This window comes from Aegilops tauschii, chromosome 4 (assembly GCF_002575655.3).
Source record: "Aegilops tauschii subsp. strangulata cultivar AL8/78 chromosome 4, Aet v6.0, whole genome shotgun sequence".
Taxonomy (NCBI): Eukaryota; Viridiplantae; Streptophyta; class Magnoliopsida; order Poales; family Poaceae; genus Aegilops; species Aegilops tauschii.
This window is the reverse complement of record NC_053038.3, coordinates 354818821-354889579: the sequence shown is the minus strand read 5'-3', so window position 1 is coordinate 354889579 and position 70759 is coordinate 354818821. Positions and strand designations below refer to the sequence as shown.

General features: G+C 44.2%; 5 protein-coding genes across 7 annotated transcripts; 2 read left to right on the top strand and 3 right to left on the bottom strand.

Annotated features, from left to right (window-relative positions):
* Positions 1-15242: 15242 nt before the first annotated feature.
* On the top strand, positions 15243-18311 carry LOC109762036 (uncharacterized). Its single transcript, XM_020320849.4, has 6 exons — positions 15243-15544; positions 16565-16721; positions 17317-17398; positions 17482-17529; positions 17730-17830; positions 17917-18311. The coding sequence occupies exons 1-6, from the start codon at positions 15382-15384 to the stop codon at positions 18047-18049; spliced, it is 684 nt and encodes a 227-aa protein (XP_020176438.1). The 5' UTR covers positions 15243-15381; the 3' UTR covers positions 18050-18311.
* A 2962-nt stretch (positions 18312-21273) lies between these two features.
* LOC123493779 (uncharacterized) lies at positions 21274-21798 on the top strand. The gene has a single exon (XM_045227881.2). The coding sequence runs from the start codon at positions 21361-21363 to the stop codon at positions 21706-21708; it is 348 nt and encodes a 115-aa protein (XP_045083816.1). The 5' UTR covers positions 21274-21360; the 3' UTR covers positions 21709-21798.
* Positions 21799-21978: 180 nt separating this feature from the next.
* LOC109762033 (protein IN2-1 homolog B) lies at positions 21979-24888 on the bottom strand. Of its 2 annotated transcripts, none has more exons than XM_020320845.4 (10): positions 24654-24888; positions 24460-24540; positions 24242-24302; positions 24035-24118; positions 23862-23960; positions 23654-23762; positions 23491-23567; positions 23303-23410; positions 22772-22852; positions 21979-22194 (listed from the first exon to the last, which is right to left on the bottom strand). In XM_020320845.4, exons 1-10 carry the CDS (start codon positions 24674-24676, stop codon positions 22189-22191), a joined length of 729 nt encoding a protein of 242 aa, XP_020176434.1. In that variant the 5' UTR covers positions 24677-24888; the 3' UTR covers positions 21979-22188. The 2 variants fall into 2 exon arrangements, with proteins under 2 accessions (XP_020176434.1, XP_020176435.1); XM_020320846.4 differs by having other exon boundaries at positions 24658-24854.
* A 509-nt stretch (positions 24889-25397) lies between these two features.
* LOC109762020 (protein IN2-1 homolog B) lies at positions 25398-28607 on the bottom strand. 2 transcript variants are annotated; one of them, XM_020320829.4, is made up of 10 exons: positions 27437-28607; positions 27233-27307; positions 27069-27129; positions 26825-26911; positions 26618-26716; positions 26308-26416; positions 26118-26194; positions 25924-26031; positions 25699-25779; positions 25398-25614 (listed from the first exon to the last, which is right to left on the bottom strand). In XM_020320829.4, exons 1-10 carry the CDS (start codon positions 27460-27462, stop codon positions 25606-25608), a joined length of 732 nt encoding a protein of 243 aa, XP_020176418.1. In that variant the 5' UTR covers positions 27463-28607; the 3' UTR covers positions 25398-25605. The 2 variants fall into 2 exon arrangements, with proteins under 2 accessions (XP_020176418.1, XP_020176417.1); XM_020320828.4 differs by having other exon boundaries at positions 26822-26911; positions 27437-27648.
* A 272-nt stretch (positions 28608-28879) lies between these two features.
* LOC109762019 (protein IN2-1 homolog B) lies at positions 28880-31235 on the bottom strand. The gene is made up of 10 exons (XM_020320827.4): positions 30937-31235; positions 30743-30817; positions 30552-30612; positions 30342-30428; positions 30163-30261; positions 29962-30070; positions 29675-29751; positions 29476-29583; positions 29237-29317; positions 28880-29160 (listed from the first exon to the last, which is right to left on the bottom strand). Exons 1-10 carry the CDS (start codon positions 31131-31133, stop codon positions 29152-29154), a joined length of 903 nt encoding a protein of 300 aa, XP_020176416.1. The 5' UTR covers positions 31134-31235; the 3' UTR covers positions 28880-29151.
* Positions 31236-70759: the final 39524 nt, after the last annotated feature.

Sequence of the window (70759 nt, the reverse complement as noted above, 5' to 3'; positions counted from 1 at the left end):
AACTAGGTCACAATAACCATGGGCTAATATTTACTGTAGTGACACTGGGCCTCCTACTGGCCGTAGAAACAGTGGGCCTTCTACGGGCCGCAGAAACAATGGGCCTTCTGCGGGCCGTATCATCAATGGGCCTTATACAGGCCGTATGATCGATTGGCCAAACAGACCGCATTATGGCCATAAACGGGCTAGAGTTGGAATCGTCCGTTCATGGGCCGACCATAATGGGCCATCGTTAATAGGCCGTATTTGATGACGCTATGAAAATGGCCCAACGTATTAACGGACCACAAACGGGCCGACTGTAACCACGGGCTGAATTTGGCCCACAAGCAAAAATGACAGTAACGGGCCGTAAGTAATCGAATGCTGGAAATGAGCCCAAGAATAAATGGGCTCTGAGAAGGCCGAAAGATAACATGGGCTGGAAACGGCCCAACGGAATAACGGGCCGTTAATGGGTATAAAGTGATACACTGTTCATTACGGGCCAGTTTCACCACGGGCCGTTAATGGGTGTAAAGTGATACACTGTTCATTACGGGCCAGTTTCACCACGGGCCGTTAATAGGCCAAGAGTTACATAGGGCCTCATATGGGCCAAAAGACGTCATGGGCCATACATGCGCCAGAAGTGAAAACGGGTTGGAATCATATTGGATGGCCCAGATGACGCTACTGGGCCTAATTCGGATAGGGCGTAACGGGCCTTGGGTTAGCGGGCTGTAAATGGGCTATATGCGAACAGGCCGTTAATAGGCTTTCCATGGGCCGGCCCGCCACCTTTTGACCAAGTCAAACAGGCCGGCCTTTTCACAGGAATGGGCCTCTGTTGGGCCGTGCCACGTGTCGACGTATCATAGGCGCCTTCCGTCCAATGAGTTGATGACATCTGTCCCAACGATGAGCCGACACGTGTTTCCTCCAGCCAATGATGATTTTACACGTGGAAAATCCCCATTGGTCGGGGCTGTTAACGGGTTATCGGATCCAAAACCTGACCCGATAGCTTAACGGCATTCCGTTATGGTGGATGCCACGTGTCGGTCACCCTTGACGAAAGCACTTCTGTGACGCGTGATTTATCGTCATGGAAGTGGACACTTCCGTGATGATAATTTTGGCAATGTCATGGAACACTTCTACGACAACACAGGTATGACTATCTTGATTCTGTCATAAATTTGTCAAGGATGTACATGCATGACAGAAAACGCGACCTACTGTGACAAACACGTATCATCATGGAAGTGTATTTTTTTTGTAGTGCCTAAAGTGATAGGCATCCAAGATTAGTAAAAAAAATCTTATGAGTGTGTTGAATACTATGAGAAGTTTGATGCTTGATAATTGTTTTGAGATATGAAGATGGTGATATTAGAGTCATGCTAGTTGAGTAGTTGTGGATTTGAGGAATACTTGTGCTAAAGTTTGTGATTCCCGTAGCATGCACGTATGGTGAACCGTTATGTGATGAAGTCGGAGCATGATTTATTTATTGATTGTCTTCCTTATGAGTGGCGGTCGGGGACGAGCGATGGTATTTTCCTACCAATCTATCCCCCTAGGAGCATGCGTGTAATACTTTGCTTTGATAACTTGTAGATTTTTGCAATAAGTATATGAGTTCTTTATGACTAATGTTGAGTCCATGGATTATACGCACTCTCATCTTTCCACCATTGCTAGCCTCTCTAATACCGCGCACTTCTCGCCGGTATCATACACCCACCATATACCTTCCTCAAAACAGCCACCATACCTACCTATCATGGCATTTCCATAGCCATTTCGAGATATATTGCCATGCAACTTACCACCGTTCCGTTTACTATGACACGCTCCATTATTGTCATATTGCTTCGCATGATCATGTAGTTGAAATCGTATTTGTGGCAAAGCCACCGTTCATAATTCTTTCATACATGTCACTCTTGATTCATTGCATATCCCGGTACACCGCCAGAGGCATTCACATAGAGTCATATTTTGTTCTAAGTATTGAGTTGTAATTCTTGAGTTGTAAGTAAACAAAAGTGTGATGATCATCATTATTAGAGCATTGTCCCAAGTGAGGAAAGGATGATGGAGACTATGATTCCCCCACAAGTCGGGATGAGACTCCGGACGAAAAAAAAAGAAAAAAGAAAAAAAGAGGCCATAAAAAAGAAGGAGAAAAGGCCCAAATAAAAAAATGAGAGAAAAAGAGAGAAGGGACAATGTTACTATCCTTTTACCACACTTCTGCTTCAAAGTAGCACCATGATCTTCATGATAGAGAGTCTCCTATGATATCACTTTCATATACTAGTGGGAATTTTTCATTATAGAACTTAGCTTGTATATTCCAATGATGGGCTTCCTCAAAATGCCCTAGGTCTTCGTGAGCAAGCGAGTTGGATGCACACCCACTTAGTTTCTTTTGTTGAGCTTTCATATACTTATAGCTCTAGTGCATCCGTTGCATGGCAATCCCTACTCACTCACATTGATATCTATTGATGGGCATCTCCATAGCCCGTTGATACGCCTAGTTGATGTGAGACTATCTTCTCCTTTTTTGTCTTCTCCACAACCACCATTCTATTCCACATATAGTGTTATATCCATGGCTCACGCTCATGTATTGCGTGAAGATTGAAAAAGTTTGAGAACACCAAAAGTATGAAACAATTGCTTGGCTTGTCATCGGGGTTGTGCATGATTTAAATACTTTGTGTGGTGAAGATAGAGCATAGCCAGACTATATGATTTTGTAGGGATAACTTGCTTTGGCCATGTTATTTTGAGAAGACATAATTGCTTAGTTACTATGCTTGAAGTATTATTATTATTTTATGTCAATATTAAACTTTTATCTTGAATCTTTCGGATCTGAATATTCATACCACACATAAGAGAATTACATTGAAAATTATGCCAAGTAGCATTCCACATCAAAAATTCTGTTTTTATCATTTACCTACTCGAGGACGAGCAGGAATTAAGCTTGGGGATGCTTGATACGTCTCCAACATATCTATAATTTTTTATTGTTCCATGCTATATTATATTCTCTTTTGGATGTTTAACGGGCTTTATTATACACTTTTATATTATTTTTGGGACTAACCTATTAACCGGAGGCCCAGCCCGAATTGCTGTTTTTTTGACTATTTCAGTGTTTCGCAGAAAAAGAATATCAAATGGAGTCCAAACGGAATGAAACCTTCGGGAACGTGATTTTCGGAACAAACGTGATCCAGAGAACTTGGAGTCTACGCAAAGCAACCAACGTGGAGAGCACGAGGCAGGGGGCGCGCCTACCCCCCCCCCCCCCAGGCGCGCCCTCCACCCTCATGGGGCCCACATTGCTCCACCGACGTACTTCTTCCTCCTATATATACCTACGTACCCCCAAACTATCAGATACGGAGCCAAAAACCTATTTCCACCGTCGCAAACTTCTGTACCCGTGAGATCCCATCTTGGGGCCTTTTCCGGCGCTCCGCCGGAGGGGGCATTGATCACGGAGGGCTTCTACATCAACTGATAGAGGCAAAGGTGTCCCGTCTTTCGATGAGATGATGAATATCGCTTTGATGGAAGTCGACTTTGACGATCCGACTACGAACGTGCGAGGACGTCGCGCCTTAGCAATCGCTAAACCAACTCCGAGAGGTTATCGACCACGCCGGAGCACGATCAACCTGACCACAAGGGTCTGTTTCCTGCGAGCAAACGAAGAACAGGCAAGAAACTGAGATTGCAATCTGGATATTGCGAATATAAGATGAAAGCTTTATTGATCACGGTGGGGTTCTGTGACGCCTTTGTCTGGTCACTGAACACAAACGAAGTACGCGAAGTTGCAGCTATGGCGAACTTTTAATCTAAACAAAACCCCAAAGTCTAAACGACGCCCTAAAGGCTGTATATATGGAGGAAGAGGGGGGGAATTTCGTGGCCCTTGAGGAAGGGGTCCGAAACCAACCCTATCTCTTGTTTCCCCACACATACGGACTCTAAAAACAGCCTATACTTATGTATTTCGAAATTACAAGGGCCTGGCCCAATAATAAGGTGACGCAGCACCTAGAATAGCCTCTGGACGAAAGTTACGAAGTAGCATCTTGTATATTTCGTCCAAGGCTTCATGCACGCATTATGGTGGCTTCAACGTCCTGAAATCATCACTTGTAACTCCGTTCTTGTTCCCCATGCGCATGCCATCATCTCCATGCTTGTTCTTGCTCCAATGTTCATCCTTCTCAAAGCTAGGCCCTTCATTTGTAAGCAAAACAAATGTATCCAATTTAGGCAGCATCATATTCTCATGAACATTAGAATCATTAGCAAGAAACGAAAGTACCTGGTAATTTAATTGGCGTGCGCGAGCTCTAGTAATTGGTCCAGTATGTATAGCAGCAGGGACTGTGGGTGTAATAATTGTATTGATGTCCTCATCATCCTCCCCTTCTTGAAATGAAGTCGTCCTCGACGGAAGCTCATCTTCCTCACCCAAATAAGGCTTCAAATCTGCAATATTAAAAGTGGGACTAACCCCAAAATCTGCAGGCAGCTCAAGTTTATATGCATTATCATTTATTTTCTCTAACACCTTAAAAGGACCATCAGCACGTGGCATTAGCTTTGATTTGCGCAAATCAGGAAATCTATCCTTACGCAAATGTAACCAAACAAGATCTCCAGGTGCAAACACAACATGTTTTCTACCCTTATCTCCAGCAAGTTTATATTTAGCATTCATACGCTCAATGTTTTCCTTAGTTAACTCATGCATTTTTAAGATCAATTCAGCACGTTGTTTAGCATCAAAATTAACCTTCTCCGAAGATGGAAGAGGCAACAAATCAATAGGTGCACGAGGTAGGAAACCATACACAATTTCAAAAGGGCACATCTTAGTAGTAGAATGCAATGAACGATTATAAGCAAACTCAATATGAGGCAAGCAGTCTTCCCACATTTTCTTATTATTCTTCAAAACAGCCCTAAGCATAGTAGACAATGTTCTATTGACTACTTCAGTTTGTCCATCAGTTTGGGGGTGACAAGTAGTACTAAAAAGCAGTTTAGTCCCCAACTTAGCCCATAAACATCTCCAAAAGTGGCTAAGAAATTTAGTATCACGATCTGAAACAATAGTATTTGGCACACCATGCAAGCGAATAATTTCACGAAAGAACAAATCAGCAACATTAACAGCATCATCGCTTTTATGACATGGTATAAAGTGCGCCATTTTCGAGAATCTATCCACGACAACAAATATGCTATCCCTCCCCTTCTTTGTTCGAGGTAAACCTAAAACAAAGTCCATAGATATATCCTCCCAAGGAACACTAGGTACAGGCAAAGGCATATATAAACCATGAGGATTGAGTCGTGACTTAGCTTTTTGACATGTAGTGCAGCGAGCAACAAAACGCTCAACATCCCGTCTCATCTTTGGCCAAAAGAAATGTGTAGCAAGTACGTCCTCCGTCTTCTTCACGCCAAAGTGTCCCATTAATCCTCCTCCATGCGCCTCCTGCAACAACAAAAGACGAAGAGAGCTAGCTGGAATGCATAGCTTGTTAGCACGGAACACAAATCCATCATTAACGACAAACTTGTTCCAGGTTCTTCCTTCTTTACAATTCTGCAATACATCTTTAAAATCAGCATCATGCACATATTGATCTTTGATGGTCTCCAAACCAAATATTTTGAAGTCAAGTTGTGAAAGCATAGTATAGCGACGAGACAATGCATCAGCAATAACATTTTCTTTACCCTTCTTGTGTTTAATGACATAAGGGAAAGTTTCAATGAATTCAACCCATTTAGCATGTCTACGATTCAGTTTAGCTTGACTTTTAATATGTTTCAAAGATTCATGATCAGAATGTATAACAAATTCTTTGGGCCATAAATAATGTTGCCATGTTTCTAAAGTCCGAACAAGAGCATATAGTTCTTTATCATAAGTAGAATAATTCAGACTAGGCCCACTCAATTTTTCAGAAAAGTATGCAACAGGTTTGCCATCTTGTAATAACACACCTCCTAATCCAATGCCACTAGCATCACATTCAAGCTCAAAAGTCTTATTAAAATCAGGAAGTTGGAGTAAAGGAGCATGTGTCAACTTATCTTTCAATACCGTGAAGGCTTCTTCCTGTGCGGTACCCCAAACAAAAGGCACATCCTTCTTTGTAAGCTCGTTGAGAGGTGCAGCAATGGTGCTAAAATCTCTCACAAAACGCCTATAGAAACCAGCGAGTCCAAGAAAACTCCGCACTTGTGTGACCGTTTTGGGCTGCGGCCAACTCTCAATAGCTTCAATCTTGGCTTTATCAACTTCAATTCCCTGTGGAGTAACAACATAGCCAAGAAAAGATACTCGGTCGGTGCAAAAGGTGCACTTCCCAAGGTTACCAAACAAACGTGCATCACGTAGAGCAATAAAAACAGCACGTAAATGTTCCAAATGTTCTTCCAAAGATTTGCTATAAATCAGTATATCATCAAAATAGACCACCACAAATCGTCCAATGAAAGCACGTAAAACTTCGTTCATTAGTCTCATGAAAGTACTAGGTGCATTAGTTAACCCAAAAGGCATGACTAACCACTCATATAAACCAAACTTAGTTTTAAATGCAGTTTTCCATTCATCTCCCAATTTCATACGAATTTGATGGTATCCACTACGCAAATCAACTTTGGAGAATATTGTAGAGCCACTCAATTCATCAAGCATATCATCGAGCCTAGGAATAGGATGACGATAACGAATAGTAATATTATTAATGCCTCTACAATCAACACACATACGCGACGTACCATCCTTTTTAGGCACGAGTATAATAGGAACAGCACAAGGACTAAGAGATTCGCGTATATAACCTTTGTCGAGCAGCTCCTGTACTTGACGCATAATCTCCTTCGTCTCCTCTGGATTGGTACGGTATGGTGCACGGTTGGGTAGCGATGCACCGGGAATTAAGTCAATTTGATGCTCAATCCCTCGAATAGGTGGTAATCCCGGTGGCACGTCTTGTGGGAAGACGTCAGCGAACTCCTGCAAAATGTGAGTGACAGCAGGGGGCAAAGAGGAAGGCACGTCCTCGAATGAAAATAATGCCTCTTTGCACACAAAAGCATAGCAAACAGATTTGCTGAAATCTAGTTCATCAATATCAGATTTTGTGGCAAGTAAACATGCACTTTTCAATTTAATTTCAGAAACAACACTAGATGGTTTATTATTAGGTTTCATTTGTTGCTCAAATTCCTTTGCCACAATCTGATTTTCACTCTTATTTTTCTCCTGTTTTGCTTTATTAGCTCTATTAATGTCATCTTTCAAAATGGAATCAGGAGTCATAGGAAGCAAAGTAATATTTTTATCCTTATGAACAAGAGTATACTGATTGTTTCTACCATGGTGTACAGAATTTTTATCAAATTGCCATGGTCTACCTAGTAATAAGGAACATGCTTGCATGGGTACCACATCACAATCAACATAATCAGCATATGTAGAGATACTAAAATGCACACGAACAGTACGTGTTACCTTAACCTTGCCGCTGTTGTTGAACCATTGGATGTAGTAAGGATGTGGATGTGGTCTTGTGGTGAGAGATAGCTTCTCCACCATCTCCATGCTAGCCAAGTTGTTACAGCTCCCTCCATCTATGATGACGCGAACAGAACGTTCCTTCACAACTCCCTTTGTATGGAACAAATTATGCCTCTGATTTTGCTCTGCTTGTGTGACCTGCACACTCAAAACACGTTGAGCAACTAAACATTCATACCTGTCAGCGTCTTCAGGAGCCATGTATTGCGTCTCATTTTCAGAATCATCTCCACCATGTTCTTCACGTGTAATAAGAGCCAAAGTCGCCTCATCATAGTCACTAGCGGACTCATACCCACCATCCTCAGTAGCAATCATGACACGCTGAGATTTGCATTCTCTCGCAAAATGTCCTCTTCCCTTACAACGACGACAAATAATATCACTTGTGTGCCCTGTCGATGCCATGGAAGAAGAAGAGCTCTGCACAGGCCCGGCAGGTGTGCTCTTGGCAGAGAGTGGTGGTTGTGCCTGCTTTCTTGTATCACGGCTGGAGGTGGCACCTGATGGAGGTGATGGTGAAGTGGAAGTAGAAGATGCACGCGGTGTCCATGATGAAGGTCGACCTGCAGAAAAGTTAGTTCGCGCCAATGGCTGTCGATCCTGCACTTCACGTTCAGCTTTACAAGCAAGATGGAATAAACGAGTGATATTATTATAATCCTTATACTCTAGAATGGTCTGAATCTCTTTATTTAATCCACCCATAAAACGTGCAAGCATAGCTTCATTCTCCTCAACAATACCACATCTAATCATGCCAGTTTGTAATTCCTGATAATATTCTTCTACAGAATTTTTTCCTTGTCTTAAACGCTGCAATTTTTGAAGTAATTCACGTTGATAATATGGTGGAACCCAACGAGTACGCATAGCAGTTTTCAAAGCAGCCCAAGTAGCTGGAACAGGATATAATCTACAATGTTCAGACCACCAAACACATGCAAAGCTAGTGAAAGCACAAACAGCAGCAGGAACACGTCTCTCCTCAGGATATTGTAAACATGTAAATCGTTGTTCAGTTTCTAACTCCCAAGTAAGATATATATCAGGAACATATCTACCCTCAAATGGTGGAATATTCAATTTCAGTTTAGGGAGATGGTCATGATCTCGTACCTGAGGTGGTGGTGCCGGCCTACCGTTGCGAATATATACCTGAGGTCGACCTGCTGGTGGTGGTGCTGGTGGCTGCACGTAGTTCTGATTTTGATCAACCTCATCCTCATAATCGCCCGCATAATCGTCATCCTCCTCAGCCGCCGCAGGAGCAGGAGCCAAAGAAGCATCAACAGTAGGGACAGCAGCACCCGAATTTTGACCAATCTCAATTGGAACGCGCTGTGCCCGTCCCACTTGATTTGGAAGGCGGCGTTGGAGATGTGGTTGTTGTTGTTGTAGAGGTGCGACATGTGCAGCCGGTGGTGGTCGGGGAAGACGCTTTAGTAATTCAGTAAACTTGTTATCCAGCGTTGTCTCAAACGACTTCTCCACGGCATCTATCTTCTCCATAGCCTCTTCAAATCTGTTTAGCACATCTCCCACCTGGCCACTCATCATTTGCTGAAATTTATCATGCAACTCCTTGTTCGTCATGTTCGCCCAATCAGTCTCATCGGCTTGTGAACCTGCCATGGTTAGCAGCAATAGAAACACAAAAGAATATGATCCTGCAGACTACTAGAAGTGGTGGGATGGTGGTGTGTCACAAAACCTTCAAGCGAATCTCAAATTCTTACCAGTTCTTACCCAGCAGCAGGTGGTGATCGGCAACCGTTGTAGTCAAAAACTCTCAAAGCTTGGATATAGCGATTACCAGGGAGAGTCAAACGCACGATGTAGACTTATGTGGAGCTGGGAAGGCTTATAATATGGTAGCAAAATGGTAAGCAATAATCAATTCAGAGATGCAAAGTTGAATAAACGCTCAACGACGGTACTGTGCTGGTCCTAGGCTAGACCGTGCTAGAGACGCGAGCCTAGAACACTAACAAAATCACGGCGCTGCACGTAAACAAGGGAAAAGCACACTCAGGAATTTTTTTTTTCGCTCTTTTTTTTTTTTTTTTTGCGCTCTTTTTTTTTTGCGCTCCTCCTTTTTTTTTTTTTTGCGAAAAAATCACTATAATGGCGAGTGTCTCAAAACTCTTCCCAGGTCAAACTGACAGGATGGGCACAAAATTTTTTGACTATTTTTTTTTTCGGAAATCAGGGCAGCGACGACGAAAAAGTGCGACAAAAAATCACTATGATGGCGAGTGTCTCAAAACACTACCCGGGGCCTAAAAATAGGATAGGGAAAAAATATTTTTGGTTGCCGAAATTTTGGCCTAAAAACTGCCCGGGGGTCTCCAGACTCTTTTTTTTTTTTTTTTTTTCGAGACCTACTCAGGCAAGGAAACACGAAACGGAAAATATATGGATCTCTAAAACAAACCGACTATGAAAAGAACTCGGATTGGTGGTGGATATATGGCGGTGGTATATGGCAGCGGTGGCGGATAAGCAATGGTGGTAGATGGCAAGGCGATGATGATGGTGCGGCGGCGGCGTGACAACTTATGACCAGAACTCGAAACTCTAAAAGACTAGACTCTAAGACCAGCAACTTGACACGACGATGCAACCGCAAATTCAACAAAGCAAAAACCCTAAAAAGATTATGCAAAGGCTCAGATTGGTTCGGATATGATGAACTAACCCTAAATTTTTTTTTGTGGCTTTTTCGTGGACTGTAGGTATGAAGAACAGACTCGATCTAAACTACGAAAAACTGTAAAATCTCACCGAGCAACCTGGAAATCTGATACCACTTGATAGAGGCAAAGGTGTCCCGTCTTTCGATGAGATGATGAATATCGCTTTGATGGAAGTCGACTTTGACGATCCGACTACGAACGTGCGAGGACGTCGCGCCTTAGCAATCGCTAAACCAACTCCGAGAGGTTATCGACCACGCCGGAGCACGATCAACCTGACCACGAGGGTCTGTTTCCTGCGAGCAAACGAAGAACAGGCAAGAAACTGAGATTGCAATCTGGATATTGCGAATATAAGATGAAAGCTTTATTGATCACGGTGGGGTTCTGTGACGCCTTTGTCTGGTCGCTGAACACAAACGAAGTACGCGAAGTTGCAGCTATGGCGAACTTTTAATCTAAACAAAACCCCAAAGTCTAAACGACGCCCTAAAGGCTGTATATATGGAGGAAGAGGGGGGGAATTTCGTGGCCCTTGAGGAAGGGGTCCGAAACCAACCCTATCTCTTGTTTCCCCACACATACGGACTCTAAAAACAGCCTATACTTATGTATTTCGAAATTACAAGGGCCTGGCCCAATAATAAGGTGACGCAGCACCTAGAATAGCCTCTGGACGAAAGTTACGAAGTAGCATCTTGTATATTTCGTCCAAGGCTTCATGCACGCATTATGGTGGCTTCAACGTCCTGAAATCATCACTTGTAACTCCGTTCTTGTTCCCCATGCGCATGCCATCATCTCCATGCTTGTTCTTGCTCCAATGTTCATCCTTCTCAAAGCTAGGCCCTTCATTTGTAAGCAAAACAAATGTATCCAATTTAGGCAGCATCATATTCTCATGAACATTAGAATCATTAGCAAGAAACGAAAGTACCTGGTAATTTAATTGGCGTGCGCGAGCTCTAGTAATTGGTCCAGTATGTATAGCAGCAGGGACTGTGGGTGTAATAATTGTATTGATGTCCTCATCATCAACACCATAGCCTCTCCGATGATGTGTGAGTAGTTTACCTCAGACCTTCGGGTCCATAGTTATTAGCTAGATGGCTTCTTCTCTCTCTTTGGATCTCAATACAAAGTTCTCCTTGATCTTCTTGGAGATCTATTCGATGTAATCTTCTTTTGAGGTGTGTTTGTCGGGATCCGATGAATTGTGGGTTTATGATCAAGATTTTCTATGAACAATATTTGAATCTCCTCTGAATTCTTTTATGTATGATTGGTTATCTATGCAAGTCTCTTCGAGTTATCAGTTTGGTTTGGCCTACTAGATTGATCTTTCTTGCAATGGGAGAAGTGCTTAGCTTTGGGTTCAATCTTGCGGTGCTCGATCCCAGTGACAGTAAGGGAAACGACACGTATTGTATTGTTGCCATCGAGGATAAAAAAATGGGGTTTATATCATATTGCATGAGTTTATCCCTCTACATCATGTCATCTTACTTAAAGCATTACTCTGTTCTCATGAACTTAATACTCTAGATGCATGCTGGATAGCGATCGATGTGTGGAGCAATAGTAGTATATGCAGAATCGTTTCGGTCTACTTGTCGCGGACGGGATGCCTATATACATGATCATACCTAGATATTCTCATAACTATGCTCAATTCTATCAATTGCTCGACAGTAATTCGTTTACCCACCGTAATACTTATGCTATCTTGAGAGAAGCCACTAGTGAAACCTATGGCCCCCGGGTCTATTTTCCATCATATTAATCTTCCAACACTTAGTTATTTCTATTGCCCTTTTATTTTACTTTGCATCTTTATTTCTCTTTATCATGAAAATACCAAAAATATTATCTTATCATATCTATCAGATCTCACTCTCGTAAGTGACCGTTGAGGGATTGACAACCCCTTTATCGCGTTTGTTGCGAGGTTCTTATTTGTTTGTGTAGGTGTGAGGGACTCGTGTGTGATCTCCTACTGGATTGATACCTTGGTTCTCAAAAACTGAGGGAAATACTTACGCTACTTTACTGCATCACCCTTTCCTCTTCAAGGGAAAACCAACGCAGTGCTCAAGAGGTAGCACTGGCTTTACATATTTACAACAGCAAGAGCAAACAGAGTTTGTAAAAGTTTGTCTTTATCACTTTCAGTTTGTCAACTGAATTGCTTGAGGACAAGCAAAGGTTTAAGCTTGGGGGAGTTGATACGTCTCCGTCGTATCTACTTTTCCAAACACTTTTGCCCTTGTTTTGGACCCTAACTTGCATGATTTAAATGGAACTAACCCAGACTGACGCTGTTTTCAGCAGAATTGCCATAGTGTTATCTTTGTGCAGAAACAAAAGTTCTCGGAATGACCTGAAACTTCACAGAGATTATTTTTGAAAATAATGAAAAATACTGGCGAAAGAATCAAGGCCAGGGGGCCCACACCCTTTCCACGAGGGTGGGGGGCGCGCCCCCTGCCTCGTGGGCCCCCTGGAGCTCCACCGACCTCAACTCCAACTCCATATATTCGTGTTCGGAGAGAAAAAAAGAAGAGAGAAAGATTCATCGCGTTTTATGATACGGAGCCGCCGCCAAGCCCTAAACTCTCTCGGGAGGGCTGATCTGGAGTCCGTTCGGGGCTCCGGAGAGGGGAATCCGTCGCCGCCGTCATCATCAACCATCCTCCATCACCAATTTCATGATGCTCACCGCCGTGCGTGAGTAATTCCATCGTAGGCTTGCTGGACGGTGATGGGTTGGATGAGATTTATCATGTAATCGAGTTAGTTTTGTTAGGGTTTGATCCCTAGTATCCACTATGTTCTGAGATTGATGTTGCTATGACTTTGCTATGCTTAATGCTTGTCACTAGGGCCCGAGTGCCATGATTTCAGATCTGAACCTATTATGTTTTCATGAATATATGTGAGTTCTTGATCCTATCTTGCAAGTCTATAGTCACCTACTATGTGTTATGATCCGGCAACCCCGAACTGACAATAATCGAGACCACTCCCCGGTGATGACCATAGTTTGAGGAGTTCATGTATTCACTATGTGTTAATGCTTTGGTCCGGTACTCTATTAAAAGGAGGCCTTAATATCCCTTAGTTTCCGCTAGGACCCCGCTGCCACGGGAGGGTAGGACAAAAGATGTCATGCAAGTTCTTCTCCATTAGCACGTATGACTATATTCGGAATACATGCCTACATTACATTGATGAATTGGAGCTAGTTCTGTGTCACCCTATGTTATGATTGTTACATGATGAACCACATCCGGCATAATTCTCCATCACCGGCCCAATGCCTACGAGCTTTTCACATATTGTTCTTCGCTTATTTACTTTTCCGTTGCTACTGTTACAATCACTACAAAACCCAAAAATATTACTTTTGCTACCGTTACCGCTACTATCATATTACTTTGCTACTAAATACTTTGCTGCAGATATTAAGTTATCCAGGTGTGGTTGAATTGACAACTCAACTGCTAATACTTGAGAATATTCTTTGGCTCCCCTTGTGTCGAATCAATAAATTTGGGTTGAATACTCTACCCTCGAAAACTGTTGCGATCCCCTATACTTGTGGGTTATCACCTGGCGAGCCGGTCGGGCGTCCAGCATCTGTCCCGGATGGCCGTCCACGTGAAGAAAAGCGGCATCTCAACGGTGCCTTGGCCTTCCAGGTGAATTCCGCTGTTGGCACAACTTGCCGCCCCCAAAACTTGGCGTTATAGGCGGAATTCGTAGTGAACTCTCCATTGCTGCTCCAAGACCACGTCACCAGATCCTGCCGGCCTTGCTCCAGCTCCACCTGCGCAACCCTTGTCCAAAGCTGCATATATTCGTTTAGCGCCTCGACGGACATCTCCGGCCCGACATCTCTCGCCCACCTGTGACCATTCAAAGTTTGGGCTACTGTGCAATTTAGCCTCGTCCGTTTTCTCACCATGGCATAAAGTTGTGGGGTGATATCCTGGATCCTCTCCCCATCTATCCACTTGTCCTCCCAGAAAAGCGTATCCGTCCGCTTCCTATTGTCGTCCTCATGGCCGCCCGACAGAGCTGTTTTGAAGCCTCTGGCACTTTGAGCGAGAACTCTGCCCACGGCCTCGTACTGTCAGTCTTCTGTAACCACGGCCACCGGGCTTGCGTCGCCACATTAAGCCATTTTAAGTTTGGGATCCCGAGTCCACCAGCCCACATCGGCGTGCAAACCTGCTCCCAAGCCACCGTGCATTGCCCTCCACTGGCCTGAGCCTCGGCACACCAGAGAAAGCTGCGGCAAATCTTATTCATAGCTTTGATCGTCTTCTGTGGCAGGTCGAGCGCAAGCATTGCATGTAATGGTATCACGCATAATACAGACTTGATCAGCAGCATCCTCCCACTCCGTGGCATCTTTGATGCCTTCCATCGTGGCAATGCATTTGCCAGCTGATCCACCAGGCCGGCCAGCTGTGCCGCCGATTGTTTCCGTAAGGTGAGCGGCAAGCCAAGGTATTTACATGGAAAAGTGCCCGCTCCGCACCCAGAAATCCTTTCCACCCTGTACATAATCTCTGTCGTACAGCGGATCGGATAAGCTGCACTCTTGGCCATGTTAACTCGCAACCCGATGCCTCTCCAAAAAGATTTAGGAGCAGAGACACAAGCTTGAAGATCTTCCTCCCATGGCCGAACGAAAAGCATGACATCATCCGCGTACATTGAAAGCCTGTGCTTCATACCCACAGCCGCCAGCGGTGCCAACAGTCCCCTCTCGGTCGCCAGCTCATTTAGATAGCTGGGGCCACTAACTATGTCGCCAGCGGTGCCAAAAGCATGAGATTGATGCTTGTGTGTGCTTAGTTACAAAGCCCACTAACTATGACCAAGCACAAAAGCCCATTTAGATAGCTGGGGCCGAATCGAGGGTAAGCCCGTGATACGTTCCTACAGCATGTCAGTGAAACCCATCCTGTCCTTTCGCATCGTTCTCCCGAAACCCAGCGCCCAACGCCGCCACTCCTCCGCCGCCGCGTAGCCGGAGAGATGTCGAGGCTCGCGGCCGCCGCCCTCCGCGGCGCCCTCACCGCCTCTGGGGCACGCTCGTGCTCGATCTCAGTGGCATTTTCCCCTGCATCCTCTCGTCTCTTCTCAACCGACGCATCCGGCGCCGTAGCGGGATCACAGGTCGACTCATCGTCCGGCGAAGGTAGCTCCCGCATCCTTGTGCTGTGATTCTCGTGAACTTGTGGGTATTCTCTCGTATGCTAGTCTGTTTATTTTTCTCCGGCGAGGTCTAGCCGTTTAGGGTTTAATATTCTGTTCCGCTTTAGAAGGAGTGGCGGAATCAAAGGGCAAATCATCCAACCCCTTGTAAAGTGGGGCAAATCATCCAATCCCCCGACGGACGAGAAATTGGATCTTTTGCCCCACTTTACATGTAGTTCATTGAGGTATGGTGGAACTCTGTTCTGACGGAGTTCATATTTTTGTAATCTGTTGCGAGCATCTGAACTTAGGGTGTCAAACGTTTGGAATGCGAATCATAAATCCTAAAATACGAGATAGTGCTGTAATCTTACTGAGAACATTAGTTGGTTATTCGTGCCGTGTGAAAATCAGTTGTTTTCGATTGAGAGGGATTAGGCCCAGTCCTCCCTTTGATTGTGATTGGAAAGGAGGTATTGGGTTGGATTACAATGCATACAGACAAGTCTGCAAGGATGACCATTTTATCTCCTTCCGTTATGATCATGATACCGAGTCAATTCAAGGTTCTTATTTGTAGCTTTATGCCTTTTACGATTCCTGTATGTGACTTTCGAGGCATTATTTTTTTGGATCTTCTTGTTTCTGCTGAAGAGAAGATTGTTTTCACATTCTTGAACTGATGTAAATATCAACTGAAAAGGTCATTTGCCTTTCTCATGTACATTATTCAAACTGAGTGGTCCTTCCCATGAGATCTTGAGGATGATTTACTGTTTATCTGCTGTTAGATTGGGTGTTCTTCGCTTGGGGGCTACTCCACTATCCTATTGATACCCAGAGCTAGTTGTACACTATGTGATTTGTACTGTTTTTTTGGCAGTAGTTATGCTGTTTTGCACTATGTGGAATCTTTAGAGTAAAATTTCTTCCATGGTGTAATAATTTTGCAAACTTTGTGATTCTTATATTTGAAAGCCATCATGTTGTACATTTCAGTAACACTTATCTACTGCAACAGGCCATACCTATGGAAGGTTCTACACTAATATTTCTGGTGTCGGCCGTCTTGGCAAGAACATGCTGAAGACTGACATTATCCATTACCTTGACCAATGTGAACTGTCACTGGATGATGTGAAGATTGATTACAACAAGGGGTTTTATCCCATGGGCGCGTACGGTTTATTTTCTGCTCCCTAACTCATCTATGTATCTTGTTCTTACTTGAGCTTTTGGCTGCATATGCATGAGCGGTTTGTTCTAATGTGTATTACTTAAGTCAGTAATGCTCAGGAGTCTACAATTGGGTTTAGTAGCTCCTTTCAAAGAAATAGCCTTTTAGGATAGCATTTGAAATGTGAACCTTGTTTTGTGGTTAAGGCATGAATAATATTATAAGTATTTAGAAGCCTTGTCTATACTTAATAGACTAACTTGTTTCTAAGTCCTTTCATGATCTTTTCATGCAGTATGCTAAAGCAATTGTTTATTTATGTTCTGTGTGCTAGCATGGCATTCACATTTCACTTTTCTGTGTTGCTCGAGATGCAGGAAACATAGGTTCTTCTTATTAATGTCCCTGCGTGACACTAACCAAGCCAGTCTTAACACACATAACTCATTTCCTCGTATATAAATATCCGTCTTTATTCAATGCATTGCATGTCATGTTTAATTGCTCTGTCATTTTAAAATTGTTATGGGTTTGCAGCTAAATATAGTGTTCTCTTACTGATTTATTAATGTGATTATCAATGTGATTTCGATCAGATTATTGAAGTTTCCTTCGGTGGAATCATTTGAGACAGCAGTCAGGCAAACAATTCAGGGTCGCATGTACAGGCTTGAGAGGGTAAGGCGGCACTCTTTATCGTTATCTCATTTGGTATTAGTAATTTCCAGTACACTGATATGTATTTTATTTGGATATAACAGGTGAGTCCTGATGAGTGGGAACACAAGATATCTTTGAATGGAAAAGCTGTAAGTGATAGATTTGCTTTTAAAGTTTGGTATGTGTTACAACTGTTGACTATGCAAATCCCAAGAAATGCAATAGGGAGAAGAAAGCCCACTTTTTTTTTCTTTCAGTTTAATTGATGCTAATGTTGTTGAGATCCATAATGCAGCTATTGAAATTTTCTAGTTGACTTACTTTGTTTTTGCTGTTTGGGTCTATCCAGGTACTGTTGCAAGGAGTCCCTCGAAACGCTCAAGTTGATGACATAGAACGCTTCTTGTGCGGCACTAACTATGAACCTCCTCCATTTGAAAACTTTATCAGGTAATACTTTTCGGCGGTGGTCCTTGTTAGCCAGGATGTGATTAAGTCCATCCATCCTTGTCTGATTCCACCAATGGCTTGTGCAGAGCTGGGGTCCCCGAGCCTGTAAGAATGGTGCTGGTAAAGTTCGGGTCGAGGACTGATGCAACCAATGCCTTCATTGCTAAAAACAAGGGTTTCTGTCTGAACAATCCTGTTACCGTGCGGGTTATTCAGTAATCTTTCAGGTCTTATCATGTGTGTGTCACCTCCTTCCAATCAACCTAGGATCTGAAGCCTATTGGCGCATGTGATAGAGATGTGTACACTCCATCCATTCAACCTGATTTATTATGGGTTTTCTCTGCCACTTTATTGTACCATTTTCGTTGTCAACCTGGACCTTGTGCTTGTGCTTAGGTTGCAGGTTTTCCTGCGACGACAGAAGTAGCTAAACGAGTTAATCTAATAAATGTTAATACACACCACTTTCTTGCTGGCACCATGGTTGTATCATTATGTTGCTGAAGTTGCTGTAGAAAACCAAAAGTTGCAGCCATTGCAGCTGGATTTCTGGTGCGTTTGAACTGCGTGTTGCTTAAAAATACATGCATTGTTGGGCTAGGGAAATTTTGAGGTTGTTTCATCTTCCATTTGGTTCTATATACTGATATCCTGGGCATTAACGTGCGTATGCTGTGCTGAGAAGATATGTGGAGAATGCATGCAAAGAAATACGTACTTATGTTTTTCATTGGCTCAGTATTCCAACGAACGTTATGAAACGGAAACAACGGGGAATAGTAGGAGCGTCTGCGAATTGCAAGAACAACTTGGCACCCAGGCAAGTCAATTTGTTGTTTATTCGACGTAATTTGTTGTACGAATAGTAGTACGCGTGATGGTGCGTATTACTCCCTCCGTTCCGAAATACATGACGCTGGGGTTTTTTCCGACCAGGTGAAAAAGCAGCGAAATGACCAGGTTATCCTCCAGTTTTGAATTCTCTCCTCGTCTCCACCCAGGTCGTCTTCCAGATCCGCCCGCCTCCGTCGCCCCCCACCTCTGGATCCTCCACCTCCATCGCCCCCGCCTCTGTCGCCCCCCACCTCCAGATCCTCCACCTCCACCTCCATCGCCTCCCATCTCGCCCAACAGATCCCCTTCCATCCTCCCCATCTTCCTGGGCCAGCAGATCCCCCTCATCGTCCTGGGCCAGCAGATCCCCCACCTCGTCATCCCAAGGCCAGCGCCCTGCTGCAGATTGCCGCCACCCTCCCAAGGCCTCGCCAGCTCCACCTCCAGGTACTGCAGATCGCCGCTGACTTCAGGTCCTGGTCGTTCAACAGGTCCAAAAAGGGGCAATTCAGTTGCAAATTTAGCATGACAAAATTCAGTACTGGAGCATGATGTTGGGAGGATTCAAAAAATCAGCACTGCATTGGAGTAAAAGTGCAGTACTCCAATGATGTTGGAGTATCATTAACAAAAAACAATACTACTGAAACAATTGCATGATGTTGGAGTATCATTAACAAAATAACATGATGTTGGAGTACAGCTGCATGATGAAGTACTACAAGGGCAGAATCACTTTTACAACGTCATGCAACATCATTTTCATGACAAGAGTACTATTGCATGATGTTGGAGTACTATAGTGCTTGATGTTGCATGAACTTATACCGTGGCAGTACCTGAACAGGCTCCAGGTCCAGCAGGTGGAGCTCCAAGCTCCATTGCACCAACTTCAGAACAGGCAGCAACTGAAAAAGGAAATAGACATAGTCAAGGCAGAGGCATGGATTTTGATCTCAACTGCACTCCAGCCGAAGAAGAAGACATACTCCAAGATGATATGAACATGGAAGAGGAAGAGGGCATCGATCCCGGTCAAGATGCAGTTGGTGAGCTCCAGTACTCCTGCCATGAACAATCAATAGTTCATTTGTACCCCTATAATGGAGTAGCTAGCAAGTGTTGAGCAATTAAAAAATCCATTTGGTATTAACAATGTTTAACAACAAAGTTTGGTATTAAACGTGTGTGAAAATTGATTTTCTAAACCCACACATTCCCTGGGACTTGATGCCATATTCAAGTTCTAAGATCAGGTCATAAATTGTTTCCTAGACCATGGATAATGTTGATAAAAAAGGCCAATGAATGAATTTCATGTCTTAGAATAAGAGTATTAGCTAACGGAGCACTTTATCACGTCAGGTCTTCCTCTGGGATTTGCCGGTCATAAGACTGAACTTCAAATATAACTCTAGTTTCTGAAAATGAACAGTAAGAGTAGCTTACTACTCCTGCTGCAGTGCTATACTACTCCTAATTTAGTACTCCTGCTGCAGTGCTATACTACTGCTATCCTCCCTAATTAACAGAAAAGCTTTCAGTTTTTAATTAACTGAAAACTTGCTAAAACCTGAAGAAATTGTAAGCAATCAAGAATTTGAACAAGTACAACATGAAATACTCCTGTCTACTCCTAGCATTTCCTAGCAAGAAATTTCAGCAAGCAGTGCAAACAAGAAATTTCAGCAAGTACAATTTCAGACCGCCGCATGGACCGCCAGCTATGGGGCATTACTATGGGATACTTATGGCAGCAAGCATTTCCTGTAGTACTCCAAATAAATTTGATATGTGAACAAACAGGTGCCTCTCCAAATAAATGGAAGCACAAATATAACTAGTGTCGTGTGTTCTTTGTACTAGCTTCAGTTAATTTTAAAATTTAAATTAAAGTTTCAGTTAAAATGGAGAGAAACATCAGTAAGTACTGTTGGAGTACTCACCAAGTACTGTAAGATGAGTACAGTACAGTACTGCTGCAAGAGGAGTACAATACTCCATTAGCTCATTGCAAATTTAACCAAAACTACAGTAGCACAGATGTTGGTGAGGAAACAACAGTACTATTGCAAGATGAGTAGTAAAATCAGTCCTACTGTGAACCCTACTAAGCTCACAGATGTTGGAGTACAGTAGAAACAGCCTCACTTAACTCCAAACAAGACTCCAAAACATGCAATTCCACATCAGCATATGATACTCCTCTGAATGAATGACTGAAGCAGCAGGCGTCGGGCACCACGAGCATGGCATCAGCGTCGGGCACCACAAGCACCACCGTCAGCGTTGCCCTATAAGCACAACAGAGGATTGGAACTCTGAATTGAACGACAACTGAAGCAAAACAATCGACCATCGACAGTAAACCTCTGAAGAAATGTTGGAGTGCTGCTGCTACTTGGTTGATTACAGAGAGCTTGGTAGGCCATTAAGGCCTCACATCTGACATTAGCATCCGTAACATTTCCTAGCACTACTCCTAGCAGTAGACAAGATCACAAGAATCTCCATTTGCTAGCCCTACTCCTAGCACTACTCCTAGCATCTGACATTAAGTTTTCACGGAGAAGAGACAGTAAGAGGAAGATAGAGCAATACCTCAAGGAGTCATCATCCATGGACGCACAGCCGGGCCACCATGTCCATCCTCTCGCCACCTGACGCAGCAGCTGCTCCTCAAGGAGTCGCTCATGGAGGCCGCGCGCAAGGAGGAGGACGGCGGCAACCGCGGCGACGACAAGCTGCCGCAGGTGGTGTTCGACCGCATCCTTCGGCGTCAGATGGTGTACGACGCGCTCAAGCGCGGGGGCGGGGCGGAGGTGCCGTCGTGGGTCCAGCTGCTCACCATCCTCCTTTCCTTCGGCACGTCGGCGCTCGGCATCGCCTACTGCTCCTCGTCACAGCCGCACAGATGCAGCAACTCCCCACAGCCGCACAGATCCGGCAGCTCCCCACAGCCGCACAGATCCGGCAGCTCCTCACCGCCACAGTTCCTCTTCCCGCAGCTCCTCCTACTCGAGCAGCTCCTCCGGCGGTAAAAATCGAATCTTGGGACGACGAAGCAGGGACGACGCGAGAGAAAGAGGGCAGCGGCGACGCGGTTAAGGGAGATGCAGCGACGCAGGCGAGGGAGATACGCGGCGACGCGGGCGAGGGAGATGCGGCGGCGCCATGGGCGAGGGAGATGCGGTGGGAGAGAAGCAGAGAGCGATACGGGCGAGGGAGACTGAGAGAGACTGAGAGTGATGCGGTCGAGGGTAAAAATGGAAAACGCGAATATTTCGTAGCGTTACGAGATTTCAACGTGCAGACGTAAAACGTCATGTATTTCGGAACGGAGGGAGTAGTTTTATTTACTGCGTTACAGTACATAGCAATTGATTGCGCTCGCAGCATACATTGGCAATGCTTCATCAGTCATCGGCCGATTCAAATCCAAGGAAAAACCCTTATATCTGCACGCATACATTGGCAATGCTTCATCGGTCATCGGCCGATCCAAATCCAAGGGAAAACCCTTATATCTGCACGTAAAAACAGCAGATGTCACCACGACTTGTTTAGTCCTGTATAAGTAATATTACCTCCGTCCTGGATTACTTGGACGGAAGGAGTACTACTACAATGACTTCCTTAATGAGATCGGGGGAAAATCCTTTATGATCGTAAAAAGAACATGTTATAAAAATTAGTCCTATGATATGGCTAAAACACTCGTGGATGAGCAGGTTAAACCTCCTCTCACACCACTAGCATAGTGTACTTTAATTGGTTAAGACAAGACTTTGATAAACGTTTTATGTGATATAAAATCATAATTAGTACTACCTCTGTTCTTAAATGTAAGACGTTTTGGCGGTCTAATTTAAACTGCCAAAACATTTTATATTAATGAACGGTGTAGTAAGTATTTTAAAATAAGAGTCCAATGATCTCCATTTGGTGTGCCACGCTAAAACTACATACTAGTAAAAGTATTTCTATCATTCTTAACCAATCAAAATCCTTAGCTTGTATGTCTGGACGGAGCTCGTATTTCGGGCGCGAGATCATCGTCTTTATAGCATTGATACATAGTTAATCGTTGCTAGAACGCCTTACCCCGAGCTTCTTCTTTGTGAGAGCAAGCAGTTCTTGAGGGTCGTGCTTGGTCTGCGCATACACCGCAATGCCATTCATTTCCTACACATGTTTCCCGTTCTCATGAGTAAGTTACTATACATAGACACTGAAAGATGCGGAAATTGCATTTGGGCTCCATGGAGCTCTTAATTCAAAAAACATTCTTTGAAGTTTAAAAAGTTTCAAGAAAAAATACACATGTACACGGAAATGTACTCTACATGTTTGTACATATTCATGATAAAATGTGTTCAAGATTTGAGCTACACAAAAAAATCATGGATTTTTAGCACATGCATTATTCACTATAAAAATCCATGATTTTTTTGAAGCTCACATCTTAACGTATTTCATCATGAAAATTTTAAAACATGTAGAATACATCCCTATGTAAACGTGTACTTTTTCAGTTTTAAAAAAAATAATAAAAGTTGAATTTTGAAATATCAGGCTTCATGGAGCCCAAGCTCCAAAACGCTACACTCCTGAAAGATATCGTGTTCTTGCTACCTTGATGAATTTCTGCATGTTAGGCCTTCCTGCGGTGGGATCGTAGTTCTTTATGTTGGTGAAGAATACTTGGAATCCATCAACAAATGGTGCATATGCGATGTCCACCTGTTTCCAGTTCCAAGCGACGTTAGTTCTTTAAATTGCCAAATTCTAGCTGATATAAGGGACACTGAGTGCAAAATTACCAGACTGAACTGGCCAAGAAAGAAAGGTCCATCATCAAATTTTGAAAGGGAGACTTCTATTTTGTCCAGAGCAGCTTCTGATGACCAGCAATGCATCACAGGTCAGTAATCAGCATGAATATATATTTATAGTTGAATTCCAACAAGTGTTCTTAGCTCTTGCCAGCATCAGCAGTCACTGCCCCCTTGGCGGTCAATGCCGACATCATCGCTTGATTGAAGGTGTCTGAATAAGCCAGCAGTTCTTCTGCAAGCCCTTGCTTTTCAGGATCCTAAGGTCATCGATATTTTTTAAGAGAAGAATCATGAGGTCACCAATGACCAATGGGGAGTGCATGCTATTGCAGCCTTTAAAGACAAAATAAACTCACATCAGGACTCAATTTGGGGCCTTCGAAATTGCTGTCTATGTACTTGATCAAATCCAAGCTCTCTCCTATCATTTTGTTGTTGTGCTCTAGGCAGGGTACCTTGTTGGGAAAAAAAAGGAGCATCTTAACACTCATCTAAATAGGAGACACTATGTATTTTAGTCTAGCCACACCTGATTCTTGGGGTAAATCTTGCGGAGCCACGCTGGCCTATCCGCCAAATCGATGGGGACAAGCAAGATCTTGCGCTGCAAACCCTGGTACCGGAAACAAATCGAATTACAAAAATCACAACATGGAGTGAACCTAACCAAAGAAGACACCAACTCATGTGGAGGGAAAAAGAGCATCGATCATCGGAAGATGAGCTCGGTTGGTACCTTGCAGTTCCTCGCGATCCATGCTCGCTGCGCATACGGGCAAGCATACGCCATGTACAACCTGTAATCCCAACTTGTCACACGTGAGCAAAGGTAAATACGCAGAGATCGATGTATCAGAAATGAACATGAACATGAAGATCTCGCGTGCGCTTGCACATATTTGAGTAAAGAAAGTTTCAGAGAAGAAAGCAAAGTACTAGTAGTAATAACACAACCTGGTTGCGCCATCGTAGAGAGGTGGCTGCTGGGAAGTGGGTGTCAAGGTAGGCGGGAGAGCTTCCTCTTCCTGTGCAAACCTACAGAGTTTTCATAGAGCGATGAGCGAGCGATCATAGAGTAGAAGATCCATCTAGTGATCGCGCGCGGCAGCAGAGTAATTTTAAGCAAAGAAGGAACTGTGCAGTAGTACTTGCTTGCTGGAGACGCTGCCATTGCGACCAGCAGCTAGTGATCAGGAACTCGGGACGTGTGCAATGTACATTTTGTAAGCGTATATAAAGCACTGCCGCTATACAAACTGGTAAACGGGAGTACGGCTGAAGGTGGGGCTGATGGAGAAGTACGAAGAAGAAACGAAGAAACGAAGAAAACTTTGAGCGAGCACAGACGTCAGCTGTGACGGCCGAGCTAGCATGGAAGAAGAAGAAGCGAGCGGTAGTGGCTGAAGCCATGTCACGGCGGTTCGTGCCATGATATAGGCCGCACATACGCCGGAGACGATTAGTCGGCATCGTGCTGTTGTAGTCGATGGTTGAAAACATGCCGAGGACACTGACTTTAATTAACTCGTTTGGACAGTGACTTTGGTCGGTAGCTCTTTGCTATCTCCCTGGAGCTCGTTGAAGGTATACACCAAGCAAGCCAATTAGGAACCTCGTACGGGGAATTGCAAAAAAAAAAAAAAAACTCGTATGGGGAAGAAACTACGAGGCACCGACATACAGCGAGTAGGACAGGTTTGTGGCATCGCCATTATGAGATATGAACTGATTAAGTACGCATTCCCACCACGCCTGAGCGAACGCATGAATCTGTATGTAGTCGATGCTGCTAGCAACCCCTTAATATGTATGATCAGCACACGTGTGGACAGCTAAAATTGATAAGAGCAAGAAAGGAGCACCGGTTCATTAAGAAAGAGAGTTCACGAGCATTCAGCACAACTCAGAATGATCCTCCTTCACGTGACAATATAAGTTTACAATAAGACCCAGTTTGTCTGTCTGTCTGTTTATTCTCTAAAAGCATGGCCTATATGCATGGCATGCATCTTTTATTCAAAATATATTGCAACACCCCCGAAGTTTTCCACGTATTCTGCAGCCATTCCCTGGCATGTTTGGTTATCATTGGTCACATCTTCAAGCAATCTGAAAAGTTAAAATAGCGTGTAAGCTTTTGTCGGGATTGGAAAATAACACAAACCGACACCGAGATACAAGGAAATATCGTACGCCAAACTTCTCCTTCATTTGATCAAGCAGAAACTGTGGGTCCAGTTTGGTCTGTGTATATGCGTCCACCTTGTTCACTTCCTGTAACATACCGAATTGGAGAACCGACATGAGATTGAGTTGCATCAGAGTGTACTAGGGGTATGTTACACTATACAGCCATGTCAGAACAACGCTTCCAAACAATGTGAATAATCTCATCTAGCATCATCCTGAACTACTTACCTCAATGAATTTGTGCAGGTTGGGCCTGCCCTTGGCGAGATCATCCTTCTTGATACCAGAATAGAATATTTGAAACCTTTCGATGAATGGCACATATGCCATGTCCACCTAAAATAACACAATTCTTTTCATAATTCCACCAAATTTGGGCACGGCTAAGGGAACAGGAAAGGATTCCAGGTGGAGTGACATACCAAACTGAACTGGCCAAGGAAGAATGGGCCGTCGCTGAACTTTCCCAAGGCAGCTTCTATTTTATCCACAGCAGCAGCTAATGGAAGACATGACATGAGAATATTACATTATGAGTATACAAACTGGTCATATCTTTTTCATATAGGATTTCTCAAACAAATGTTACAAAGTTTGGTATGTTCTTTTTACCGGCTTCATCTGACACATCTCCCTTGGAGCGTAAGCATGAGAAAAATGCACTATTAAACCCATCGCTGAACGCAAGCAGTTCCTCAGCAAACTGCTTCTTTGCAGAATCCTATCAATTTATATGAACACAAACTTTAATACCACTGAGAATTACTCCATCCGTAAAGAAATATAAGAGTGTTTAGATCACTAAGAGCGTTTAGATCACAAGTAGTGATCTAAACACTCTTATATTTCTTTACAGAGGGAGTATTTGCAAATTTTTACAAACATTGCACATATAAAGACTGATTGAATATATCCGCCTTACATCAGGCAGCAATGCTGGGCCATCAAAATTGCTGTCAATGTACTTGACCAAATCCAAGCTCTCTCCTTTCACCTGGTTGTTATGCTCCAGGGCAGGCACCTGTCAGATTATAAAGGAAGCGTGCATGCATGAACAGAAATGATAAACTGCAGTAAAAAATTCTCCTTGTACATACAGGTGAGAAGTAAAAGAGATCAATCATACTACCTTGTTCTCCGGGTAAACCTTCTCCTTGTACCAAGCTGGCCTGTCTGCCAGATCTATGGCGACTACCTTGATCTTGTCCTGTAAACCCTGGACAAAATAATATACAAAGAAGATTCAACTTAGCATACGACCACTGAAGGCATAAAAAAAGAACTAGCACGAGCTAAAAAAAATTACAAGACCGCTGAGCTGGAAGTATGATCTGCGTGTGTAAATCAAAGAACACTCCTCCCAGTAGCACTACCTTGCAGTTCCTGGCAATCCAAGCGCGCTGCGCGTACGGGCAGTGATATGCAAGATACAGCCTACACGAAGCAAATAAAACACGAATTTAGCCCCTGATCCGTGCAAAATTGAAAAGTTATCTGCAGTGCAATTTGGCTTCTTCTAGTGTGGTTAGATTTTTACCTGGTGGTGCCGTCGAAGAGCGGAGGGGGCTCGGAGGCGGAGGTCAGTGGAGGGGGGAGATCTTCCTTCGGGGAGCTGCGCATATGTTCATATTAAATTACAAGAAAGGCACAATCGAGTAATTTAGTCGAGATGCGGAACGGCCAGAGCGTCAGGCTACATCACTGCACCAAGATACTGTTCCCTGCTGCTTCGCTCACTCACATGATCGGTGGAACGGCGGTTGCCATGGCGACGGTTCGGGAGGAATGCCCCGGCGGTGCTGGGGGACGGGTAGGTGAGAATGGGAGACAGGAGGAGGCAGGCGTCGGCAGTGCTGACGGGCAGCAAGGCAAGGGGAGGCGATCGAGTGCAATTATTCACGGCAGGGCAGGCATCAGCAGAAATGTGGACCCGACCGCTGGCTGGATGGGCCTCGCCTATAGACGCGATCATGGCTTGTAGGAGCTCATCTCAACCTTCCGTGCGGCACTTCTTCAACGTGTTTCACGCGGATGGCATCTGCACGCCATACCGTACACTGAGGTGAGGTCCCAGGGAACCGATGCAAGCCGGTAACCGATGAAGCTGTAAAGGGAATGGTACTCACTCCCATCACCGTGTGGTAGTGTCTACAGACTACATGGATTACTCAACCTTTTTTTTTACCCGGAAAAAGCAAATGTACATATTTGGGAACTCCATGACAAGTTACAAGTGTTGTTCTATCCACTTCTTGATCTTGACTAGTGGTTGAGGCGTCACCCTGTGACGCCGCTTGAGAGAAAGTTGTGCGCATGTTTTTATTTAAAAAGTAGATGGAGTTCTCGCCTCCATCTAGAAAAATATTAAAAAAAATCCGCACCTCCATCTAGAAAAAGAAGTAAAAAAAAAAAATCATCAACGCAACCTACCAGCGAGCGCTACTTTGCGTAGTCCTTCATTTAAAAAAAAAGTGTGGGGTCATCACCTTCATCTAAAAAGAAAAAATATTTTAAAATATTCATCACTTCCATCTAAAAATAATATCCCAAAAGTTTTTTACCACGGCCAACCAGCTTGCGCCATGTGGCATAGCTGATTGGCCTGCATGCGTAGCTTAATGGGTTTAATGGCCCTTGCTGGTTTAGCTCTTAGTTCATTCAGCCATGGCCAGCCCTTCTCTTAGATAGTAGGTCTAGTTTTGCATGTGTGCAGCGGCTTAGAGAAAGATTTTGTCATTTCTCAATGACCAAATGCTGCAGCACCCAGTAAGAACAATATCGAGGCCAATGTCTTGGGGTAAGGAACGTAGAGCAAAGCATATTTCAACATAGCTTGATTAGCTCTCCCTCAAAAAAAAAACATAGCTTGATTAGCTCTGTTTTTGGTTGGGATAATGAGATATTGAGATTCCTGTGACTAGTCTAGTGTTGGACTTGGTTGTTCTAGTAGCGTGGTGTGGATGTGAGTCAAACTTTGTTTCTCTGCTTTGCTTCATTCTATAAAAATGGAGCAGGAGGAAACCCTTTTCTTTCAAAAAAAAAAAGATATTGAGATTCCAACAATTGAGAGCAAAGGAGCAGTCCCAAAATAGATGAAGGGATGTCTCTTCCACAATAGTAAATATGTCAGTGCAATGCACGTTGATATTAAACAGAATATTAATTGCATGCATATACTAGGTACTAGGATAATTGATATTAGGCAGTATATTAATTGCACGTACATACTCACAATATTGTACACTGTCAAACCACAATCACAGAACGCCTAAAAAGACTATAATCACAAAACAACCACTTAATTTATTCTCAAAAGGCAGGGCCTTAGTAGCATGCATCTTTTTATTCAAAGTATAGTATATAGTACTAGCAAGCAAGCACACTCCTGAGTGTCTTCATCTTCATCTTCCATGCTGCAGTAGTTCCCTGGCCTCTTGGTCATCCTTGGTCACATCTTCACTCAATCTGGAAGTTGAATTTTGTAAGTGCAAAATGGTTTGAAAATGAATCAAGGCTGGAAAATCAGGGAATATGTTGTTACCCCAAGCCGCTTCTTTGTGTGTTCAAGCAGAAATTGTGGGTCCAGTTTCGTTTGCGTGTACGCATCGATCTTGTTCACTTCCTGTAACATATCGATTAAGTTGCCTTCTCGACAGCAAAGAATTGCGAAGGAAATTGATTTGCATGAGACTATCTACAACATTTGCAGAAAAATGTGAATTTACTTTAAACACAACAGAACAATGTGGTATAGTCACATCCCGCGACATTCAGACTTACCTCGATGAATTTCTGAATGTTAGGTCTGTCCTTGGTGATATCATAGTTTTTGATACCAGAAAAGAATATCTGAAACCTTTCGATAAATGGCACATATGCAATGTCCACCTGTGCAGAAATGAACATCGCAACAAGTCAACATGTGAACACAATTCTTCTGAAATGGAAGTATAAGGATTCCCGGATTGACGTGACATACCAAACTGAACTGGCCAAGGAAGAAAGGTCCATCACTGAACTTTCCCAGGGCCGCTTCTATTTTATCCAGCGCAGCAACTAATGGAAGATAATGCATAAGAAGTTATAATGGCCAATGGAACTTATTACTTGTCTAATATATGAACATTAGTGTAGAACTTATTACTCCCTCTGTCCCATAATATAAGAACGTTTTCGACATTAGTGTAGTGTCGAAAACGTTCTTATATTATGGGACGAAGGGAGTAGATGATTAGACAAGTTACAGGTATGGCTCTGCTCTTTTACCAGTTTCCTCTGCCACATCTCCCTTGGAGGTTATGGATGAGTATAGTGCTTTATTGGACTCGTCGGTGTACACAAGCAGCTCCTCGGCAAACTGCTTCTTTGCAGAATCCTGCCAATTTATGAATGCAAGCGTTAAAACCACTGAGAAATTGCTCTCCCTGGTTACCATGAATCATGATCATGATGGTTAAAAATATTTACATCAGGGAGCAATGCTGGGCCATCGAAATTGCTGTCAATGTACTTGACCAAATCCAAGCTTTCTCCTTTCACCTCGTTGTTATGCTCCAGTGAAGGCACCTGCCAATTTAGTGTGGAGATGATGAACTGAAACAGTGTTAAGATATCGTACCGTGGGGCAGAGTTGAGATTCACCATACCTTGTTCTGTGGGTAAACCTTCTCCTTGTACCAAGCCGGCCTGTCTGCGAGATCGATCCCGATTATCTTGATCTTGTCTTGCAAACCCTGGACAAGAAAAACCATTAGCTTTCATTTGGGTGTAAAAATAATTCAGTGTTGCTTGCACAGCAGCAACAAAAGTACGATTTCTGTTCGAAGAACATCAACAAATCAAAGAACAGAAGTTACCTTGTAGTTCCTGGCAATCCAAGCGCGCTGCGCATACGGGCAGTGATATGCAACATACAACCTTCACGAGACATGAAAAAAGAAAAGAAATACGTAGCAGGTTAACCCTTGATTTATGCAGAAGTGACAACCCACAAGATGATAGTATCTGCAATGCAATTTGATCTCTCATATGTCTTGTCCAAATTCACCTGGTGGTGCCGTCGAAGAGTGGAGGGGGCTCGGAGGTGGAGGTCAGCGAAGGGGGCAGATTTTCTTTCGGGGAGCTGCGCACGTTGGAGCAGAGAAACAAACGCCAAGTTAAAAACACAGCAGAGAAACGATTCGAATAATTTAATCGAGAATGAAGCGCAGTAGATTCTGCGCCGCGACTCGGCCTGCTCACATGACCGGTGCGGCAGCGGCAGCGGCGGCGGCCATGGCGACGGTTCGGGGGGAGCTCGAACTCCTGGCGGCGATGAGGCGGCGATGGGGAGCAGCTCGTCGCGAGCGGCGGATCTTTATACACGGCGACGGGACGGGAGGGGAAATGGAGGCGGGCGTCAGTGGTGACGCGCGGCAGGGGAAAGCGAGCGAAGTCATTGGTGCGAGCTTGTGCGGCGGTAAATGTGGATTCGACACGTCGATTCGGGTGATGCTCCATGGATGGATGGGGTCTGCCGGCCGGCCTCACCTGGACGCGAACGCGGTGTAGGTGCCGTGGGGTTGCTCTTCCGGTACGTTCTGGAACGATGCTGTCGTGCCGGTCGTTGGTTTGTACATAGACACATTTTGCAACAATACCTACTTTTTGCGTGGCGTGCAACTGCACACGTAGGTCCCAACTGAGCGAGTCATTCATCCGACTAGCAACAGTCTACGCTCGCCAACCAATCTATATGATTGAATGGTCAGAGACGGCTATTTTGTCTTTTTTTTGTCTATTTGATATGCCGTCCGCTCGGCGTCTTTATCATTTGGATCGGCCTACTGGCCACCGTTTTTCAACAAATATGCACACATTTTACATAGTTTCACAAACAAACAAAAATATCATAGTTTTACAAGTTGAATAAAAATTAAATTGTCTCAAATACATGTGAAAAAAGATACATCTATTGATTGTCAACATGAGCCTACATATGCTCAACCAAATCATTTTGCAGCTGCATGTGAGTTTTCCAATCACGCATTTCATGATGAAATTAGATGAACTGTGCAAAAGGTTGCCGTTCCTCCATGCTCAGGCACAACATTCTCACCCTGAAATGAAACTCTTGATCATAGATACGTTCCGGACGCTCATCCTCTACGATCATATTGTGCATGATCACACAAGCAGCCATCACCTCCCATAACTTCTTGGTGCTCCAAGTCCTAGCAGGATACCGAACAATGCCCCATCGAGATTGCAGAACAATAAAGGCACGCTCGATGTCCTTCCTAGCACTCTCTTGCTCTTGGGCAAATCTTTTCCTCTTCTCTCCAACAGGGTTGAGGATTGTCTTCACAATAGTGATCCACTGAGGATAGATACCGTCATCTAGGTAGTATCATTTGTCGTAGTTGTGACCGTTGATGGTAACATTCACTGGCGGGTTGTTGCCTTCGGCAAGCCTTGCAAACACTGGCAAGCGTTGAAGCACGTTGATATCATTGTGCGATCCGGCCATGCCAAAGAAAGAGTGCCAGATCCAAAGATCTTGTGAGGCCACGGCCTCAAGTATGACAATGCAAGCCCTGGCATGACCCTTATACCGCCCTTGCCAAGCAGAAGGGCAGTTCTTCCACTCCTAGTGCATGCAGTCTATGCTGCCAAGCATCCATGGGAAACCCCTGCTGGCATTCGTCGTCAACAAGCGGGTTGTATCTTGAGCAGTCGGCTCTCTCAAGTACTCAGTGCCAAACACATCAATCACAATCTTGCAGAACTTGTACATGGAGTCTAGGCATGTAGACTCGCTCATACGGACGTACTCATCAATGAGATCACTGGGCACTCCGTATGCAAGCATCCGGATGGCCGCAGTGCATTTCTGATAAGATGAGAAGCCAATCTTTCCAAGGGCATCCTCTTTGCACTCGAAATAATTATCGTATCCGACCACCCCCTCTCTAATACAGTTGAAAAGATGCCTACCCATACGGAAACGCCGCCGGAATTTCTGATGTTTGAACAGCAGGTTAGTTCTGTCAAAGTAGTCCTTCCAGAGAAGGAAATGGCTGCTCTCTCGGTTGTGATTCAATGCCGGAAGGTGCCCTAGGATCGAGCCACGGAACAACGGCCGCTGCCTATTAAGGTGGTCATGGACCAACACGGTAGCCAAGATCTCCTCCTCATCATCGGACGAGGAATCGTCGGAGTCGCAAAGGAAAATGTGGAAAAAGAACTCGTCGGCGGAGTCCATTTTGTACCTGGCAAACTGCCAAACAGCTTGCGGGGGTCGATGAAGAAGCTGGCCGACGAAGAGATGCATGCCTCCCTTGGACCAGGTGGCTAGCCTGGCGGCGTCCGACGAGCGTGCCGGTGTCAGGACAGCGGGCGTTGTCGGACGAAGGAGCTGGCCGGGGCGGGGAGGCGACTTCCTGCTTGCGGCGGCGTCGGGGGGTAGGGTGGGAAGCTTCGGTGCCCCGGCGGCGAGGCGGTGGCGGCGGCGACGTGGGAGGTGGCGGTGTTAGGGGCAGGTGTGTCGACACTGGTTGCTGGCAGAGGCACCGGAAAAATGGGTGGCTGCGGCGATGGGGCGGGGGCGGGCGAGGGTTTGCTGTCGATGTGGGGTGGGAGAGGATTGCCAATGTGCCACCGACTAACGGGCCAGGGGAGGAGTAGGCGCGCGCCACACGCGTCCCCTTCATGTCTCCACCGACGCAAATGAGGCTGAAAATTGGGCCGGGAATGAGTCAGCAGGCGGACGAAAAGCGGACGCGCGTCCATTTGGGTCGGCGCGTTGGGCTGGCTTTTCTGTCCGAGCCGACCTAAACGGACGCGCACGGACGAAATGGGTCGGCGCGTTGGAGTTGCTGCTACTTCATGAGCTTGCATTGGTTTTTCCCTTGAAAAGGAAAGGTTGATGCAGAAAGTAGAGATAATTATTTCCCTTAGTTAAGAACCAAGGTATCAATCCAGTAGGAGATACAAGCAAGTCCCCAATCTATGCACCTGCACAAACAATCAAACACTTGCACCCAACGCGATAAAGGGGTTTTCAATCCCTTCACCCCTCACTTGCAAAGGTGAGATCTGATAGAGATAGATGTAAAAGATTACTAAAACATAAAATAAAATAAAAGTAATTAAATTGCAGCGAGATATTTTGGTATTTTTGTTTTATAGATCTGAAAATATATAATGGAAAATAGACCTCGGGCCATAGGTTTCACTAGAGGCTTCTCTCTTGAAGGCAAATAATACGGTGGGTGAACAAATTACTGTCGAGCAATTGATAGAAAAATGCAAAGTTATGACGATACCAAGGCAATGATTATGCATATAGGCATCACGTCCGTGTCAAGTAGACCGACTCCTGCCTGCATTTACTACTATTACTCCACACATCGACCGCTATCCAGCATACATCTAGAGTATTAAGTTCATAAAGAACGGAGTAACATCTTAAGTAAGATGACACGATGTAGAGGGATAAACTCAAGCAATATGATGAAAACCCCATCCTTTTACCCTTGATGGCAACAATACAATACGTGCCTCGCTACCCCTACTTTGTCACTGGGTGAGGACACCGCAAGATTGAACTCAAAACTAAGCACCTCTCCCATTGCAAGAAAAACCAATCTAGTTGGCCAAACCAAACCAATAATTCGAAAAGAAATTAAATACAAAGATATCAAATCATGCATATAAGAATTCAGAGAAGATTCAAATAATATTCATAGATAATCTAATCATAAATCCACAATTCATCGGATCTCGACAAACACACCACAAAAGAATATTACATCGGACAGATCTCCAAGAACATCGAGGAGAACATGGTATTGAGAATCAAAGATAGAGAAGAAGCCATCTAACTACTAGCTATGGACCCGTAGGTCTGTGGTAAACTACTCATGCTTCATCGGAGGGGCAATAGAGTTGATGTAGAAGCCCTCCATGATGGAATCCCCCTCCGGCAGGGTGCCGGAAAAGGCCCCAAGATGGGATCTCACGGGTACAGAAGGTTACGGCGGCGAAAAAGTATTTTGGTGGACGCTTCTGTTGGTTTGGGAATATTTCTGAATCTATAGGCCAAAGATTAGGGTTGGAGGACTCCCGTGGGACACACAAGGCAGGGGACGCCCCCTGGGGCACGCCCTGGTCCCTTGTAGTCGCCTCGGGACTCTTCTGCCTTGATCTCCAAGTCCCACGTGTGTCTTCTGGTCCAAGAAAAATCATCGTAAAATTTTATTCCGTTTGGACTCCGTTTGATATTCCTTTTCTGTAAAACTCAAAAACAAGGGGAAAAACAGAAACTGGCACTGGGCTTTAGGTTAATAAGTTAGTCCCAAAAATAATATAAAATAGCATATTAATGCATGTAAAACATCCAAAACAGATAATATAATAGCATGGAACAATAAAAAAATATAGATACATTGGAGACGTATCAGTTGCTCTCATGCCTATAAATGCACGCACGCATCTCTTACCCATATGAGTACATTCGAGATTCTAAGCCGGCACAACAAACAATTTAAGATTAATGAAATCAAGAGATGTTTCATAGTCTACGAGAATCTCTCTTCCCACTGAATGAACGTCACAGAAAAGTCTGAAATAAATCCAATGTCACCACATGTGCCCCATGGTCGACGAGAACATCTCCTTCACTGAACGAACATTGCCGAAAAAACTGAAATAAATATAGAAAAATGCAAGCATGGGTGCCAAGTGTAGGACTTGAACTCCGATGGTCTGGTTCCACTGCAAGAACCTAACCATCAGAAGTTATTCCCACATGAAAGAACATATGACCAAAAGGATGAAAAGTTACCTAGTACTTCAAGGGTAGTCTTGCTCTTTTGTCAAGGACCCCTTGGCTATGTAAGACCCCTAGAATAAACTCAAGAGGAGGGTCACTCTCCCCTACTAGCTGTCTTCAAATAGTTATGAAGGATGAAATTCGGAGTCTGAGGGACCTTCTAAGACCCGAACTACCCGGGGGTCGTGGGACTCTGGACGCGGTGACACTCTAAATATTCCATACATTAGGCTGACACAAGATGACCCTCTCATAGGATGTAATCCGCACTCCAACAAAGAGACTGAACATATTTAGAAAACATCATCGTGTAACTTTGTCGAATGTATGACGACCTTCACTATAAGGTCATGATGTGTACTACCCAATTTTATTCTTGTACCGTTGGCCTCCAAGCACGGAGTTTTGTAGGACAACAACAAATTTCCCTCGAGTGGATGACCTAAGGTTTATTGATGTCTACTACAGAACCTTCGTCTTGTAGACGTTGTTGGGCCTCCAAGTGCAGAGGTTTGTAGGATAGTAGCAAATTTCCCTCAAGTGGATGACCTAAGGTTTATCAGTCCGTGGGAGGCGTAAGATGAAGATGGTCTCTCTCAAACAACCCTGCAACCAAATAACAAAGAGTCTCTTGTGTCCCCAACACACCCAATACAATGGTAAATTGTATAGGTGCACTAGTTCGGCGAAGAGATGGTGATACAAGTGAAATATGGATGGTAGATATAGGTTTTTGTAATCTGAAAATATAAAAACAGCAAGGTAACTAATGATAAAAGTGAGCACAAATGGTATTGCAATGCTTCGAAACAAGGCCTAGGGTTCATACTTTCACTAGTGCAAGTTCTCTCAACAATAATAACATAACTGGATCATATAACTATCCCTCAACATGCAACAAAGAGTCACTCCAAAGTCACTAATAGAGGAGAACAAACGAAGAGATTATTGTAGGGTACGAAACCACCTCAAAGTTATCCTTTCTGATCGATCTATTCAAGAGTCCGTAGTAAAATAACACGAAGCTATTCTTTCCATTCGATCTATCCTAGAGTTCGTACTAGAATAACACCTTAAGATACAAATCAACCAAAACCCTAATGTCACCTAGATACTCCAATGTCACCTCAAGTATCTGTGGGTATGATTATACGATATGCATCACACAATCTCAGATTCATCTATTCAACCAACACAAAGAACTTCAAAGAGTGCCCCAAAGTTTCTACCGGAGAGTCAAGACGAAAACGTGTGCCAACCCCTATGCATAAGTTCACAAGGTCACAGAACCAACAAGTTGATCACCAAAAAATACATCAAGTAGATCATGTGAATATTCTATTGTCACCATAGGTAAGCACATGCAAGACATACATCAAGTGTTCTCAAATCCTTAAAGACTCAATCCGATAAGATAACTTCAAAGGGAAAACTCAATCCATTACAAGAGAGTAGAGGGGGAGAAACATCATAAGATCGTGCCAAATCAAGAACACGAGAGAGAGAGAGAGATCAAACACATAACTACTGGTACATACCCTCAGCCCCGAGGGTGAACTACTCCCTCCTCGTCATGGAGAGCGCCGGGATGATGAAGATGGCCAGCCGTGATGGATCCCCCCTCCGGCAGGGTGCCGGAACAGGGTCCCGATTGGTTTTTGGTGGCTAAAGAGGCTTGCGGTGGCGGAACTCCCAATCTAGGTTTCCTTCTGGGGGTTTCTGTATTTATAGGAATTTTTGGCGTTGGTCTCACGTCAGGGGGGGGGGGGGTCTCCGAGTCATCCACGAGATAGGGGGGCGCACCCAGGGGGTAGGGCGCGCCCTCCACCCTCGTGGATGGCTCGGGACTCTTCTGGCCCAACTCTTTTACTCCGGGGGCTTCTTTTGGTCCGTAAAAAATCATCAAAAATTGGCACATCAATTGGACTCCGTTTGGTATTCCTTTTCTGTAAAACTCAAAAACAAGGAAAAAAACAGAAACTGGCACTGGGCTCTAGGTTAATAGGTTAGTCCCAAAAATCATATAAACAGCATATAAATGCATATAAAACATCCAAGATGGATAATATAATAGCATGGAACAATCAAAAATTATAGATACGTTGGAGACGTATCAAGCATCCCCAAGCTTAATTCCTGCTCGTCCTCGAGTAGGTAAATGATAAAAACAGAATTTTTGATGTGGAATGCTACCTAACATAATTACAATTGTGATTTCCTTTATTGTGGCATGAATGTTCAGATCCGAAAGATTCAAGACAAAAGTTTAATATTGACATAAAAATAATAATACTTCAAGCATACTAACAAAGTAATCATGTCTTCTCAAAATAACATGGCCAAAGAAAGTTCATCCCTACAAAATCATATAGTTTGGCTATGCTCCATCTTCGTCACACAAAATGTTCAAATCATGCACAACCCCGATGACAAGCCAAGCAATTGTTTCATACTTTAGTATTCTCAAACTTTTTCAACTTTCACGCAATACAGGAGTGTGAGCCATGGACATAGCACTATAGGTGGAATAGAATGGTGGTTGTGGAGAAGACCAAAAAGAAGAAGATGGTCTCACATCAAGTAGGCGTATTAATGGGCTATGGAGATGCCCATCAATAGATATCAATGTGAATGAGTAGGGATTGCCATGCAAAGGATGCACTAGAGCTATAAATGTATGAAAGCTCAACAAAAGAAACTAAGTGGGTGTGCATCCAACTTTGCTCACGAAGACCTAGGGCATTTTGAGGAAGCCCATTGTTGGAATATACAAGCCAAGTTCAATAACGAAATTTCCACTAGTATATGAAAGTGACAAAATAAGAGACTCTCTATCATGAACATCATGGTTCTACTTTGAAGCACAAGTGTGGAAAAAGGATAGTAGCATTGTCCCTTCTTTCTTTTTCTCTCATTTTTTTGTTTGGCTTCTTTGGCCTCTTTTTTTCATTGGCTTCTTTGGCCTCTTTTTTTATTTCCACACACAGGACAATGCTCTAATAATGATAAAAGTTTAATATTGACATAAAAACAATAATACTTCAAGCATACTCTAAGCAATTATGTCTTATCAAAATAACATAGCCAAAGAAAGCTTATCCCTACAAAATCATATAGTTTCTTCAGATTCGTCACACAAAATGTTCATCATGCATAACCCCGATGACAAGCCGAGCAATTGGTTCATACTTTTTAACGCGCTTCAGCCTTTTCAACCCTCACTCAATACATGAGCGTAAGCCATGGATATAGCATTATGGGTGGAATAAAGTATAATGATGGGGGTTATGTGAGAAGAAAAAAAGGTAGAAAGTCTCACATTGACGCGGCTAATCAATAGGCTATGGAGATGCCCATCAATTGATGTCAATGCGAGGAGTAGGGATTGCCATGCAACGGATGCACTAGAGCTATAAATATATGAAAGCTCAACAAAAGAAACTAAGTGGGTGTGCATCCAACTTGCTTGCTCACGAAGACCTAGGGCATTTTGAGGAAGCCCATCATTGGAATATGCAAGCCAAGTTCTATAATGAAAAATTTCCACTAGTATATGAAAGTGATAACATAGGAGACTCTCTATTATGAAGATCACGGTGCTACTTTGAAGCACAAGTGTGGAAAAAGGATAGTAGCATTGTCTCTTCTCTCTTTTTCTCTCATTTTTTTGTTTGGCTTCTTTGGCCTCTCTTTTTTCATTGGCTTCTTTGGCCTCTCTTTTTTTTCATTGGCTTCTTTGGCCTCTTTTTTTTTATTTCCACACACGGGAAAATGCTCTAATAATGATGATCATCACACTTATATTTATTTGCAACTCAAGGATTACACAACTCGATACTTAGAACAAAATATGACTCTATAATAGAGCCTCCGGCAGTGTACAGGGATGTGCAATGAATCAAGAGTGACATGTATGAAAAGTTATGAATGGTGGCTTTGCCACAAATACGATGTCAACTACATGATCATGCAAGGCAATATGACAATGATGAAGCGTGTCATAATAAACGCAACGATGGAAAGTTGCATGGCAATGTATCTCGGAATGGCTATGGAAATGCCATAATAGGTAGGTATGCTGGCTGTTTTGAGGAAGGTAAATGGTGGGTTTATGGTACCGGCGAAAGTTGCGCGGTACTAGAGAGGCTAGCAATGGTGGAAGGGTGAGAGTGCGTATAATCCATGGACTCAACATTAGTCATAAAGAACTCACATACTTATTGCAAAAATCTACAAGTCATCAAAACCAAGCACTACACGCATGCTCCTAGGGGGATAGATTGGTAGGAAAATACCATCGCTCTTCCCCGACCGCCACTCATAAGGAAGACAATCAAAGAAACACCTCATTCTTCAAATTTGTTACACAACGGTTACAATACGTGCATGCTACGGGACTTGCAAACCTCAACAGAAGTATTTCTCAAATTCACAATTACTCAACTAGCATGACTCTAATATCACCACCTTCATATCTCAAAACAATCATCAAGCATCAAACTTCTCATAGTATTCAATGCACTTATATGAAAGTTTTTATTATACCCATCTTGGATGCCCATCATATTAGGACTAATTTTATAGCCAGAGCAAATTACCATGCTGTTCTAAAAGACTCTCAAAATAATATAAGTGAAGCATGAGAGTTCATCTATTTCTTCAAAATAAAACCATCACCGTTCTCTAAAAAGATATAAGTGAAGCACTAGAGCAAACGACAAACTACTCCAAAAGATATAAGTGAAGATCAATGAGTAGTCGAATAATTATGTAAATATGTGAAGACTCTCTAAGATTTAAGAATTCCAGATCTTGGTATTTTATTCAAAAAGCAAGCAAAACAAAAGAAAATAAAATGACGCTCCAAGGAAAACACATATCATGTGGTGAATAAAAATATAGCTCCAAGTAAAGTTACCGATGAACGAAGACGAAAGAGGGGATGCCATCCGGGGCATCCCCAAGCTTAGGCTCTTGTTGTGCTTGAATATTATCTTGGGGTGCCTTGGGAATCCCCAAGCTTAGGCTCTTGCCACTCCTTATTCCATAGTCCATCGAATCTTTACCCAAAACTTGAAAACTTCACAACACAAAACATAACAGAAAACTCGTAAGCTCCGTTAGTATAAGAAAATAAATCACCACTTAGGTACTATTGTGAACTCATTATAAATTCATATTGGTGTAATATCTACTGTATTCCAACTTCTCTATGGTTCATACCCTCCGATACTACTCATAGATTCATCAAAATAAGCAAACAACACACAGAAAACAGAATCTGTCAGAAACAGAACAGTCTGTAGTGATTTGTATCATTCGAATACTTCTGTAACTCCAAAAATTCTGAAATAAATTTGTGGACGTGAGGAATTTTTCTATTAATCTTCTGAAAAAATAATCAACTTAAAATCACTCTTCTTTAAAAAAATGACAGCTAATATCGTGAGCGCAAAGTTTCTGTTTTTTACAGCAAGATCGCAAAGACTTCACCCATGTCTTCCCAAAGGTTCTACTTGGCACAAACACTAATTAAAACATAAAACCACATCTAACCAGAGGCTAGATAGATTATTTATTACTAAACAGGAGCAAAAGGCAAAGAACAAAAATAAAATTGGGTTGCCTCCCAACAAGCGCTTACGTTTAACGCCCCTAGCTAGGCATGATGATTTCAATGATGCTCACATAAAAGATAAAAATTGAAACATAAAGAGAGCATCATGAAGAATATGACTAGCACATTTAAGTCTAAGCCACTTCCTATGCATAGGGATTTTGTGAGCAAACAATTTATGGGAACAAGAATCAACTAGCATAGGAAAGCAAAACAAGCATAACTTCAAGATTTTAAGCACATAGAGAGGAAACTTGATATTATTGCAATTCCTACAAGCATATATTCCTCCCTCATAATAATTTTCAGTAGCATCATGAATGAATTCAACAATATAACTATCAGATAAAGCATTCTTTTCATGATCTACAAGCATAGAAATTTTATTACTCTCCACATAAGCAAATTTCTTCTCATTCAGAATAGTGGGAATATCATAAAAAACTCGAATACTATAAATTGTTTTCACATTAAAAGAATAATGTTCAGAAAAAGGGTAATCATAATCATGACAAGTTTTGTAAGTATAATCATCACTACTTTTTATAACATAAGTATCATCACAATAATCATCATAAGTAGCAACTTTGTTCTCATCATAATTAATTGAAACCTCTTCCAAGATAGTGGACTCATTACTAAATAAAGTCATGACCTCTCCAAATCCACTTTTATAATTATCACAATAATATTCAACATCCTCCAAAATAGTGGGATCATTAGTTCCTAAAGTTGACACTCTTCCAAACCCACTTTCATCAATATAATCATCATAAATAGGAGGCATGCTATCATCATAATAAATTTGCTCAACAAAACTTGGGGGACAAAAAATATCATCTTCATTAAACATAGCATCCCCAAGCTTGGGACAAACATTAATTGCATCAAAAAAATTCTCAAACATCCCATTCTCATCAAACATAGCATCCCCAAGCTTGGGCCTTTTCATATCATATGCATAATCACTCTCATCATTAATAGTATGGATAGCACCAATAGTATAGCAATTATCATCATCACAATGAGTAATAGGAGCAACATCATTTGGGAGGGATAGCTTTTTACCTTTGCTTCTCCGTCTTTTCTTTTTCTTCTTCACATTATGTGTGGGTTTAATCCTCTTTTTGGAGCTCCTTATTAATGAGATTGGTTGAATAGAAAGCTCCTCCTCGTTACCTGATTCATCATAAGAAAGAATAGGAGGATATAGGGAAATCTCTTCCCTTTCATTAGTATTCTCTTCATCTTCTATTTGTTTTCTTGTCTTTATGTAATTGGCAATATAAGGATTCGCAATGCAATTCACCGCACAATACATATAAATTTCCTCTAGATCAAAATCAAGAACTGTCTCAAGGGCAAATTCTGGAATATCCTTAGTTATACGTTTCATTTCTTCATAACCCAGAAGCAAACTAAGTTCATTATGATGCGCAAGGGAAATCAAGTCATCACAATTTTTGGACACGATTCGATCATGAAACAATTTGCATTGGATATTTAAATGACCACGTTCATTGCAAAGTTCACAAGGATGGCTAAGAAAATTTAAATTTTCAGCACAAACATCTAGCCTTTCTTGCAACCATTTAGTTTCTAAATACTTATGCCTCTTGCAAAATCTATCTTCCCTTTTTGGTGTGTACTTGCAAACTCTATGTACTCCACAAAAGTTGACATGCTTATAAGAGACATTTTCATCATGTCTAGTGCAATCATCATTAGTACTATGGATATTCAAAGAGTCCATACTAACAACATTGCAATCATGATCATCATTCAAAGATTTAGTGCCAAACATTTTAATGCATTCTTCTTCTAGCACTTGGGCACAATTTTCCTTTCCATCATTTTCACGAAAGATATTAAAAAGATGAAGCATATGAGGCAACCTCAATTCCATTTTTTGTAGTTTTCCTTTATAGACTAAACTAGTGATAAAACAAGAAACAAAAAGATCTGATTGCAAGATATAAAGATATACCTTCAAGCACTAACCTCCGCGGAAATGACGCCAGAAAAGAGCTTGATGTCTACTCCACAACCTTCTTCTTGTAGATGTTGTTGGGCCTCCAAGTGCAGAGGTTTGTAGGACAGTAGCAAATTTCCCTCAAGTGGATGACCTAAGGTTTATCAATCCGTGGGAGGCGTAGGATGAAGATGGTCTCTCTCAAATAACCCTACAACCAAATAACAAAGAGTCTCTTGTGTCCCCAACACACCCAATACAATGGTAAATTGTATAGGTGCACTAGTTCGGCGAAGAGATGGTGATACAAGTGCAATATGGATGGTAGATATAGGTTTTTCGTAATCTGAAATATAAAAACAGCAAGGTAACTAATGATAAATGTGAGCACAAATGGTATTGCAATGCTTTGAAACAAGGCGTAGGGTTCTCACTAGCGCAAGTTCTCTCAACAATAATAACATAACTGGATCATATAACTATCCCTCAACATGCAACAAAGAGTCACTCCAAAGTCACATATAGAGGAGAACAAACGAAGAGATTATTGTAGGGTACGAAACCACCTCAAAGTTATCCTTTCTGATCGATCTATTCAAGAGTCCGTAGTAAAATAACACGAAGCTACTCTTTCCGTTCGATCTATCCTAGAGTTCGTACTAGAATAACACCTTAAGATACAAATCAACCAAAACCCTAATGTCACCTAGATACTCCAATGTCACCTCAAGTATCTGTGGGTATGATTATACGATATGCATCACACAATCTCAGATTCATCTATTCAACCAACACAAAGAACTTCAAGGAGTGCCCCAAAGTTTCTACCGGAGAGTCAAGACGAAAACGTGTGTCAACCCCTATGCATAAGTTCACAAGGTCACTGAACCCGCAAGTTGATCACCAAAACATACATCAAGTAGATCACGTGAATATCCCATTGTCACCACAGATAAGCACATTCAAGACATACATCAAGTGTTCTCAAATCCTTAAAGACTCAATCCGATAAGATAACTTCAAAGGGTAAACTCAATCCATTACAAGAGAGTAGAGGGGGAGAAACATCAGAAGATCCAACTATAATAGCAAAGCTCGCGGTACATCAAGATCGTGCCAAATAAAGAACACGAGAGAGAGAGAGAGATCAAACACATAGCTACTGGTACATACCCTCAGCCCCGAGGGTGAACTACTCCCTCCTCGTCATGGAGAGCGCCGGGATGATGAAGATGGCCACCGGTGATGGATCCCCCCTCCGGCAGGGTGCCGGAACAGGGTCCCGATTGGTTTTTGGTGGCTATAGAGGCTTGCGGCGGTGAAACTCCCGATCTAGGTTTCTTTCTGGGGGTTTCTGTATTTATAGGAATTTTTGGCGTCGGTCTCACATCAGAGGTGTCTCCGAGTCATCCACGAGATAGGGGGGCGCGCCCAGGGGGTAGGGCGCGCCCAGGGGGTAGGGCGCGCCCTCCACCCTCGTGGATGGCTCGGGACTCTTCTGGCCCAACTCTTTTACTCCGGGGGCTTATTTTGGTCCATAAAAAATCATCAAAAATTGGCACGCCAATTGGACTCTGTTTGGTATTCCTTTTCTGTAAAACTCAAAAACAAGGAAAAAACTGATACTGGCACTGGGCTCTAGGTTAATAGGTTAGTCCCAAAAATCATATAAAACAACATATAAATGCATATAAAACATCCAAGATGGATAATATAATAGCATGGAACAATAAAAAATTATAGATACGTTGGAGACGTATCATTTATCAATCCGTAGAAGGTGTAGGATGAAGTTGGTCTGTCTCAAACGACCCTGCAATCAAATACAAGAAATCTCTTGTGACCCCAACACACTCAATACAGCTGTCAATTGTATAGGTGCACTAGTTCGGCGAAGAGATGGTGATACAAGTGTAATATGGATGGTAGAAATAGTTTTTATAATCTGAACAAATAAAAACAGCAAGGTAGCAAGTAACAAAAGTGTGTACAAATAGTGTCTCAATGCTTAAAAACAAGTCCTATGTTTCATACTTTCACTAGTACAATCTCTCGACATCATTAACATAAAATAATCACATAATAATCCCTCATAGTGCGGCAAAGAATCACTTCAAAATATCTATTCCTATTGAACAAAGTAGAATGAAATAGTGTAGGTAGTAAACCACCTGAAAGTTGTGTTCAATCAATCTTATGAACCACCCCAAAGTGTCACGAATAGTTCTAGAGATCGTACTATGACAACACCATGTGATACGCATCAATCAACTCTAATGTCACCTAGATACCCCAATGTCACCATGAGTATTCGTGAGTGAGACATGCATCAAGAACTAGTGCAGAAAACGCTAGTGCCGGCGTTCTAAAAACCACGTTGTTGGCGTAAGAGGTCAACGCCACTAATATGGCGCCATTGTTAAAAAATACCGATGGCGTGCAGATCTACGCCATAGATATTTTACATACTGGTGGCGTGGTACTATTCACTCACGCCATCACTATGTCAAATAGCAATGGCGTGGCATGTTTTCACATGCTACCACGATACCTAGGCTATTAGTGAGGTGCACACTCACTCACACGTCAACACTAAAAATTTCTTAGAACAAAAAAATATGTTTGACATGATTACAAATTTCACTAAATACATACATACGTTTCGTCCATACATCCAGTTCATACATTTAGTATATGTACATTTGTAAGATCCACGGGTCCAGAAGCAATGTCGCGCGTAGAGGTTGTGGTCGTCGCTGCTGGAGCCTCGTGTTGATGTCGTCGTCATCGTCATCGCTACTGTTGCAACCCCGTGTCGATGCTCTATCATCATCTTCGCCGCAGCCACGTGTTGATGTCGTCGTCGCTGCCGCAACCCCGTGTCATTAATGAACTACATGACAAATAAAGAAATGCACATGAAGAAGTTAGCTCAAGCAGTACAAGAATAAACTAACTACATGAAGAAAACATAATTTGGAAACAAAACATCCAGAGGATGTCACATAATAGCAAAACTAGCCATCATGGAAAGTAAAGCAAGATAAGCAAATGGCACTCTATTCATGTTCAAGCTACTAGCAACAAACTGAGCAGTAAATGCAGCATTTTTTCTCATTGTTTATCTTCTTTGCTTCTAGATTCTACTCCTTCCGTTCCTAAATATAAGTATTTTTAGATAGGGATTTTTATTTCTATGCCCCTGGTTCCTTAGTTCTACTCATTCATCCCCACGCTCTTAACTTTTGCTCACTTTTCCCCACTTCCTTGCACGAAACCCTCAGAACTGGTCACAGTGGACGTTGCCGTCGGGTCAATGGCTTGACCGTTAACTCTGACGAGTGGGGCCGCATAGAGTGGAGTCCACATTTTGACCGTTACATGCTAACCAGTGGGGCCGCGAAACTGACACTCACTGTAACCTGAATCAGATCCAGTCGCTTCCGCGCAGCCCCCTCCGTTGCCATCGTGCCGCCTTTGCAGCAGTCGTGCCGCCTCCGCCGCATCTACCCTCTCTCCCCATCTAGGATTAGGAAGCGATGTCGGGGGGCACCCCGTCCGGCCCATCGACCGTGGAGATGATTGGGTCGAATCAGAGGCTGATAATTCATGGATTCCACCTGGGTAAGCATCGTTTTCCTCTCAAATTGATTAGAAGATCCGTAAATTAGGCTGTATTTGATCACCGTTGGCGTGAATCAGTGCAATTTATCTGAAAATTTTCAGTCTAACCGTGCCCTTTATCTTATTTCAATCGAATAGGGTTGATCCTGCACTTGCTTTTCGGCTGGCGGTTAGAATGGAAACTAGCAAGCTGCGTGGAACTAAACCGTGTATGATTTCTGGATTTTTCTATCCTAAAGTGGTAGAAACCAGCGTTTCGTTCACAGATTTCCGCGAGGCACTCTGTTGTGAGTATCCGTGGAGCCCTGCCGATATTGTTGAACTGAGATATTTCGACAGTACCAAGCAGAGATTTGTCACATTAACTTGTGATGAGCATCTGGGATTGCTATTTAGTTTGAATGCTGACAGCCGTTTTGGTAAAATCCATATCGGTGTGCTTCAGGCACGCAAACAAAGTATCCCGAAGGGTGTTTAGACATCATCTGTCTCTGCTAATAGCGAGCGTCCTCGCACTCCTTGTAGGTCGAGACCAAGTAAACCTAGTGGTTCTGAAAGCCACAACATGTCGGCTGCCGCTAATTCTGCCACTTCTCCTCTTCCTTCTGCACCTGATGTAGAAGTAGATGCGGAGCCTGAAGAGGAAGTGCCTCGACATGATGACGAGGATGAGATTCTATTCCCTGAACTGGTAGATAGAGTCAGTCAACATGCAGTGGAAGATGAATATCCAGAGGAGCCTAGCAGCTGTGCTAGATTTGATGACACTGACGATGAAGAGAGGGAGGAGAACATCGACTCCTTAGTTTTACAAGAATATGATGGTGAGGACATGCCAACAATTGAGTGGAACAGGGAGAATCCTGACCTTAATCCAGGAACCGTATTCGAATCGATGGTGGACTGTCGTAATGCAATGACTACATATTGCATTCTCACTGAAAACTCTTATGAGGTTGATAGGAGTGAGTAAGGAAGATTCACTGTTCATTGCCCTTATGATAGGTGTAGGTGGAGGTTGCATCCATCCATTATGCTAAAGAGCAAATTGATTCAGATATTACAACTGAATCTTTTTATCAGATTATTTATCCATTCTATATTCAGATCATGTGTACTGTTTCTTAATTGTATTTGACATCATTTTTCATTTTGTTTCAGATAAAAAGCAACCCACACGGGCACACTTGCCCACCTGGAGGGGGAGGGGGAAAGGACAAATCTAAGCTTGCAAAGACTAGGTGGGTGGCAGATGCAATCTTGGATTGGGTGAGGGAAACACCAACAATTGGTCCAACAACACTCCATGGGAAGCTATTTGAGAAGTACAAGATTAATATGCAGTACATGAGGATTTTCTATGCTAAGGAAAGGGCTCTTGATAGTATTAATGGTCCATGGAATGAGAGTTTTCAGTTGCTTTACACCTTCAAAGCTGAAGTGGAGACGGCTAGTCCAAGGAGTGTTGTAGAGATTGACAAGCATACAGTTAAGTACAAATTAAAAGGGAAGGCACTGGAGAAGGAGTGCTTCAGGAGGGCTTTTTTTGTTTCAAGGCTTGCTGGCTGGGGTTTCTGAATGGCTGTAGGCCCTATTTGGCTGTCGATGCAACTGCTTTGAATGGAAGATGGAGAGGCCAGCTAGCAGCAACTTCTGCAGTTGATGGACACAACTGGCTATTCCCAATTGCATTTGGTGTGTTGGAGGTAGAGTGTGAGGAGAGTTGGGTCTAGTTTCTGCAGCAGTTGCGCAACATTATAGGTACACCCTCAGGTTTAGTTATACACACAGATGCTTGCAAGGGTTTAGAAACTACAGTAGAAATTGTATTCCCTGGAGTGGAACATAGGGAATGTATGCGACACCTAGCATAAAATTTTAAAAAGAAATTCAAAGGCAAAGTTTATGATGAGAATCTATGGCCAGCATCATAAACATGCAGCTTGAGGAAGCATGAGCACCATTTGAGAGTGTTGTATGCTCATAATCCTTTGGTGAAGGAGTACATGGATGAACATCATGGAAAGCTGTGGTCAAGAAGCAAATTCAATGAAATCTGCAAAGTAGACTATGTGACCAATAACCTCGCTGAGTGTTTCAATGCAAAGTTCAAGTTAGTGAAAGGGCTTTTGTTGTGGCAAGCATTTGGTAAGATCAGGCAGATGATCATGGTAAAGATGGCTCTTTGTAAAAGAATTGCAGAAACACAATATGTTGGCCATCTTATGCTCCCATCTCTGATTAAGGCATTGCATGCCAAGGCAAGAGGACTAAGGATGAAATGCATTCGACCGTCGACATACGAGGCTGAGGTGACATACACCGACAGTAAAAATAGGGAATGGAGATATCCAGTGAACCTTGCAACCAATGAATGCAGTTGTAGGCAATGGCAGATCCGCGGGAAGTTGTGCATACATGCCCTACATCTCATGACTGTTATTGGAGGTGAAGATGGTGAAGTTGATCAGTATTGCTCTGAATATTTCTCTGTTGTCAAATTTAGGGCTGCTTATGCTGAAAATGTGCCTGCACTCTTGGGAAAAGACCAATGGAACATAGTAGACCCAGGGTTCAAACTCCATTCTCCTGTGCTGACTAGACCACCAGGAAGACCAAGGAAAAACAGGATAAGAGCTGGTGAAGAGGGTCGCGTAAAAAAACAGCATAAGTGCAAAAGATGTGGTATCCTAGGGCATATTGCTAGGCGTTGTACCAATCCAGTTGATGCATCATTTGGAGAAGAGGAACAATGGGCAGTAGCAAATGCAGAGGAGAATGCAGTAGCAGAGGAGAATGCAACAAGTTTAGAGGAGAATGCAGCAGCAGAGGAGAATGTACCAAGTTTAGAGAATGAAGCAACTGAAGTAGCAGCTTGGTATGTGTGCAATCTTTCCATTTTTTTGCATTTGTTCCCTTTTTTATCGATGGCTAAGCTGATTTCTGTTTGACCCAGCTCTAGGATAATTAGAGGCACAAGACAGAAAAGACCTAGAGAGGAAGAAACTTCAGTTGAACCATCATCTGATGCGGAATTTGAAACCATTGGTTATGAAGGTTTTGAAGCTATAAGAGAGGAGCAAGTTATTTTGTCTGAAGTTCCTTTAAAGATTAGTGAACCCATAGATGACCGTCAACAGGTCATCACTTGCTCGACCAGCCAAAGCTCAACAAAACCGCCACCACCAGAAGTGAAGATCAGAAGCAGCAAGACAAAGCTTTCAAAAGCACAAAATATCCCAGCCAGGGAAACCAGAAGCAAGAAGGTTAACCCATCCTGGAACACAAGGAGCAAGGCAAAGATTTGAATTTGAACTTGAATGCAAGTCACAAACTTTGAACCTTAAGGATTTGTAATAAGGATTCTGTCATCAATTTGAAATACTATGAAAACTTGTAAGGTGTAATAATTCTATTTGTAAACTTTGAATTTGAACTACTGAGGCAAACTTTGAATTTTAGGCAAACTTTGAATTTGAACCAACACTTGAAGTCCATTCCCCTGTGGTGTGAGTTGCACAGTTTGCTGAACTATTATAAACGTTAGGTGATCAATCCAATCTCTTTTGCGTGGTAAAACTTGTAGTCATGAGAAATGTGCTCCAAATGAGCTCCCAAGCTAGGGTAAACAACCCCATTTGTAATCGAGTTTTTTTGGACCTACTCTAAATGAGCCAAATATTTTTTATTAACACCAATTCAATCTATATAGTGTAGATTCGAAGAATCACTATTTATTGAATTAATCTTTCTATTTTTACATTTTTACGAAAAAATATACTTTAATAGAAAAACCATTAAAACACGTTTACCATATGAAAATGGAAAACTAAGTTCAGATCCTTCTTATTCACTTTGAAATCAAGCTTTGGTGATTTTTTGAATTTTTTTTTAATTTTCAAAAACCGAAGGGAAACCCTACCTCCTCTCCTCAGTCTCTATTAAACGTTGTACGTGATAGCTCATATGTGTGAAGGTTTTTTCATGAAAATGTCCATAGACAAAGTTTATGATTTTTGGTTGGTAACATGTCACACAAGACAACATTGTGCATAGGTTTTATATTTTTTTGATTTTTTAATTAATGGTGCTCATTTGACCTCGATCGTGCTAGCCAGATTTTTTTCTGTAAATGCACGTATACCAAGTTTAGTATTTTTCCTCGTTAGTGTGTCCTATAAAACGACGAACGGCGAAGGTTCATATTTTTTTTATTTTTTTAAATTAGTTATGCTCGGTCAAAGCCTTTGAAACCCCGTTGACCAGCTCAAAACCCCTCTAAACCCTGCGGGGTTTCGCCTAACCCTAGCTCCGAATGTCAGCCGTCCGATCATACCCTAGCGCCAAGCGACAAACCTCAGATGTGGTCTTCTAGAAGGAATTCCTAGGGCAGGCTGCGTGCAAGCTCCGTGCCGTTGGATCACATGGACGGCTCCGCATCATTGGATCGTGGGGCAATCCGCGAGACTTGTTGGCTGTGCCTCCTCTTTCTTCTGGTGCTTATTCTGCAGCGACGAGAGGAGCCACTCCTCCTCTGCTTCTTCTTCTCCGGCGACTTTGGGCGATATGTCGAGCTCCACTTCAGCCTCCCGCCCCTCATGGACCCGTATGGTCCACTTCCCATGGAGCGATGTCCTGACTGCCGACGCAGCGCGCCACTGATATGGTTGACTTCGAAGGAGGTCAAGAATGGCAACTATGGGCGCGAGTTCGTGAAATGTGAGAGCAAGCCAGAGGGGCAGGTTAGATCTCATGATTTTTCTCTTATTTCTTTTTCTATTTGCTTTTAATTCTTTTTTGATCTGGGATTTAGGGTTCATGTTTTCGTTTCGGATCGTGAAGAAATGCACACACTTTGAATGGCTGGATGGCTACATTAAGCGGATTCAATTCAATGGGGCCCCAATCCCGGAGCTCAATCTGCCATCAGCACCAACGAATTTGGTCTCTGAAAGTGCTGCTCTGACAGTTGGGGATGCGGATCTGAAGGGGGAAATAAAGAAGATGAACAAGAACTTGAAGCAGATGATTCAATTAAACAAGCAGGCGAATCTGATAGCTTTAGGATTTTATACCTTTATTTTTGTGTAGTTGCTCTAGGATTTGCTTACTTGCTGGTCATCACTCGTTAGAGATGTTAGTAGTGTGGTGTCATGTGCTCTAGGATTTGGTTAAATTTGTGGATTGCTCTACGGTTTGCTTAAATTTGTGTATCATGTGCTCTATGCTCTGTGTTGCTTAATTTGTGGATCATGTGCTCTATGCTCCGTGTTGCTTAATTTGTGGATCATGTCAGTTTCGCCAGTTTTGTACACTTTCAGTTTCTTCAGTTTCGTCAGACAAAACCGACCACAGAAAAGAACGTAGTTCTAGGGCCCAAATTGAACCTAAGCTCTGGTTGGGCCGTCTCATTGCGTTGAGTGTCGAAGGCCCACAAAGATAAAAGAGGCCTAGAAAATAGTGCACGCGCCGGCTCTTTTTTTCCTTGATTATTGCCATGGTAAATCCTTTTATTGTTGGACTTGCCCATGTCAGATTTATTTGTACATATCATGGAATTTTCCTTCTGTATATAGCCTACGACACAACACTTTGATTTTTTGACATGCGGGTATTACAAACATGTTTTTGTTGCAATAAAAATAGTGTATACACGATTTTTTGTTTTTGTTATTAAGAGCATGTCAGACTTAATTATGTAGATCATGATATGCATTTGAAACCACGTCTAAAATAAAGTCCGGTGGCACCATTAGACACCATATCCATCTAGAGAGCATGTCTAGGACTCGGCTACGGCGCCATATTCATCTACCGATATCTCACGTAGCAAGCATACATCGATAACATAGAAAGTAGCAACCATAGCATACTTCTTACATAAAACATAGGGTGCCCTAAACCATAGCATAGGCCACAAACTATTCAAAAACTAGCTTGTTTTTGTTCATATAATATACGGAATAGGGCCACCAACAATTCAAAAAAATTAGCTTTTCTTCTTCTTTACAACATCAACATGGCTCATTTTTCTAGCCTTAGTTTCCTTTTTGACACTTCAACTAGTCCATTATCCGCGCGTGCGAAAACTTGACCCTACTCTAAATGGGCCATTTAAACTTGACCTACACAAGTACACACCATGAATATAACAAGACGAATGGGCTACCCTCCAACCATTTTTACAAGGCTAACCCCAAAACTTGCTAGTTTTCATTGAGCGATACCCTTTCATTGATTGATTTAGCAGAAGGGCTCGCGTACGGCACCATATCCATCTAGCGATATCTCATGTCAAATAAGATAGAAATAGCAAGCAAAACATAGATAACCAATGACATATCAAATAAGGGTAGCAAGCATAACATAGTTCTTAGGGGATAACACGACAGAGATAACAAGTTCACGGTACAACCAATGACATAACTAAGATAGAAATATATAACAGATAAAAAGCCCTAACACCCTAGGGCAAGACAAGCTCATGAGACTGGGCCTTCACCACCATCTTCACTGTGCCTCCTCTTCACTGCTCCTCCTCTCCATGCCGTCCTCGCCGATGTAGTAGGGGAGGCTGTGCATACCGTCGTGGGTGGGGAAGATGCAGTCGAAGTTTGTGAAGATGTTGTGGGTTGTGAATGCGATGAATTCGCATCCACACCAAAACACCTTGCCGAGGAGGTAGTACACATCAAATCTGTTGGTGAAGGTGACGGTGAGCCCTATCGGCAGGGTCCTGGAGTTTGGACGCACTTCCTCCAGTCGGAACATCACCGGCGAGCCCGCCGGGAGGTGGGCAAAGCCCGCACCAAGGAACCACTGGGCAAATCCCCTTGCACCCCTCCAGCGTGAGAACGCCCACACGCGGAGCATCCTCTCCACGACGACGCCGGCCGGATACCGTCTCTCCGGCACGGTCGGTGGGAGCTGGAAGGTGGGGCCGTTGTACTGCATCCTCGCCTCACTTTGAGAATGCTCTGGGTTTGGGTGAAGAAGAGAAGGGGGCGGCGCAAATGGATGTGTGGAGAATAGGTGGAGGGGTGGTGGTTTAAATAGGGAAAGGGGAAGGGAAGGGGAGTGGCACCGGCCGCTCTTACGTTCAAACGAGCCGCGTCGATCGATCGACATGGCACTTTAATTGCCAACAGGTTTTAAGTGCCACATTGAATAGATGCGAGTGGATCGAAAAGTGTGAAACAATGATGTACATCGAGGAGACACGCGTGGGAGATGAGACGAACCAGCACTGGTACAACGACGTGCTAAACAAACAGTTTTCAACCCCTTTCCGCGACGGCATTTGGAACCTTCGCCAAGTGAGTGTGGACGATAGGGGGGGCGGTCCTTCCCACACGACCCAGAAATCATCGGGGATAGGCCCTCCTGGGACCCAGGATGGGGCCGTGTGCGATCGGGCGAGGCATCGAAACCCAATCATTTCCGTAGGTATGTACATCCCACACGGTGAATCCCAAAAATCATTTCTGTAGGTATGTACATCCCACACGGTGAATCCCAGAAATCATTTCCGTAGGTATGTACATCCCACACGGTGAATCCCAGAAATCATTTCTGTAGGTATGTACATCCCACACGGTGAATCCCAAAAAATCATTTCCGTAGGTATGTACATCCCACACAGTTCTTTGTGTGGAAATGTTTGTGCAAGGTGGCCAAACACAAACAGTTCGCTGCCGGAAGCCGTGTGTGATTGTTAGTTGATCGAACACGCCTACTTTCTAGAAACCGTGCGGGTTGTTTGAGTTCATCGCCCACGGTGATGTCTGAGTAACTGTTTGCAATAGAAAACCCCAATAAGCAGGGTAATTAGCCTATTATTGATAATCCATGTACTAATCAAACTGATATTTCTTATAAAACACGCCAGATATTTCATATCCGTATAAAAGCAACTAGGATTTCATAATCAAATTACATCAGATAGCTTCGGCACTCAGTTACGCCATTACACAACAGCACCAAGTTTCACATGCAACATCAAAAACCTTTGGAAAGTAGGATCATACACGGTAAATAGATAGATGAATCTCATATGGGAAACTGCAGAAGCGGAAGGCAAATATTGAGCCTTCCGTGATGTTGAATGTCCTTGCAACTTTAGGCCAGTGGCTATGGATAATTGCCCGCTCAACTTTCGTCCTCTTCAGCAAGACTTCAATATTGTACCGTGGTGTTGAATGAATACCTTCCTCGCCTCTTGACCATGCAGGTGGTTTGAGAGGTAATCATCGGTGAACTGCTTTGAAAGTACTGAAAACAAAGCTATGCATAAATCGCTGTTGTAAATTTTGAAATGGCGCAAGGGGTAAAAACAAGGTAAAAGAGTTGGTACCATCCTATAGTTGACTGATGTCTTCTTCATTGTGCAAACAAAGATCTTGCTGTGATTCGTCGCAAGTTTTTTCATCCTAACAATCTTCCTGAGTTTCTTGACTTGACTGATATTCATGGACATCTCATTTCCCCATCTGCAAAATGGGTCGAACAGTGGGTCTAAGCCTCTGACAGCAGAACCTACATGTGCAAGACCAAATTGTAAGAAACCTAAATATTAGAATGATTCCTGCAACTACACAATAATGTGCTATTAGCCAAAGGACCCTGCTTGAACAAACCTCGATTGTAAACCGCAGTGTCTCCCATTGTTTCCCTGCAACACACATAAGGAAGATCTTGATCAGGTTAACTGAGAGTTGCCATAATATCAGTAGAATATGTATTGAGTACAACCAAATTCGATTGGTGTCACATGCATAACAATACAAAATTGTACCCACAGCAAATGAAAATCAAATTGCAGAACTGAACCAAACAGTTAAATGGACAGCAGACCAAATGAACCAAAATAGTTAACTGAGCACGACATTGCAGAATAGAAACATGTATGAGAAGATAAGACAGTTAACAAAACAAAGAATGCTTGAGAACAGTACTACGAAATGTAGCAATTGTTGGACCAAAGTGTTAATTGAACATTACATTTCAGAGGACCAAACTTTTAACTGAACATCAGATTGCATATTAACATTACAAAGGACAAATCACTAGAAGGCATTGGCGGTGGCCTCGAGAAAACATCACGAATTGTATTTTAAAGTAGACAACCGCGTGGCGGTGTCGATGGTGGCCTCGAAGACGAGGTGCTCCTCCAAGATCTGGCAATCGACACGCATGGCAGCCATAGCGACCTCGTTCGCGCGTGCGGCCGCATGCTACTGAGCTCCACGTTATACTGCGTGCAAAATGGCTGTGGGCGGCGCTTAATTGGAGTAGGGGGCAGTGATTTCGGTGGAATGTGTCGCTCTGTCGGTCGGGGCATGTGGGACAGGAAAGGAGGAGGATGGTGTGGGTGGGGTGTGGATTACCTGACCATATCGACGAGGCTGCGCAGCAAGAAGAAGGGTGAGCCGAGAGGAGGCCGCGTAGCAAGAAGAAGGGTCGCCGGCGAGGAGGCGGCGCTGCAAGAAGAAGGGTCGCCGGCGAGGAGGCGGCGCTGCAAGAAGAAGGGTCGCCGGCGAGGAGGCGTCGCTGCAAGAAAAAGGGTAGCCGGTGAGGAGGTGGCGCTGCAAGAAGAAGGGTAGCTGGCGAGGAGGCGGCGCTGCAAGAAGAAGGGTCGCCGGCGAGGAGGCTGAGCTGCCAGTAAGCAACAGTGAAGGTTTGAACTTGGAAAGCAAGGAGGAACAGTGGAAATGTGGCTTTTGCTAGGAGGAAGGGGGCGGGGAGATAGATATTTCTGCGGTGGCAAAAAAAATTCGCTCGGTGCCGCGAGAAACTGGCGCGCAAGTGTGGTTCAAGCGGGGGCGGTGGACTATAGACGACGAAGCTTCCTGCGTAAGCCAGACAAGACGGTGCGCCAAGATATTTTATATCGCATCCCACACGATTCTTTCTAGTAAACTGTTTGTGGTATACCTGATTTTTTCATTATGTTTTTAAAGACAAAATGGTGTTACGGAGGGAAAGTGTAGCGATCCGACCTCAAACTGTCAAATCTCTGTGCATAAGTGTCATCCCTGGATCGGTAATGCCGACACACACAGTACTTGAAGGATTTATAACAGAGTGCAATCACACACTTATTACATCGAATGTCTCAAAAGAGAACTTATTACAATAATATGTCTCAAGGCCATCTAAATAAGATAACTGCGGAAGCATCGAAGGTAAATGAGTCCATCAACTCCAACGGCATAGCTGAGTGCACGACAACGACCTAGCGCACCTTACTCTTCGTCTGAAAAGTCTGCAACATAATACGTTGCAACCCGAAACGGGTCAGCACATGGAATATGCTGGCAAAATAACACTGTAGTGCAATGAACAAGGTAAATGCTATCACTACATGCATATATGGCTCGTGCAGGCTCTATGGTTATCTTGTTTTGCGAAAAGCCAATTTTTCCCTACTACAAAGGAATAAATTTTATTTATCTACAAAGTTTGATGAAAACATTGAGAATGGAAATCCCATCTCAATCCCAAATTAATAATCAATAACCCAACAAATTAATTAAGAGTGATGAGATCATCATAAGAATTCAAGAACCAGATACTCAAGATGTCCATAACCGGGGACACGGCTAACCATGATTAGTTTGTACACTCTACAGAGGTTTGCGCACTTTTCCCCAGAAGACTCGATCTCCTCCGTTGGATTTCTCGCACCACATGATGTTTGAGAAACGGATGACCGAGACACAGTCTTTCAGAAGCATTAACTCTTCCGAAGGGTAAACCGTACCACCTACATCCCCTACATATGCTAGTTTACCACTGAAAGAGGTCACACAACATACTCAACTATGCCAGAGCCCATAATGGCTTGTGGCTGCACACGGAAGTTTCTAGCATGAAAAATCTTATGATCCCTTTGAGCCTGGGTGGCGAACCATAGGATGATCACATGGATTCCCCGGGATCTCCTTGGACAACACTGGATTCCCCAGGTGCCCACAAACAACCCACCGAAATGTGTTATAAAGTAGCCACCTTAAATAAACCCTTAGTTCATAATAATACTCACAACTGTCATGAATCACTCGAACCAATCCATGTCTACGAGCATAGCATAGCAATATAAGCATAACGTAGAAGTAACTCCCAGGGTTTGAATAAAAAGGGCAATATGTACTACCTAAACTACTACTTCCCAATACCAGCATGTTATCAATCCTACTCATGCAATGTTTGAGGGTTGAAACTAATGCATAAAAACTGGGTAATAAAGGAATATGATCAAAGTGTTACTTGCCTTGCTGACGATCTGCAAACCCTAGTGACTCATAATAGCACGCTTCGCACTCCGGAAATTCTATCCAAACAAACAATAGCATACATAATCACTCAAGCATAGATTCAAGGGTAAAACTCAGATGAGAAAGTCCAAAATGAAAGCTCAACTGAAGTGCTTCGATTTGCAAAAAGAATCAATCGAATCGGAGCTACGGAACTGAAACTACGATCAAAAGAAGTTCGAAATCAAATCTGCTTGAAACCAAATTTTAATTTTTCAAAACCATGTTCAAGTTGGTTAACTGGGAAGAAGGGTTCGAGACGAAGATTTTGGCGTTGGTTTCACTGGATTTGGACGAACGGTTAAAAAGTTACGAGAGTTTGAAGATCAGGGGCTAATCTGCGATAAAAATAATTGCGGATAGGTCCTGCCAAAAATAAAATAAAAAGAAAAGACTAACGTACGAAAGTTCGCTAACAGACCCAAACGAACGAACGAGTTCGCTAGCGAAGACGTTCGAGTGAACGTTCGCTAACTAGATCAGATCGGAAAAACCGAGAAAAACCCTAACTCTAATATTAAAACCGATCTAGATCTAAAACCGAAAAAACGGCGGCGGCGGCGGCGGTTTTTACCGGTTCCTCAAAAAAACCGGCGGCGGCGGCGCGGCAACAGCGTGGCGGTGGGGCTGCGGCGGCGTCGGCGAGCAGCAGCGGCGGCGCTAGCGGCGGTGCTGCGGGCTGCGACGGCGGGGCTGGGTGGAGGAGAGGAGGCGGCGGCGGCGGGGTATATAAAGGCCTCGGGGGGGCCTTTGGCTCGGGGAAGGGGCGGCGGCGGTGGAGTCTGAGCCGGACTCCTGTTGGAGTCCGCCGGCGGCACGGAGGCGCGGCGCGGGGAGGCGGTGGCGCGGGCAAGCCGGCCTGCTCGGCTGGGCCTTTGGCCCAGTCGGGCGGGATTTTTTTTAAATAAATTCCGCTGAAAAACAAAATCATAATAAAATATAAAAAAAATCTAAAAATGCCAAAAACAATTTTCACCGTCTAAATAAAATATTTAGAATAAGGTGAACATTTTTCTGGCCTAAAAATGCAATTTTGAAAAATGCATACTTTTCTAATTCAAATAAAATCTCGAATAAAATCCAAATAAAATATTTATTTGATTTAAAAAAATTTCCTCTAGTATTTCTCTCTTTTTTAAGAAGTCATATTATCTTCTCTCTTTTATTTTGATATTTGAAATATTCGGAGAGAAAAATATTAAAACCAAAATAACCCTCTTTTCAAATTTGAGAAAGTTCCAATATGAAAATAATGAAATCCCCAACTCTCTCTGGGGGTCCTTGAGTTGCTTAAGATTTCAAGGATCAAAACCAAATTACAAATAAAATATGATATGCATATGATGACCTATGTATAACATCCAAATTGAAAATTGGGATGTTACATGGTGTTTGAATTGCTAGAACATTTACGTACAGTGAACATGCAACTAGTACATGAGTGTCGTGTCTAAATTTGAAATTATTCCGGTTTCGTTTGGCATTTTTATGCATTAATTGAGTTTCTGGGCATTTAATGTGAATAATTCAAATTTGAACTACAAGCACATGCTCCAATGCACCAAAGTTTGTTGAAAAATCATATGTGTGTCTTTGGGTGAATTTATAGGTCCCATGCAAGAAATGGGAATGAAATTCAAACATCTGGGCGTCGTGGCTCGTCCGGAATGATTGAGAAACTTGGTTTTTTAATTCCTGTAAATCCAAAACATGGCTGAAAATCATGAACTTGGCATGGTGTCATGACATGGCACCAACATGTTTGAGTAAATTTTTTGGCCGAATTAGGACAAGCTTTGGTGTAAGCTTCTTGCAAACCGGAGCTTCTGTCAAGAAGGCTCGTGGTTCCGAGAGGAAACGTACCACCTCCGTGTGTGAAACGACATACGTACACTACCTTCTCACGCCTTAATTTTGTACACTGGCAGATTAGACCAAATAGAAGTATCGTGCTAAATTTCGGAATTATTTCGGGTTCGTTTGGCATTTTTATGCATTAATTGAGTTTCTAGGTATTTAATGCGCATAATTCAAATTTGAACTACAAGCACAGGCTCCAGTGCACCAAAGTTGTTTGAAAAATCACATGTGTGTCCTTTGGTGAATTTATAGGTCCCATACAAGAGATGGGAATGAAATTCAAACATCTGGGCGTCGTGGCTTACCTGGAAAGATTGAGAAATTTGGTTTTTTAATTCCTGTAAATCCAAAACACCTGAAAATCATGAAACTTGGCATGGTGTCATGACATGGCACCAACATGCTGCGGTAATTTTTTTGGCCGAACTGGGACAAGTTTTGGTGTAAGCTTCTTGCAAACCGGAGCTTCCCTCAAGAAGGCTCATGGTTCCGAGAGGGAACGTGTCACCTCCGTGTGCGAAACGAGATACGTATACTGCCTTCTCCTGTCTTAATTTTTTTACACACGCAGATTAGACGAAATAGAAGTATCGTGCTAAAATTTTGGAATTATTTCGGGTTCGTTTGGCATTTTTATGCATTAATTGAGTTTCTAGACATTTAATGTGCATAATTTAAATTTGAACTACAAGCACATGCTCCAGTGCACCAAAGTTGTTTGAAAAACCACATGTGTGTCCTTGGGTGAATTTATAGGTCCCGTGCAAGAGATGGGAATGAAATTCAAACATCTGGGCGCCGTGGCTCGGACGGAAAGATTGAGAAACTTGGTTTTTTAATTCCTGTAAATCCAAAACACGCTTGAAAATCATGAAACTTGGCATGGTGTCATGACATGGCACCAACATGCTGCGGTAATTTTTTTGGCCGAATTGGGACAAGCTTCGGTGTAAGCTTCTTGCAAACCGAAGCTTCCCTCAAGAAGGCTCGTGGTTCCGAGAGAGAACATGTCACCTCCGTGTGCGAAACGAGATATGTATACTGCCTTCTCCCGCCTTAATTTTTTTACACAGGCAGATTAGACCAAATAGAAGTATAGTGCTAAATATTGGAATTATTCCGGGTTCGTTTGGCATTTTTATGCAATAATTGAGTTTCTGCGCATTTAATGTGCATAATTCAAATTTGAACTACAAGCACATGCTCCAGTGCACCAAAGTTGTTTGAAAAATCACATGTGTGTCCTTGGGTGAATTTATAGGTCCCATGCAAGAGATGGGAATGAAATTCAAACATCTGGGCGTCGTGGCTCGGCCGGAAAGATTGAGAAACTTGGTTTTTTAATTCCTGTAAATCAAAAACACGCCTGAAAATCATGAAACTTGGCATGGTGTCATGACATGGCACCAACATGCTGTGGTAATTTTTTTGGCCGAATTGGGACAAGCTTTGGTGTAAGCTTCTTGCAAACCGGAGCTTCCGTCAAGATGGCTCGTGGTTTCGAGAGGGACCGTGCCACCTCCATGTGTGAAATGACATACGTGCACTGCCTGTTCCCGCCTTAATTTTTTACACACGTAGATTAGACCAAATATAAGTATCTTGCTAAATTTTGGTATTATTCCGGGTTCGTTTGGCTTTTTTATACATTAATTGAGTTTCTGCGCATTTAATGTGCATAATTCAAATTTGAACTACAAGCACAGGCTCCAGTGCACCAAAGTTGTTTGAAAAACCACATGTGTGTCCTTGGGTGAATTTCTAGGTCCTATGCAAGAGATGGGAATGAAATTAAAACATCTGGGCACGTGGCTCGGCTGAAAAGATTGAGAAACTTTGTTTTTTAATTCCTGTAAATCCAAAACACGCCTGAAAATCATGAAACTTGGCATGGTGTCATGACATGGCACCTACATGTTTGAGTAAATTTTTTGGCCGAATTAGGACAAGCTTTGGTGTAAGCTTCTTACAAACCGGAGCTTCCGTCAAGAAGGCTCGTGGTTCCGAGAGGGAACGTACCACCTCCGTGTGCGAAACGACATACGTACACTGCCTTCTCCCTCCTTAATTTTTTTACACTGGCAGATTAGACCAAATAGAAGTATCGTGCTAAATTTTGCAATTATTTCGGGTTTGTTTGGCATTTTTATGCATTAGTTGAGTTTCTGGGCATTTAATGTGCATAATTCAAATTTGAACTACAAGCACAGGCTCCAGTGCACCAAAGTTGTTTGAAAAATCACATGTGTGTCCTTGGGTGAATTTATAGGTCCCATACAAGAGATGGGAATGAAATTCAAACATCTGGGCGTCGTGGCTTGCCCGGAAAGATTGAGAAACTTGGTTTTTTAATTCCTGTAAATCCAAAACACGCCTGAAAATCATGAAACTTGGCATGGTGTCATGACATGGCACCAACATGCTGCGGTAATTTTTTTTGCCGAATTGGGACAAGCTTTGGTGTAAGCTTCTTGCAAACCGGAGCTTCCCTCAAGAAGGCTCGTGGTTCCGAGAGGGAACGTGTCACCTCTGTGTGCGAAACGAGATACGTATACTGCCTTCTCCTGCCTTAATTTTTTTACACACACAGATTAGACTAAATAGAAGTATCGTGCTAAATTTTGGAATTATTTCGGGTTCGTTTGGCATTTTTATGCATTAATTGAGTTTCTGGGCATTTAATGTGAATAATTCAAATTTGAACTACAAGCACATACTCCAGTGCACCAAAGTTGTTTGAAAAATCAAATGTGTGTCCTTGGGTGAATTTATAGGTCCCATGCAAGCGATGGGAATGAAATTCAAACATCTCGGCGTCGTGGCTCGACTGGAAAGATTTAGAAACTTGGTTTTTTAATTCCTGTAAATCCAAAACACGCCTGAAAATCATGAAACTTGGCATGGTGTCTTGACATGGCACCAACATGCTGCGATAATTTTTTTGGCCGAATTGGGAGAAGCTTTGGTGTAAGCTTCTTGCAAATCGGAGCTTCCCTCAAGAAGGCTCGTGGTTCCGAGAGAGAACGTGTCACCTCCGTGTGGGAAACGAGATACGTATACTGCCATCTCCCGCCTTAATTTTTTTACACAGGCAAATTAGACCAAATAGAAGCATCGTGCTAAATTTTGGAATTATTCCGGGTTCGTTTAGCATTTTATGCATTAATTGAGTTTCTGGGCATTTAATGTGCGTAATTCAAATTTGAACTACAAGCACATGCTCCAGTGCACCAAAGTTGTTTGAAAAATCACATGTGTGTCCTTGGGTGAATTTATAGGTCCCATGCAAGAGATGGGAATGAAATTCAAACATCTGGGCGTCGTGGCTCGGCCGGAAAGATTGAGAAACTTGGTTTTTTAATTCCTGTAAATCAAAAACACGCCTGAAAATCATGAAACTTGGCATGGTGTCATGACATGGCACCAATATGCTGCGGTAATTTTTTTGGCCGAACTGGGACAAGCTTTGGTGTAAGCTTCTTGCAAACTGAAGCTTCCGTCAAGAAGGCTCATGGTTCCGAGAGGGAACGTGCCACCTCCGTGTGTGAAACGACATACGTACACTGCCTTCTCCCATCTTAATTTTTTTACATAGGCAGATTAGACCAAATATAAGTATCGTGCTAAATTTTAGAATTATTCCGGGTTCGTTTGGCTTTTTATACAGTAATTGAGTTTCTGCGCATTTAATGTGCATAATTCAAATTTGAACTACAAGCACAGGCTGCAGTGCACCAAAGTTGTTTGAAAAACCACATGTGTGTCCTTGGGTGAATTTCTAGGTCCTATGCAAGAGATGGGAATGAAATTCAAACATCTGGGCATCGTGGCTCGGCCAGAAAGACTGAGAAACTTGGTTTTTTTAATTCCTGTAAATCCAAAACACGCCTGAAAATCATGAAACTTGGCATGGTGTCATGACATGGCACCAACATGCTGTGGTAATTTTTCTGTCCGATTTGCCAAGGCGCACACATTAACATTCAACAAAGTCATTTTGGAATAAGTGCTGTCACATTACAAATCGGAAACACAAGTATTATTGAAACCGTGGGCGTTCTACTTACCAATTACGTGGCGCCACGCGTCCCTTTTTTTATTGGCTAGGAGGTGTCGTGCGGGGTAGCTATTTGAGTACGGGAGGCGTGCGATCAGACTCCTACGCGTGCTCATCAAGAGGAGAGCCCTTTGACCGCTACCCGCCGCGCACCTCCCTCCCAACGTCCCCATTAATGGCGCCCGAGCACCTGTTCTACGGCGTGGCTATATGTCTTACTGGACTAAGATTTAAGAGAGAAAAATAAAAATCTGAAAAGAAAGTTTTGCACAGATCTCGATGTAAGATGCGATAGACCTATATTGCATTGACTACGACTTATAGCAAGCATGATGAATATAAGGACCACGACAGTGGATAATAATTGTCTTACATATTTAGGAACATAATTAAAAAAAGCCACATGCGGCAACGCCCGAAATACACAAGGGCAAAAGAAGAAGGAAGACAACGATCAGGCTCGCTGATCTCTACTTTGTTGATGCGTTGCTGCAGGCCGCGGGAACTAGTCTCCGCGGCGAGCGGCGATGAGCTCTTTCTTGTCCTCAGGATGCTGCTTGAGAGCATCCACAGATTCCTCCACCAGCCTTCTGCGCTTGATGCGCAGCATGGCATTCTCGTCCATAAGTTTCTCGACGATGACGTCGGTCCTCTTCAACAAGGAAGTGGTCTGCTCCTGCTGCCCCGCACTTCCGACGATCTTCACCCTCAGCTGGTTACGCTCTGCCTGGAGCTTCGCATTGCTCTCATTTAGTTGCCGGATGACGCCGGTAGACTGTTCAAACAAGGATTTCAGGTCATCCTGCAACCTCGCCCACCTGGAGATCTAATCCATCTGCCTAAGGACGAGGGCACGCATGCGCCTGTAAGAGTCCTCGCCTGCCCGCGAGACATTTTCCCAGGCCGCCGCGGCGCGGGAGGACATCTCTGCTGCATTCGCGGCGCGGCGGGACATCTTTTCTGCTTCCGCGGCGCAGCCGGACCTTTCTGCTTCATCGACGGCGCGGCGGGACCTCCGTGATGCTTCGGCGGCGCGGCGGGACCTCTCTGCTGCTACGGCCGCGGGGCGGGACATGTTGGCTGCTTTCGCGGCGAGGCGGGACATCCCTAGTGCTTCTGCTTCCAGGCTCGCTTCTCCCTGGTGGCAATCTCTCGACCCAGAACTCACGCTGGCCATGGCAGACGCAAGGGAACGATGATGAATGACTTGTTTGTTTTTGTGGATGAGGAGTTGAGGAGGAATGTGCTGTCATCTTGGAGTAGTAGTATTTATAGCCGAGTAGTAATACGCTCCTAAGTGGGAAACCGTTTAGGTTTTGATCGGTGTGAACAGGTTTGCAATTTGGAATGTGATGGGACGCGACCTCCCTGTTCTTCTAAAAAAAATTGTGATGGGACACATGCTCAAAATTTACTGACGATTATAAGTGCGCCACTATTCCCGAAAGGCGTAACGTGGGCACGTACGCCTTATCGGCCGCGTACGTGGCATTTGCACCATAGGGTGCACCGCAATAGGCAATGTCAGCACACGTGTTGTTCCAACAACCGTGCGCGCTCGTTGTTACCATCGCCCATGCTTCTTTTAATTAGAATGTGTGTGCCCGTCTAGCGCACACACGTTAATCTATCTAACTATTTCAGTTTGTTGTGGCTAATCGCAAATAGTTCAACCATGTGAAGTGTATGCCATCAATCGCAGACACTTTGATCTGGCTGACCCGTTTCTGTTCTATTGCCTAATCGCAAACAGTTAATCCTTCTGAAGCGCATGCCCTCAATCACACACACCTTGATCTGGCTGACCATTTCTTTTGTGTTGCCTAATCACAAACAGTTCATCCGAGTGAACCGTATGCTCTATATCGCACACGCCTTCATCAGGCTGCCCGTTTCTTTTGTTCCGCCTCATCGCAAAATGTTCATTGGACTGAACCGTATGCCCTGGATCGCACACGCAACTAAAATCTGAAGCCTGTTTTATGCATCCTCCATCGCAAACGTTTTGCACCTTTTTTGACGGTTCTTTTACATCCCTGTTTGTGATTAATGCATCACACACAGTTTCATGAAAGGGTCTCTGATCGTAGTGTCGCGTTAGCAACATCCTACAGTAGTGCAGCGGCAGCAACCGTCCCTGCGTCCGTGGCTGCTCCCGTGAAAAAGAGGTCAGTTACCGCATCATGGCGGCAGGCAGCGGCGCATGCATGTAGGCTAGCTACGTGCATGCATAGCAGGCTAGCTAGACATGTCGTGCATGCATAACAGGCTTCTGGCGTTGCAGCGCGTGCACGGCCCAATAGTCTAACCACGACCCAACGACACCGTCCGACACGAACCCACTCATCAGGTCCAACGGGCGACACAGTTAGCGCGGCCCCACTCGTCAGAGTTAACGGTCAAAGCACTGACCCGACGGCATCCACCATTTGTGACCAGTTCTGAGGGTTTCGGGCAAGGGAGTGGGGAAAAGTGAGCAAAAGTTAAGAGCGTGGGGATGAATGAGTATGGCTAAGGAACCAGGGGCATAGTTGTAAAAAAACCCTTTTAGATATTTGAAGAACTACATACAGATGTATATAGACATATTAGAGTGTAGATTCAGTCATTTTGCTCCGTATGCAGTTCGCATTGGAATCTCTAAAAAGGCTTATATTTAGATTAGAAACGAAGGGAGTACAAGTTAAGGAACAACACTATTCTTCTCATGAGGCATAACAATCAAGAGTTTGGAACTACAATAGCATACGAAAGTACCTTTCTACACCCAGGAGCAAATGCTCCTGGTATGAACAGTAAAATCAAAAAAATCGAAAAAATATTCAAAAATTCTGATCTTTTTGTGACATACTTTCACAAATGTTTGTTGTGCATGCAAAATTTCATCACGAAATCACATTGGTGGAAGGTGTCGGGGGAAATGACACCTACGGGATCACGGGGAATCCCTTTTGTTACTGTTGGCGGGAGCGGGGCTGTGGAAAGAGCGGATTGAGAGATCAACGCGGGGGGATTATCCAGGTTCGGGCCGCAAGTGATGCATAATACCCCACTCCTGCCGGTTTCTGTTTATCTGGTGTTCTTGGACTAGCTACAAGGCGTGCCGGGTCCAAAAAGTTCGAATCCTCTCCCAGTACGTCGGGGGCCTCCTTTTATAGACAAAGGGGCTGCCATAGTGGCACACAGGAGGTGGAAAGCTATACAGTAGTCGAGTTTACCCCTCTGACACCGTAGGACAAACACATTTAATGAGCTATCGATGTGCCCTTCTTGCTTTATCGGGGACGGCAAGGAAGCTCGTCCCAGCTGTCACCGCCTCGCCTGGCTTCGACGCGCGTCCGAACTGATGAGGCGTGTAGTGCCACGCCGGTTGGCTGGCTGCTGAGTTGGTGCGGTGGCAGAGTCTTCACGAAGATCTGCATGCCACCACGCAGGTGCTTGCTGAGTTGGCCTAGAGGCCGCACGTTGCCACGCAGGTGCTCGCCTGGTTGGTGGGCTGGCAGCTGCATGGGAACGGCGGCGGGATCTTGGCGGATGCGGGCCTGGCTGCGGCCCCGCAGATGTCTTCGACAAGGGTCTTGCCGAGGCCCCGGCAAGGGTCTTGTCGTGGCATCGCGGTCATCCCCGGCAAGGATCTTGCCGGGGGTCTCGTGGGTTTCCTTGGCAAGGATCTTGCCGAGGATCGCCGTCTTTTGGTTCTTCATCTAGTCTTGTATGCTCCTAGTCTTCACAAAGATCTGCATGCCACCACGGAGGCACCTCCCGAGCCTTGGTTCCAATGTGGTTGAGGGCGTCGGAACTCTCAAGCTCAATGGTGGCAACCCTGCTGGTGTTGGGCGAGTTGCCCTGGCAAGGCTCTTGCCGGGGCTGCGGAGGGCCTTGCCGGGGGAGTCCACCTCGCCCTCCCGCTCTTCCTGTTTGTGGCTTGGCGTTGGTCTAGTTGACTTGTGCCTTTGCTTCTTCTGCCCCGCCAAGCGTGGCCAGGGGCGTGGGCTGCGACTGCCCGTCCACAAGTGAAGGGGTACAAAAAGGGACCCCTACTTTTGTACACCGACAGGAGCCCCTGGGCCTGGGCCACATATAAGCGCGGGGCGTTATTGGGCCAGTCCCAGAATGGTGCGCGGGCGCGCGTGTGGCAGAGTTTTTACCGCAGTAACTCCTTTGCTCGTTGCGCTTCCCCACGACCCGCGTTGAATGCGCGACGTGGGGGGCATGCGCGGAGTGACCTCAGCATGCTTGCATCACTTCGCGGTTTCAATAGTAAAGAGGTGGTCCACGTTCTCCTCACAAAAATAGAGGAAACTGCAGAGGCACGGCTCATTTACTAAGTAGACTTGGGTCGAGGCCATCATGGCACCCGCGCCCTACGATCATGGGGCGCGAAACAGCCGCTCCACTTGCCATCTGAGTCCTGGCTCACCCGCCACGTGTCCTTCATGCGTCGGGAAGGGCAGGTGGTGGACACAGAAGGCGGGGGCTTTAATGCCGGGGTAGGGGGCCGGGCGCCGCTGATTGGGGCAGCGGGTCGGTCCCGTCCCCTTGTGCCTCCGACGGCTGGATTGGTCGATTGGTGCGGTCGCATTCAGGCTCATTCGGCCTCGTCCCTCTATATAAGGGGAGAGGGACAGTGCCTTGTTGCACCCATCTTCTCTCAACCTGATCTCTTTTCTTCCCTTCGTCATGGCGAGAGGGCGTGGTCAGGGCCGTGCCCCTGCGGGGGCGACCAGGTCTTCCTCCCGCCAGAGGGCGGCGGTGGTCAAAGAAGAGCCGGACGCCCAAGATGAAGGCCATGCTAGAGGCAGAGGCGCCGGTCGTGGCCGCGGTCGGCGAGGTGGTCGAGGCAGAGGCGGGTGTGGATGGGGGACACCCGCGTCGTCATCATCCCCGTCTCCATCTCCTCCGCCATCTCCTCTTGCTTCATCGAGCGGCCACGTCAGGGATACGACACTGGAGTTCATTCTGCAACTGTGCGGGCCACCGCGCAGTCGCCTTCGTCTTCCCGAAGTGTTTGCGAGGGTGCTGGAGATCGACCGGCCACCGAGGCTAAGGCTTCACATGGAGGGGTGTTGCCATGGCGACATGCGGGTGAACACAGGGTTCCCCGCCCATCACATGATGATTCTTCGTCGGGGCTGGAAGACCTTCGCACGTGCCCATTGCTTGATGGATGGGCACGTCCTCTACTTCAAGCTAGCGGAGAGCGACATGCTCTTCGTCAAGGTCTTCGGGCGCTCGGGACACAGGCTAGGGTGCTGTGCCGAGAGCTCGACCGATGGCGAAAGCTCCTCTTCCGGCAGGAGTGACGAGGAGGACAGCGACGACGAGGGTAGCGGGCGGGAGGATGACGGTTCTGACTAGGCATCGGACACACCGTCCCTGGGCAACGCCGGCAGCACCATCATCTGTATCGCCAGCTCCTTGAACTTCTCGGGGTCGCCTCCTTGGGCGATTGGCGTGGGAAGGCCAGGGAAGACGAATAAGGTGGGTGGCGGGCCGTCAAGTCGGAGTACGTGAGCACCGACGCCTTCGTCGCGTATTGCCGGCCCGTTGCCTCATCTTTCGGCTCTTCTCCCGGCACCGTCATCACCAGCCCTCTTCTGGACGGCCACCGGGATGTTCTTTTGGGGTCTTCTGCTGCTTGTACCTCACATAGGCACTCGTTTTGCCCTTCTGCCTTCTTGTTCTATTTCCTGAGGAGAGGGACAAGACAGGGATAATGGGCACCTAATCTCTTTTTAGTTTTTGAGCCTACGGGCCTTAGTAATCCCCATGCTCATGTTTGCATTCCGTACGAACTGTATCTGTTTGGAACGTATTAATGAAAAAGGGTGCTTGCCGGGTTCTTTGTGCGTGAGCGAGGCCCATGCCAAGGAATGAATCCTTGTTATTTCTAAGATAAACATTGTCGCCCGGCAACAGGCCTTGCCGTCCCCTCACTTCATTCACGACCATACTCACGCTCTCGGCGGAGGCAGGGGCGAAGTACGGTTAGGCCCTTCGTTTGCTTCCTTGTCACCGCAACTACAACCAAGTTCCGGCCCAGGGAATAGTTCTTGGGCACAGGAAAGGGGGAGCACGGTGGCCCAGGAAAAAACGAGGCTTCATACGTCCCAATTCCATACGGAAATGCATAACAGGGGATAAAGGACTTATCTGATTTTGCAGCCCCCGGCAATCTTGGCTTGCCGTGGTCAGAGCATCGGCCTTTTCTCTTTCTTCCAAACAACTCAGCAGAAATGTCCATGCACCCTGTGAACCAAAAAGGACGGGAAGGAACAGAGAGACGCATACTCGACCTCTATGCTAGGTGTTAGTCGCCGCTAAGCACTATCAACCCTAACAGAGAGAGACTCAACCTAGCATGCATGCTAAAACTTAGGGCGCCAGCGCTTCATTTATTTATGCTCAGGGTCTGCGCCTGGCTTTGTACCAAGGGTTACATGCCTCGTCGGCAAGGCTCGTACAAAAGGTGGCTTGCCATGAGGCCCGGCAACTGCGCCTCATGGGTAAAACTTACGAAGATGTTCGATGTTCTAGGAGTTGCTCACTGGGATACCATCTTCGGTCTCCAGGCGGACTGCGCCAGGCCTGGTGACTCGTATTACCCGATAAGGGCCTTCCCACTTCGGCGTCAACTTGTTGGAATTCTTGGCCGACTGAATGCGCTGAAGAATAAGGTCTCCTTCCTCAAGACTTCAGGCATGAACCTTGTGGCTATGGTAGCGGCGCAAGGCCTGCTGGTAGCGTGCAACTCACACAGCCGCCTGAAGACGATCTTCCTCAAGGAGCGTTGCGTCATCTTGCC

What these genes read in the sequence shown, in the direction of transcription:
- LOC109762020 (XM_020320828.4), bottom strand. Translation starts at nt 27,462, where the DNA reads ATGGCAACCGCCGTTCCACCGATCAT. An exon ending in GGATTGCCAGGAACTGCAAG is followed by an intron (nt 26,912 to 27,068) that starts GTAGTGCTACTG and finishes TATTTTGTCCAG; the next exon opens with GGTTTACAGGACAAGATCAA. An exon ending in TCCTTGGCCAGTTCAGTTTG is followed by an intron (nt 26,032 to 26,117) that starts GTATGTCACTCC and finishes GTGTTATTTTAG; the next exon opens with GTGGACATGGCATATGTGCC.
- LOC109762019 (XM_020320827.4), bottom strand. Translation starts at nt 31,133, where the DNA reads ATGACTTCGCTCGCTTTCCCCTGCCGCGCGTCACCACTGACGCCCGCC. An exon ending in CTCTTCGACGGCACCACCAG is followed by an intron (nt 30,613 to 30,742) that starts GTGAATTTGGAC and finishes TGTCTCGTGAAG; the next exon opens with GTTGTATGTTGCATATCACT. An exon ending in GGATTGCCAGGAACTACAAG is followed by an intron (nt 30,429 to 30,551) that starts GTAACTTCTGTT and finishes TTTCTTGTCCAG; the next exon opens with GGTTTGCAAGACAAGATCAA.
- LOC109762033 (XM_020320845.4), bottom strand. Translation starts at nt 24,676, where the DNA reads ATGGCAGCGTCTCCAGCAAGCAA. An exon ending in GCAGCGTCTCCAGCAAGCAA is followed by an intron (nt 24,541 to 24,653) that starts GTACTACTGCAC and finishes AAAACTCTGTAG; the next exon opens with GTTTGCACAGGAAGAGGAAG. An exon ending in GGCAGTGACTGCTGATGCTG is followed by an intron (nt 23,568 to 23,653) that starts GCAAGAGCTAAG and finishes GCTGGTCATCAG; the next exon opens with AAGCTGCTCTGGACAAAATA.
- LOC123493779 (XM_045227881.2), top strand. Translation starts at nt 21,361, where the DNA reads ATGGAGGCCGCGCGCAAGGAGGAGGACGGCGGCAACCGCGGCGACGAC.
- LOC109762036 (XM_020320849.4), top strand. Translation starts at nt 15,382, where the DNA reads ATGTCGAGGCTCGCGGCCGCCGCCCTCCGCGGCGCCCTCACCGCCTCT. An exon ending in GGGTTTTATCCCATGGGCGC is followed by an intron (nt 16,722 to 17,316) that starts GTACGGTTTATT and finishes GATTTCGATCAG; the next exon opens with ATTATTGAAGTTTCCTTCGG. An exon ending in TATCTTTGAATGGAAAAGCT is followed by an intron (nt 17,530 to 17,729) that starts GTAAGTGATAGA and finishes GGGTCTATCCAG; the next exon opens with GTACTGTTGCAAGGAGTCCC.